The 72,089-nt window shown below is 36.1% G+C and overlaps 1 long non-coding RNA gene across 1 annotated transcript; it reads right to left on the minus strand.

Moving 5' to 3' along the window:
* Window positions 1-2,901: 2,901 nt before the first annotated feature.
* Window positions 2,902-44,385, minus strand: LOC127843243 (uncharacterized). The gene is made up of 3 exons (XR_008032153.1): window positions 43,927-44,385; window positions 42,734-42,979; window positions 2,902-3,429 (listed from the first exon to the last, which is right to left on the minus strand). It is a non-coding gene; the product is annotated as an uncharacterized LOC127843243 (long non-coding RNA).
* Window positions 44,386-72,089: the final 27,704 nt, after the last annotated feature.

Below are 72,089 nucleotides of genomic sequence, written 5' to 3' on the forward strand. Positions count from 1 at the left end.
GTAGAATTGGGGATTAAATACCATCAAGTCATGTAAAAAGGAGCAGGGTATAGCACGCTGCTATTGATTTCTTGAGCTTTCACATGAATTTTACGGGTAATTTTCATACAACAAATGATATTATGTAGTGTAATGATAAAGCATTATGAGCACAAATTATATCTCTTACTAGTGGTGCAAAAATCATTTAAGTGTCACATTTCAAAAGAAAATTTATATAAAAAGGTATTATTAATTGTTAAAACGTTATAAAAGGTTATTTCAATACACTAAAGCATTTAATTACAAGAACAAGTGCATTTTATGTCCATTACAATACATGTAACAGTATTGGCATTGTATTTATCTGCATTTGATGTGCATTTAATACACTTAAAAATGCAGACAAGACACACTTCTAACAGAAACAAATGTATTTTTTTTTCTGCATTTTTCCAGCATTAATACTCTTCAAGTGTATTTTTTATCATCCCAAATACACTTTACCAGGAAAAAGGTATGTTAAAATGCATTTTTAGTTTGTTTTAAGTATATTTTCAAATGCATTAAGACACTCTTTTCTTTTGCAAAAAATGTTGAACAAAAACTTGAAAATATTTAATATACTAAAGTGTAGTAATAATTAAAGTTTTGTATGAGCATCAAAAACAGTGTCAAATTCATACCAGTGCCTATTTAGTAGCAGTAGGCCTTATATGGTCTACTTGTGGTAGAAATAATGCATTTTGTAAAATACAACATACATAAATTAAAAAATATAGCTGCCCATACAGTTCAATACAATGTTCAATTAACTACACTATGCAAAGTTGAAATATGACATCAAGCTTGGAATAATCTTTTCAATAATGAATAATATGCTGTTTTAATTTATAAGTGAAAAAGACACTTGCATATAAAAACTGATTTTAAATCAAAACTAAATGTTTAATTTGATTTTTAGCTCCACTGGCCAAAGGTCCTGTGTCCATCTTGCATCCATGCATAAACTTTTCCTTTAAACATCTTCTCCTAAACTTCTGGTCCAATTCTGATGAAATTTCTTAGGAATGTTCCTGGGGTGTACCTCTTATAAATTTGTTCAAATTATGCCCCTGGGGTCAAATTTGACTCTGCCTTGGGGGTCACAAAATTGAAAATTTGCTTAAATAAGGCCTATTTTGTGAAAACTTTCAAAATCTCCCGTCCATAACCATTGGGCCTAGGGCTATCAAATTTGGTATGTAGAGACATCTAATAGTCCTCTACCAAATTTGTTCAAATTATACCCCTGGGGTCAAATTTGACCCTGCCCCGGGGGTCACAAAATTGAACATATGCTTATATAGGGTATATTTTGTGAAAACTTTACAAATCTTCTCGTCCATAACCATTGGGCCTAGGGCTACCAAATTTGGTATGTAGTGGCATCTTATAGTCCTCTACCAAATTTGTTCAAATTATGCCCCTGGGGTCAAGTTTGACCCTGCCCCGAGGGTCACAAAATTGAACATATGCTTATATAAGGCCTATTTTGTGAAAACTTCAAAAAAATTCTTGTCAATAACAATCCGGCCTAGGGCTATCAAATTTGGTATATAGTGACATCTAATAGTCCTCTACCAAATTTGTTAAAATTTAATCCCTAGGGTCAAATTTGACCCTGCCCCGGGGGTCACAAAATGGAACATATGCTTATATAATGCCTATTTTGTGATAACTTAAAAAAAAATCTTGTCCATAACCATTAGGCCTAGGGCTACACAATTTGGTATGTAGTGACATTGTATAGTCCTCTACTTAGTTTGTTCAAATTATGCCCCAGGGGTCAAATTTGACCCTGCCCTGGGGGCCACAAAATCAATTATATGCTTATATAGTGCCTATTTTGTGAAAATTTTAAAACTCTTCTTGTCCTTAACCATAAGGCATAGGGCTACCAAATTTGGTATGTAGTGACATGTTATAGTTCTCTACCAAGTTTGTTCAAATTATGCCTCTTGGGTCAAATTTGACCCTGCCCGGGGTCACAAAACTGAACATACGCTTATATGGGGCCTATTTTGTGAAAACTTTAAAAATCTTGTTGTCCATAACCATTGGGCCTAGGGCTACCAAATTTGGTATGTAGTGACATCTAATAAACCTCTACCAAATTTGTTCAAATAATGCCTCTGGGGTCAACTTTGACCCTGCCCCGGGGGGTCACAAAATTGAATAAACGCTTTTAAAGCGCCTATTTTGTGAAATCTTTACAAATCTTCTTGTCGAAAACCATTTGGACTATGGCTACCAAATTTGGTATGCAGTAACATCTTATAGTCCTCTACCAAGTTTGTTCAAATTATGCCCTTTGGGTCAAATTTGATCCTGACCCGCATGTCACAAAATTGAACATTATATACGCTTATATCTTTCTTATTTTGTGAAAACTTTAAAAATATTCTTGTCCTTAACTCTAGGACCTAGGGCTACCACATTTTGTATGTAGTGAGATATAGTAGTCCTCTACAAAGTTTTCTCAAATTATGCCCCTGGGGTTAAATTTGACCCAGCCCAGAAGGTCACAAAAGTGTACATGTGCTTAAATAGGGCCTATATTTAAGTATTTGCACATGCAGAGAAATTTGTTTCAGCCTTTTTTTCAGCAGTGGAGTGATACAGGGCCATCATGGCCCTCTTGTTTAAATACTCAAAAAATGAAACCGTGTTCATGCTTGCATGAACACAGTTTATAAATGCTGTCAGAATTATAAAATATGCAATTACTATAAATACAAATGCCAGGGAAAAGTGCTTTTTGTACTAAAAAATTCGAATAAATATTACAATACTACATTTTGAATACTTTAGTATGTAATTAACAGTTTTTGTCTGAGAAAATCACTAAATTTTATATATTTATTCAAATTCACATAAATCATATTTCAAAAACACATCATTACTTCAAATCCTTTCACACAATACTGAAAAAAAGCACAGTTTCTGATTGTTATTGATTCTTTATTAATTAATACATGTACCATTTTTTAATCTTGATGCATCCTCAATTGTATAATGCACATCTTAATCTGTTTTAACAATTATAATATAAAGATTAAGGCTGACTCAGTAAAATAATAATCCATGATTTCTGCAGTACTTGCAGACAAAATAGAAATACTGCTGTGATATTATCTATCTATCTAATGGGATATTAATTTGGCTTCAATAGAAAAAAATCAAAGCATACACATGTATAAAATGTGTATGTATATATTAGTTAAACTTAAATTGATTGACCATCGATAAAAAATATTATTATATATGTATGTATATATATATCCTTGTAAAACTAAAAATTAAATATGTATGTTTCTATTACATCATAAAGGACTTTTATTTTCAGACAAAGTACAGTGAAGCTTAAAACAGTATCCAATTGTAACAGTCAATTTTGGGAAAATCAACCTTATAATCTGTGTTGGCCAATGTCATAATTGGTATAAAATGTATATTGAACTGGAAGTTCTCTTTATTTTAAATGATAACATTTGCTTGGTCAGCCATAATTGTCACAATCAAGTGGTCTTTTTACACTGTAGTTTTCTCACTGACTATGGGTTTGTTCTGAGAATGAGCCACACAAAGTATCGCTGGGGAGATGAGTTGTCAATTTTATGTTTATCAGTCTTTCATAATCCAGTATACCTGTAAAAAGGGAATTTGTAACTAATAATCACACAATATACACAATTAAAATTGTATGCATTTAGATTTATTTAGTACTGCACATTAATCATTTTCCAAAAATATGTAGCAACATTACATTATATAATGCTGCAATACTAAAGTAATTTACTAATTAAAGGTCGCTGATGTGTAATGGATGTGGTGTCCACCTAATGATCTGGAGGTCACTGGTTTGATCCCCAGTGTGGGAGCATTCTTAAGAAATCTCCAAGAGACACCCAAGTACTGGTTCTAGGCCCAGGAAACGAACTCAAGAGCATTTCACACACATGTACGTAGTTAGTACTTTAAATTTAATCGAACTAAAAAAGGGTTAAAACTAACAACTGAAACCCTTATTAATACATTTTATTTTGAATCAAGCAAATGTGGAAATTCATTAAAAATAATGAGTTAAATTTAAAAATTCTACTTTAAAGTAATCATGATAATTCAGATCATTTTCAAAATATTTAATGATGATAATGATACAATTATATATTCCCTAAATGATAAAAATAAAACATGTAATGTTAATTTATGAAAAAAAAAACATTTTAATTTTATCAATATCATGGTAATTACAACTAGATACAGGCAATTAGATCAGAAACGTGCATTAATTATATTAACCCATTCATGCCTAGCGTCCTGAAAAAAAGGACATTGCAAACAGCGTAGACCCAGATGAGACGCCACATAATGCGGTGTCTCATCTGGGTCTGCGCTGTTTGCTTAAAGAAGTTTCTGTAAGAAATATTCTAAATATAGAAATAAATATACCAGACACCCCTACTTTTGGAAATAAATTGATCCAATTTAGAAGGATGGGTGAGTCCACTGGGCATAAATGGGTTAATGAACAACCCAGACATTTGTAGTGATTTATGGTCACTATTTCATTTGATTAACGTTCTATACATGACCTGTCATAAAAGGTATTTTTTAGCCGGTACTACAATCGGCAATGATAGTCTGTATTGCATACATATTCCAACGTCTATTATCGATTCGCTTCCTCAAACTGAACAAATATTTAATGTTTACATCGCGAAACGTAATGTATCCAGTTTCACTTTCGGTTTGGTTGGTTTTGTAAACACCGTAATTTCATCTTAAAAATTGGATGATAGGGTGATTAAATAATAATGGAAAAGTAAATCACTTGGATAATAGGTCAAAATGCAACACAAATGAACGTTAATAGTGCTCTTAATATCAAAGTTTCGGTAAAAAGTTTGGCGCTAGTTCAACGCGCATGTATACAGCCTCATAACAATAGACTGACAACCTTTTGGGTAGTAAAGTAGTAATACAAGGCAATATGGCGACCGTTAGCCACGAGGCCTATCTTACGGAGGAATCCGAGATAGCCGATGTATCACGATTGATTTCACGGGAGATATAAATGGAATTATTTGTGGCCACAAAAAAATAAAAACGAGCATTTTGTATCTCGTGAAATCAATTCTACCAGACAACATCTAACGTTGAAATTTTGCATTTTGCTAAAAAGAACATTGATTTTTTTTATGGGTTAGCTTTATTTAACGAAATATTCGATATTTTTGAGCGTGATTGTTACTTTAATATATTTCCTATAGGTATTGAAATGTGTATTTATAAATACCTACTATACATGAGTTAAAGCTAAAAAAACACAAAAAAAAACACATTGAACCAGATCATAGCTGGCAAAATATCAAATATGGTACATGGCGGGCGGAAGTGACTGATTAACAGCACAATCACTTATAACGGGTCCAAACAATACATGTTTATATGACATTTTGCATGTTTAAAATATTTTAACGCATGTTTTTTCAATCTGGCAACAAATATCAATGTCACAAATTTGAAATTACTGATTTACTTATAAATGTCGTTAGCAAATTGTGATTTATATTTTAAACCTTGCACTAGCCAAATTATATGCAATGTACATGTATGTTTATATCTCAAGCTTATGGTTCACCTTGCTGGAATATGTTTTTTAATCAATGACACTTGACACTTATTACTTATTGCAGCACTTCTACTCATCCCCCCTCTCCATCACCCATCAATGCCTTTCACCATTGATTTCATGTGCCATGTGTACATTTACACAACTTCACAAATACATGTACAGTAAAGTACTTTTTGTCATGCAATCTCACTACTGCAGGTCAAATCGACTCAATTTAGTACATGATTATATAAAGCTACTTGCTGAAACAATAACATAAAGTCCTTTACTTACGAATCACATGGTCACTGACACAGGAACAAACATGGGCATGGTAAATCTGGCCTGACACAACATCGGTCAATGTCACGTGAATGGGTCACTTCACATTTGATCATTACTTCATTTAAACACACCAATTAATCCCAAGTAGAATTACATTAACAGACAATTTCGGTCTACAAAATTTAAATCTATACGTCACTTTTGAAAGTTTAGTTAATATGCTATCTATAAATGAAACACTCCACGATTATTCTACAGAGGAAACAGTGAAACACAAACAAAACGCACATTTCTGACCTAATTCCAGGGTTTACACACAGATCAGCGAAGCGCTGCAGACAAAAATAAATTAACCAATCAAATTCACCGGGTTTTAAATAGAACCGAATGGAAAAACCATAACTATAGTCTTTATCAGGAATCAATGTAAACAAACAGGTTATTCAGGCCAAAGGAAAAAAAAAAATGTTTATTTCTCGGGTCAACATCATCATTCCCCCACTCAATTCAAATGTATGTCTCATATCTTTTTTCATCTCCACTTCTCTTTCTCTTTTCTATTTTCTATGTAAAGTTTAACACCCTGTCACAATTGTTAATATCTCTTTGTAAAAGATGCATTGTCACTGTATACTCATGTGTCACTATATATGTGATTTGAGCTTAATAAAGGCTATGTTGTTGTTGTTGACACATTTAAGCACACATCACACAGAGTGCCTTAACCAAACAGTCACACATATCAGTAATAAAAACGGATATAATATACCATCTTCATAATCAATATTGTCATAGCCTTATATCTACGAAATGACTTACGTAATAGTCATACGAATAACATCTTGTGTATTTTAAATATCGCCATCACTGCTATATTATGAAGATTGAAATCATCCAATTGGTGATGGTCCCAAATGACATGAGAGCTTTGAATGCAAGAGCATTTGATCAAATGTTACAGCTCTGTTTCAGAGGTCCGTGTCACATTTGTTCACATTGTTTTAGCTCTGTTACAGAGGTCCCGGTCACGTTTGATCACATTGTTACAGCTATGTTTTAGAGGTCCGTGTCAAATTTGATCACATTAATACAGCTCTGTTACAGGGGTCCGAGGCACAATTAATGACATTGTTACAGCTCTGTTAAATATGGTCAGTGTCACATTTGATCACATTGTTACAGCTCTGTTACAGAGGTCCGTGTCACATTTGATCACACTCTTACAGCTCTGTTACAGAGGTCTGTGTCACATTTGATCACATTGTTACAGCTATGTTACAGAGCTGCATGTCACATTTGTTCACATTCTGACAGCTCTGTTACAAAGGTCCGTGTCACATTTGATCACATTGTCACAGATCTGTTATAGAAGTCCGTGTCACATTTGATCACATTGTTACAGTTCTGTTACAGGGGTCCGAGTCACACTTTATGACATTGTTACAGCTCTGTTAAATATGGTCAGTGTCACATTTGATCACATTGTTACAGCTCTGTTACAGAGGTCCGTGTCACATCGATCACACTCTTACAGCTCTGTTACAGAGGTCTGTGTCAGAGTTGATCACATTGTTACAGCTATGTTACAGAGCTGCATGTCACATTTGTTCACATAAGTACAGCTCTGTTTCAGAGGTCCGTGTCACATTTGTTTACATTCTGACAGCTCTGTTACAGAGGTCCGTGTCACATTTGATCACATTGTTAAAACTATGTTAAAGAGGTCCGTGCCACATTTGTTTACGTTGTTACAGCTTTGTTACAGAGGTCCGTGTCACATTTGTTCACATTGCTATATCTCTGTTACAGAGGTATGTGTCACATTTGTTCACATTGTTTAAGCTCTTTTACAGACGTCCGTATTACATTTGATCACAGCTCTGTTACAAAGGTCTATATCACATTTGATCACATTGCTACAGATCTGTTACAGAGGTCCGTATCACATTTGATCACATTGGTACAGCTCTGTAACAGAGGTCCGTGTCACATTTGTTCGCATTGCTACAGATTTGTTACAAAGGTCCGTGTCACATTTGTTAACATTGTTACAGCTTTGTTACAAAGGCCCGTGTCACATATGATCACATTGTTACAGCTCTGTTAAAGAGGTCCGTCTCACAGTTGTTCAAATTGTTACAGCCCTGTTACAGAGGTTCTATCACATTTGATCACATTGTACCATCTCTGTTAAAAAGGTCCGTGTCACAGGAGCAAGCGTCGTTCAGATTCGATGCCTCGTTGTGAAATCTAACATCCGCGTGCATAACATGAATAAATAACATCGTTATTGTTTAACCTAACAAGATAATCATACGGTTATTTTCGAAGATTTAGAAATATACCAAATACCAAAGAAAATTCAATTTTTTTTTTCAATAACTGTGACTTTTACCATATTTCAGAAAATGGCATTCATGGAAACGGTTAAAAGGGTGTATGCTTTTATTTTCATTTACGAAGTTTTATACTCGAATGTATGTGGGTTAAGATCAGTGTTCATTTAAAGGGAAACAATAAAGTAAATAAAAACGATAACATATATAACATACTTTACATGGAAATGGGTCTTGAAAATACGCTTTTGTGAAGAGCATGCATGTCTGGACAATGTCTGGGAGGTGAGGTCCGGAGATTACCGATGTCTGAGAGGTGAGGTAGGCGAGAGGACGATGTCTGAGAGGTTAGGAAGGTGACAGGACGATGTCTGAGAGGTGAGGTAGGCGACAGGACGATGTCTGAGAGGTGAGGTAGGCGACAGGACAATGTCTGAGAGGTGAGGTAGGCGACAGGACGATGTCTGAGAGGTGAGGTAGGCGACAGGACGATGTCTGAGAGGTGAGGTAGGCGACAGGACGATGTCTGGGAGGTTGGGTACGGGGCTTGCCGTTGTCTGAGAGGTGTGGTGGTGGTGGGGGGGGGGTGCCGTTGTCTAAGAGGTGGGGTATGCGGGCTTGTTGATGTCTGAAGGGTGAGGTACGGGGGCTTGTCGATATCTGAGAGGTAGGGTATGGGGGCTTGTCGATATCTGAGAGGTGGGGTACGGGGGCTTGCTGATTACTGGGAGGTGGGGTTCGGTGGCTTTTCGATGTCTGGGAGGTGGTGTCCGGTGCTTGTCGATGTCTGTGAGGGGGGGGGGGGTACGAGGCCTGCCGATGTCTGGGAGGTGGGATACGGGGGGCTTGTCGATGTCTAGGAGGTGGGGTACGGGGAGCTTGCCGATGTCTTGGAAGTGGGGTACGGGGAGCTTGCCGATGTCAGGGAAGTGGGGTATGGGGGTTTAGCGATGTCTGTGAGGTGGGATACGGGGTATTGCCGATGTTTGTGAGGTGGGGTACGGAGGCTTGTCGATGTCTGGGAGGTGAGGAACGGGCGTTTGCTGATGTCTGGGAGTTGGGTACGGGGGCCTTCCGATGTCTTTGAGGTGGGGTACGGGGGCTTGCAAATGTCTGGGAGGTGGGGTTCGGGGGCTTGCGGATGTCTGAGAGGTTGGTTACGGGGGCTTGCCGATGTCTTAGAGGTGAGGTGCAGGGGTTTGCCGATGTCTTGGGTGTGAGGTACGGTGGCTTTCCGATTTCTGGGAGGTGGCGTACAGGGGCTTGCTGATGTCTGGAAGGGGGGTACGGGAGCTTGTCGATATCTGGGAGGTGGGGTACAGGGACTTGCCGATGTCTTGCACGTGGAGTTCGGGGAGCTTGCCGATGTCAGGCAGGTGGGATACGGGGGATTGCCGATGCCTGAGAGGTGGGGTACGGTGGCTTTCCGATTTCTGGGAGGTGGCGCACAGGGGATTGCTGATGTCTGGAAGGGGGGTACGGGGGCTTGTCGATATCTGGGAGGTGGGGTACAGGGGCTTGCCAATGTCTATGAGGTGGTGTTCGGGGATTTGCCGATGTCTTGGATGTTTGGCACGGGGGATTGCCGATGTCTTTGAGATGATGTACGGGGGATTGCCGATGTCTGGAAGGTAGGATACGTGGTATTGTCGATGTCTTGGAGATGAGGTACGGGGAACTTCAAATTTCTGGGAGGTGAGGTACGGGGGCTTGTCGATGTCTGGAAAGTGGGGTACTGGGCTTGTCGCGATCTCTTGCACGACGGTTACATTACATTCACCTCTGTGTTGGGCTCAGAACAGACTACTGATATGAAAGCGTCTCGTTCATGTCATGATCATTCCAAGCGTTCATCATTGAGGTTACAGTATACTAAACAATCTCTTGCACGACGGTTACATTGCATTCACTGCTAAAAAGAAAACCATCTCATACCATGATATCTTATATCAGTCTTAATTAATTATTATAAAATTGATATGTTTTTTTTATGTTAAGAAACCAACATACATAAATACGTCGAAGCAATGCATAACGTCCCTCAATAAAAAATATGTACAATTGTTTACATTTGTGAAGTGCGTAAATGATTCCATCTGTGTAAATAGTTCCAAAGAGTTGCATTTAAACTCACAAGTTTTTGCACGATTTATCGTAAAGTTAAAAGTCATATTTCTTAATTTAATGCATGCGATCTTAAATATCCACTCAAATATACATTGAATGCGTTTGTTCGGTTTTACCTATTTGGTAGACAAAATGGCATGCTGAGCCTTACGCAGAGTTGTATGTGAGAGCAAGGAACGACAACTCTGCGCGGAGATTGGGCATGTCGATGTCTGAGAGCTGGGGTACGGAGGCTTGCCGATGTTAGGGAGGTGGTGTACGGGGACTTGTCAATGTCTTGTGGTGGGGTCCTGGGACTTTTCGAGATCTGGGAGTTGGGGTACGGGGACTTGTCAATGTCTGTGAGGGGGTACGGGGGTTTGCCGATGTCTAGGAGGGGAGTACGGGGGCTTGCGAATGTCTGGGAGGTGGGGTACGGGGGTATGCCGATGTCTGGGAGGGGAGTACGGGGCTTGCGAATGTCTGGGAGTTGGAGTACGGGGGCTTGCCGATGTCTGAGAGGTGGGGTACGGCGGCTTACCGATGTCTGTGAGGTGGGATACGGCGGCTTACCGATGTCTGTGAGGTGGTGTAAGGGGGCTTGCCGATGTCTGGTAGGTGGGGTACAGGGGCTTGCGAAAGTCTGGGAGTTGGAGTACGGCGGCCTACCGATGTCTGTGAGGTGGGATACGGCGGCTTACCGATGTCTGTGTGGTGGGGTACGGCGGCTTGCCGATGTCTGTGAGGTGGGGTACGGGGGCTTACCAATGTCTGTGAGGTGGGGTACGGGGGCTTACCGATGTCTGTGAGATGGGGTACGTAGGCTTGCCTATGTCTGTGAGGTGGGGTACGGGTGCTTGCCGATGTCTGTGAGGTGGGGTTCGGAGGCTTATCGATGTCTGTGAGGTAGGGTACGGGGGCTTACCTATGTCTGTGAGGTTGAGTACGGCGGCCTACCGATGTCTGTGAGGTTGGATACGGCGGCTTACCGATGTCTGTAAGGTGGGGTACGGGGGCTTGCCGATGTTTTGGGGTGGGGTTCTGGGACTTGTCGAGATCTGGGAGTTAGGGTACAGGGACTTGTCAATGTCTGGGAGGGGGTACGGGGGTTTGCCGATGTCTGGGAAGGGAGTACGGGGGCTTGCCGATGTCTGGGGTGGGTGGGTACGGGGGCTTGCCGATATCTGGGGGTGGGCATCGATGCCTTGCCGATGTCTGTGTGGTTGGGCACGGGGGCTTGCCGATGTCTTGGAGATGAGGTACGGGGCTTTCAAATTTCTAGGAGGTGAGGTACGGGGGCTTGCCGATGTCTGGGAGGTTGGGTACTGGGGCTTGTTGATGTCTGAGAGCTGGGGTACGGAGGCTTGCCGATGTCTGGGAGTTGGAGAACGGGGACTTACTGATGTCTGAGAGGTGGGGTACGGCGGCTTACAGATGTCTGTGAGATGGGATACGGGGGCTTACCGATGTCTGTAAGGTCGGGTACGGGGGCTTGCCGATGTCTTGGGGTGGTGTTCTGGGACTTTCCGAGATCTGGGAGTTGGGGTACGGGGACTTGTCAATGTTTGGGACGGGATACGGGGGTTTGCCGATGTCTGGGAGGGGAGTACGGGGGCTTGCGAATGTCTGGGAGGTGGGGTACGGAGGTTTGCAAATTTCTGGGAGGGATAGTACGGGGGCTTGCCGATGTCTGAGAGGTGGGGTACGGGGGCTGACCGACGTCTGTGACGTGGAGTACAGGGGGTTACCGATGTCTGTTAGGTGGGTGGGGTACGGGGGCTTGCCGATGTCTGGGAGGAGAGTATGCGGGCTTGCGAATGTCTGGGAGGTGGGGTACGGGGGCTTGCCGATGTCTGGGGGTGGGCTTCCGGGGGCTTTCCAATGTCTGAGAGGTTGGGAATAGAGGTTTGCCGATGGTAATGTGGTGGAGTACGGTGTTAAAAGTGTTTGCGGGGCTTTCCAATGTCTTTTAGCATGGTGAAGATGGTAGCGGTGGTTTGTAGCGCTGGCCAATGTCTGTGAGGTGGGTTACGTTGGTGTTGATGTTTTGCGCATGCAGGCATGGGTCGATTTTATTTTCATCGTAAAAGGAATGGTAGTTAGCCTGTGTACACGTGTAATAGGTCTGACCCTACGCAGATTATTTAGCGAAATGATTTACAAGATTAATGTCGCTTACCACCATCTCCACAAATCCGGTTTTTACCAGCTGTTTTAGCCTATTAAGAGGCATATATTATCTTCTAAATATATGAGCCTTGTTCTGAGGAAACTGAACATAATGCATGTGCGTAAAGTTTCATCCCAGATTAGCCTGTGCAGTCCGCACAGGCTAATCAGGGACGACACTTTCCGCCGAAACGTGATTTTCGGTAAAGAGGAACTTCCTTGAAACTAAAAATGCCATAAAATCGGAAAGTGTCGTCCCTGATTAGCCTGTGCGGACTGCACGGGCTAATGTGGGACGACACTTTACGCACATGCATAAAGCCCAGTTTTCTCAGAACGCATCTCATAAACACATAAAAATGCTCAAGTATATATTACCAATCAACAATGATCCATTGATGTGATTGCTATGAAACATGTTTTGTTTTAGACATACGCCTTCTGTGAGATTCAAACTCACGCCTACAAATAAAGTCGCGTTCTGAGAAAACTAGGCTTAATGCCTGTGCGTAAAGTGTCGTCCCAGATTAGCCTGTGCAGTCCGCACAGGCTAATCAGGGACGACACTTTCCGCATTTATGGTATTTTTAGTTTCAAGGAAGTCCCTTTTTACCGAAAATCTAGTTTAAGCGGAAAGTGTCGTCCCTGATTAGCCTGTGCGGACTGCACAGGCTTATCTGGGACGACACTTTCGCACATGCATTATGCCCCGTTTTCTCAGGACGCGACTCAATATAGCTCTCATTAGAATATTTTAACATAACACCACTGGCCGTAATTAAAAGTGTACATGCATTAAGCGATACTCATGTACATTTCATTCATTACCATTTTTTACAACACCTTTTCAAGCGAGCGCGGAGTGTCCCCGGGACTTATTTTCATAAATAAAAAAGGGTCCTGTGCGATTATTAAACCGGAACTATATATTAAGCAACATTTTAATTATATCTCATTAACAAAATTTAGAAAAATATCGGATCGTTAATAATGCGCGTGAAATATTGTATTGATAAATAGCAAAATACGTGTATTACTACGATAACGTTTAAATACGCAGTAAATTGGAAAATCTGAAAGGTTCTGTGGTAGCAGCTTGGTTTCTTGCTTCCAAAGGATTCGTGCTCAAAGCTCGGTAATAGTTATAGTTCAAACAAGTTCTGTCTTTTATAATGGAGCCTTGCTCTAGGAAAACGGGGCTTTACGCATGTGCGTAAAGTCTCATCCCAGATTAGCATGTGTTTTGTTCCTAAAATTCGTTTACTACCCAGTCCCTATTTACTACATAAATACGCTTTAAAACGTAGGTTTTTTCAAATTAAATAATAACAAACTCTTTGAACAATATATTTGACAGTTTGACAATTTTTAAAATAACCAGTTCATGAGAAGAAGAAAAAATTCAGTATTTACAATTCGATCTAAGTTTTATCAATGGCTAACATCTGCATTTGTAATAAGAATTAATAGTATACGAAAACAAGATCTGAAGACTTTCAGTTAACTGTTGTTTACCATACAAAGTTTTACAATTTAAAAAAAAGTTTTATGATTAAAAGACGGGAATCTTCCGAAATCGTCCAAGACCGGTTGTTAACAATGCACGTGCGTAAAATGTCGCCCTATATTAGCATGTGCAGCCCGCAATCTGGGACGACACTTTACTCATGCATTAATCCTAGTTTCCCAGGATGAGACTCATATGTTAAAGCTAAATTTGCTAATTAGATCAAATGTAGCAAAACTGATCGAACAATCAATCTGATTATAAAGGTTAGGGTGGTCATCCAACATTTGGATCGGTCGGGTGAGGCCTACTAGATCTATATGAGACGTGTTCTGAAAAAATGGGGCATAATGCATGTGCGTAAAATGTGGTCCCAGATTAGCCTGTGCAGTCTGCACAGGCTAATAAGGGACGACACTTTCCGCTTTTATGGTATTTTTCGTTTAAAGGAAGTCTCTTCTACACGAAAATCCAGCTAAGGTGGAAAGTGTCGTCCCTGATTAACCTGTGCGGACTGCACAGGCTAATCTGGGACGACACTTTACGCACATGCATTAAGCCCAGTTTTCTCAGACTTATATGTTACGTGTATGTTAGAGCATGGGGCGACAAGTATGTTGGGAGATTGAGTGTATGCGCATCGTTCTGGGAAAACTGGTTTAATACATGCGCTAAGGCATTCGCACGTTCTCGGCCCTTTCCGTCAATCATCGGATAAGTACATTAATGATAATCTGCGAGGGATACCGATTGGTGCTAAGGCTAACCAGGGACGGCTCTTTCCTCAAGATAAGTTTTGTTATGATTTTTAAATACCATAATATGTTATCTGTAGTAACTGTATTGTACTGTTTGATTATTATTCTTTACTTCATGAAAATGTCAATGTCTTAATTCAAGTTTAAACGTCAAAACATTGCCTAGCTGGAATAAATTTTTAATACAGCGTATTATTCTTGTAAAACCAGGCATTTTATTTGTACTGCACTTTCCTAACTAACTACATTTAATACTACTGTGCTAACAGTCAGTTTAATTTAGCCTTCTATTCAATGCACTTTTCTTCATACATTCTTTCTATTAGGTTAAAGGTAACCTGATCTCGTACTTATTCTCAAATGCGTGACGGTGTACATAGTGACAATGTTTACTTTAATTACAAAACCGTGCCGCAATGAGCTTTTAGGATCATAGTTTGAGTGAATATGTGATTTTCTGAGTCAAGTTTTACGTTTTAAATGTTGTGCTAATGTACAAAATATATAAATATGAGTGTATTTGTAATATGTTTCTTTATTGATGTATATTTCATCTGAATTTTAAGTGTCAAAAAGGGACTTTGTTGACATTATTCAAAACGAACAAAATGGCAGCAAGTGCTCAGTCTTCAGTTGATCAGGGTTCTAATGAAGTGAAGGACTATATTTGTGATGCCTGTGAAGACCAGAATAATGTTGAGACAAGTGCTGGTTTCTATTGTAAACAGTGTGATCGGTTTTATTGTGGAAACTGTATTGATCAACATGGTAAAGCGTTGGCTAAACATATAGTATTTGAAAGAAAAGATATAGATAAATGGCCAGTTTGAAAACAGGTGGTGGATGTTTTACTTACTTGTGATAAACACAAAGACAATATAAGTTGACAAGTTCTGCAACACCCATAGACAGATGTGCTGCCCTCAGTGTGTATCCGATTATCACAGGTGCGTTAGCTTTCAGTGGTTTAGGTAGTACAAGAAAAAGATTGAAAAATATATGGGCCGTGCTCTGTATGCTGTTAACATTTACGCACATATTACTTTGTGCAAAGGTCCACTTTTGATGTAACAACGTAAAACAACAGATGGAAAGAAAGTTATTAAGTTATTGTTTTTTTGAATTGTGAACTTTTTATTTTTCCTTATATCCTTCAGGGGACAAAAATACCACTCGTCCGCTCGTATTGACGAGTAAAATCTCGAAAGGACGAGTGAATTTCCCTAAAGCTCTCGTCCTACAGGACGAGTGAAAAAAGCTGATGTTAAAATATGTATTTTCTGACGAGTAAGACTTGTTTTCATTAAATAAATCATTTTCTTAAATCATATCTATTCCGAAAGTAGATCGCAAATGAACTGGAAATTGTAATTGTAAATTTCATACAGCAGGTGCACGTTGTTATGCGAGACTGTGTCCCCAGTAAATATTGGCTTTTTGGTGTAAACTTTGCGCGTCCAAGGTGACAGGGAACCAATGCATTCACTGTAAGTATTGATTTTTAAAGAATAATTTTAACGCGCAGTAGAATCTACGGTTTCAAACCAGTCTGAATTTCGTCAGAAAAATGTCTGACATACGAGCGTTCTTTAAAGTTGGCGTTAGCAATGTTCAAACGTCCGAAACGGAAAGCAGCACGCGAGTATTAGAAAAACGGCAAACACAAAATTGTCTTCAATTATTTATTGTGTGTTCCTCATAAATAAAGTAATTTATTTCACTGCTTAACATTTATTTTGTGATCAGCTGGCATGAACAACTGAGTATGCTATAGTCTGGTTAAGTCGTGGGTAATTTTCATAAAGTTGTTACATCACAAATATTTTATAAATATATGACCATGAATCATAATGAAAATAATTATTAACCTTTCTTCTTTAAGATTTGTTGCTTTTTTCCAAATGTTTATCGTCTTTAAACATCAAAATAATCGACTGTGTTGATAGTGTCAAACTACCATCATGAAAATAAGCTTCCGGTTGATTCGTGGGTTCTGATTGGCTTCCAGAATTTCAAGATTTTCATACTATAAATAGCCTTTAAACTGACCTTGCAGGACAGGTTAATTTCTTGTGAAAAAATGTCAACAGACGATGTAGCATGGTAAATACTCATAAATTAACAATTTTGTGTTACTTTGAAACACTATATGAACAGCACATAAATGAGGAAATACTTCATAAGGACCTATCAAGTTATGATGAATTACACTATTTACTTGTTTTTGGCGCATTTTTGATCGGAAAAAATGGTGACCGTGTCAAAACATTTTCCATAAACTGCATCATGTGCGAATGTTCTATCGCGAGATTTCACGCGATTTCTATACCCACGAATCAAACAGAACCCACGACTCAACCAGTAACAACCATAAGCAGCAATTTAGCAGTGATACAAGAAACTTTATTAGTCATATCAGCCCTTTGCAATCTTCATTTCACCCATATTTTAAGGACATGTGTTTGCAGGACGAGTGAAAATTTTAATGCACTTGTCCTGCAGGACGAGTGCAGTTTAGAAATATTTTTGTCCCCTGTCCTTATATCACTTTCAAGACAACAGATATGGATGAAGCGGGTCGTTCGCACGTGTTCCTCATGCAAACATAGACCCTAAACCATGTTACTTCTGCCATGCAGCCACCTGGCGGCCTGTGATCAATGGGTCGCCGACCTGAAGTGTTATCCGATGTGCTATAGAACTGTTAGCTGCGTAATACGGACGTGTATAATTTAACTCGTTCAAATATCAATATATCTCGAGACTCGTAATATGTGTAGTTGAAATGAATACATGAGTCTTCTATTTGTAGACAGCTGTGTGGATTTCCATGATCCGTTTTAAAATATACGTATTACACATTTATATCATTGACACTGACAGTGAAACTAGGCTAAGAATACTTGTAAGAAACATTGGGATCCCATGTAAATGTATGTGGCTATTATCACCATGCCTAGTGTTATTTGAACACAATGAAATCACAATTTGTTTATAGTTTTCTACAAAGTTCATATTTCATTATTTTATGACAATGTAATTGTAATACATATACACACGTTGAAATACATTGCAATACATTATAATACATTAACAAACGTCAATATGTAATTCGTCAGCTCACTTTATAGCTAAATAAATAAGAAACTTTGTTCAAGATATTACTCAAATGTATAAACGGATTGGCTTAGTTTTAATACTAAAACATGTAGATGAGCTTTGAAGTACTACGAAATCAGCAAATAACACACTTACCGACGAATGAGTTGGTACTGTTGTAACGTTTCCATATGAGATATAATAGTTTGAAACCTAACCCTCATTCGTGCAGAGAAACAAACGTCGCATAAAGTGAAGAAATGTTGTCAATTTGTTTCTTTTTGTTTCTGCACAAAATGATAGAAGATCTTATTTTAAACGGATTTAATGTACTATTGTTTACATAAAAATCATTAAACACGCATGAGTTATGTCGCAGACGAATACATTATGAAACTATTTACATACAAATCGTTATAGGGACCTGGTTAATTTGACCTAATTATGCACTTGCACTTTTCCTTTAGGAGGAGAGAAGATGTGCCATGTTGCGATGATAAATAGTTTTGCAAACGCATGCGTCATTTTGAAAAAAACCTACGCAAAGCGGTAAAATCACCGCTCCCGAAGGATGTTCTTTAAAATTACAACCAGTCGGTTGTCTATCGAATTAAATCTAACATACGTTATAGTTTTGTAAGACAACGAGCGTTGGTATCGATACTTAATTAATTTACCGTGCATTTCGTACAATAAATGCCCCTTACAATCAATAATCTAGTGTAATGTTTCCTTTTTCTTATAGAAAAAAACAACAGCATATATAGAATTTTTATACGCTCTATTTTAATTTCAAATCATCAGCCTTATATTACTGATATTAACATATGTAATACTTCTACATTATTCGCCCCGGTGCCGACCAACGGAAAGACAAGTGTTCACTGGTTCACCATGACACGTGAGTCAACTCTCAGTCCACAGGATTGGCAGGTGATTGAGTCTTGTCCGCACACTTCACAGGTTAGGAAATGTCCGCATGGAAGGAACACCACACGCCTGTCCCTTGTGTTACAGATTGTACACGCAATCGGTTGCCTCATGACTGCGTTCTCATGAAGTAGATTAGCTTCTGAAAAGGCGCAACGCTGTTTGATACAACAAGTATAGCAACATATATTGCCGTAATTAAGCTAACATAAAAAAAATCTAGCGGACAATAGTAATACATACATGTCAACTACTTATGGGTAATATTAGTTTTAATTGGTAATCAAGGACCAAAAATATTAGCTGTGCTGAATTCGTTAAAGTATGCACATAATCATTTGAATGTATAAATGTATAGTTATTTTTCGCGAGTAGAAGCTTTGCGATAGTATTTATAACTTTATTTTTGTGAAGTGTGTATTCCTTCATAACCTTACGTCCTGCTTACGTCTTACGAATAAAATCGTATATCACGAATGCCATCGTTAGAAAAAGTACATGCACCCATGTAGTTTTTTTTAAAATTTCATATTCGTGTATTACATTGAAAACCATTTTTGTTTTCGATTCCGTGTTCCGCATTCCGATTCGCAATAACTCAACAGTACTTATATCTTTTTGCTCTTTTCGCTAAAAATAGTTACTTATTTTTCGTCACCGCAATTCTTCGCTGCATTTGATCCGTCGATACGAATGTTCGCGACTCGTGTGGTCTTTGGTTCACGATTTTGCGTTCACGAAAAAAAAAATCGTTCAACCGATTGGTTAAACTTACACTACCCGAGATTTTTGATGCAGAATATGCAGATAAATATCAAAACATAATGGAAAAATATGTAACCTGTCTGTCTGCCTACTCCTCCATTTATGTCATATAATAGTCTCACGAAGTTGGTTCTTCTTTGACACATACTCCTGTGCAATTGTAGAACCGGTCTCGCAAAATTGAGCCGAGGGTTTTGACTCCTAAATACGATGTTTTCTGTATGAAAACCTTGGTGGTTACCATAGCAATTGCACCACACTAACTCGTCATCGCCGGTGTATAAAACGTCCGCAAAACTTAAGGCATGTGTCGTTACATGTCCCACCTGAGTTAAAATCGAAATTAGCCGAGCAATAAAGAAACACATACACAAGTACAGCATCAACACTTCATCTCTCGGTGCCACAGGTAGTGCCATTTATGCTTCCGAAAGAATGTACAAGATACACTAACACAAACAACACAATTTCGTTAATGTTTGAAAACAAACGGATGCATACGTTGTATTTATGTTTAAGTAATATTTAAAACACAATAGCAACACTGTATCCGTTAGACCAAATTAATAAAAATATGTTCTGTACTTCATCATTCCAAATTATCAAGTATGCGGCAAGCATGATAACCCTAACCCTGTCGGTCATAACCCAGGATTTAAGAGATATCAAATTACAGCGCGTTCAACGCTTTATAAATGCGCACGCGCTGCACTGATCCGTTGTCTACACTTGAATAATTTCGCCAAATAATGTAACCCTGATAACCCAGGATTTAAGGAATATCAAAGTACAGCGCGTTCAATGGGTTATTGACATAACCACAGCTCATGCGTTGTTTAAACTTATGTATGAAAACATTGATGAAACTGATATAGATTATAACCATGAAACGGCAGTTTAGGGCTGTCAAAATTGACAATTTCCTTAATGAAGTTGATGATGTGTTTTTCACAAAATTTGGGGATTGACAGGCGTTACAATTACGCATCTCGTAGAAGTTACGGGTCAGTGCTATGTCAGTAGATTGTAAATGAGAATACATAAGGGACTATCGATAAACGCATCATGCTGATTTTATCGCTATTGAAGTATTGTTCAACATTCATTGAGATTGTATCTATTCCAAACAAAGACATGAATGGAAAAAAAATAGCGGTAAACGCCACTTATTGTTATTGTCAGAACAAAACACAGAAATAGGATAAGATCGAAATGAGAGTCGGTAATATCCATTTGCACAAGTTTTGTAACGATAATTTCCATTTTTTCATAGCGACAGAACGGTATAAAAAATATATTATCATATATAAACATGAAAACATCTCAAGATGTACCATAATTAAACGTATAAACAGTACATGCAATCAAGTTTTAAGTTTATTTAATAGTTGATATACGAGGGATGAAAGATAAAAACGTGATGCACGTTGCGCACTATTTAGTTTGTTGATTAAACTAAATGCAATGTTATGAAATATTGAACTCTCATGTTTGCAATTTACGACGAATATATTTTGAATTATATTGATTATTTGACATGAAGATATTTGACTTTCTTGCTTACCGACTGAATTTACAATATGATTCACTATAAAATAGGCAAAACATAGAAAAGTACAAAAAGGTATTCATGTTTTATGTACAATAGGACATCTTACCGCTTTTGTTGTGGTTTCTTTCTTTATGAATTCGAACATATAAGCGTATTTCATCACTGATTTGTCTGTCAAATCGTATGTCGCCATGACACTTAAATGGTATCTTTGAGCTGACATTCTGAATCATGAACGGCTGTTCCAGTCTGTGCATAGAACGTCCCATTCGCAACATATTTTCATCGGCATGCCGAGTGCCACATATAGTCTTTGTCGTATCACCAGCAGCGGTGTCAACGTATTCAGTGTGAAGACGTCTAAAACCGTTTACAAGGCGCTGCAGAAAAGCTAAACAAGCTAGAATTTTGTACAACAATCATTAGGCGGTACCGGTTGTGCCATCGTTAGGTTCCTTTTTCTCTGTATGAACCAAACTGAAACCAACGCGCAATAGAACATTACGCCCGAACATTTTTAGTCGTTCCTCCACTTTACAAACGCTTGAAGTCCCTTGGACGTCCTGTAATTCTAATTTGCGCTGTTTTCTAATGCGTCGTACGTAATCATCGAATCGTCTTATTTCGTTATTCATTTATTAACTCCGCCCACGAACTGCTCGCTAATTGTCAATTGTAATTTGAAACCCGATTCGAACAAAAAGCGGTGGTTAATGTTATCACAGGTGTATCAGACCTATATTAGAAACAATTATCTGAAGCTAAATCTCGTTAAAGTGACCTTATTTATTATTAGAAAAAAAATCTGTAACGCCGGTCGTCCGGATTATTCGATATACATATGGTATTTCGACAAAAGAGACAAAACAAAGCCACGCGCGAGAGGTGAGTTCGCCAGTTTTTGGTTTGCATTGATGGTTTGTGTATTGTGTTTTCCGACACGGAGCATTTTTGCCGATAAATGGTATAGCATTGCGAAGAAAGAAAAACGGTGGATTTCATGAAAAAAAAAGAGAACACTCCATCAAAAATATATTTATAGTGTACCACTCGCGCTTACTGGAACTGCCATCGTGACGCCTGTAACTCCGGTAGTAAACAGACTAAATCGTCGTAAACCACATGAATGTGATTGCACGCCACTAGTGTACTATATAAAATCATGTAAAAGCACTCTATGTTCACATCGTGCGCATGCGCATTTACTGGCAAATTACTCGCGATTTTTTAAAGAGTCGACAAATGAAGGACTCTTTAAAATATCAACCGATTTCTTCACGACATTTACACGGATTGTTCACACTTTGTCTGGAACATGTTCCAGGTACACTTGAAAACTAATAAGCCCATTTATAAAGAGATGACAAACGTTGAATTTGGCCAAAATTCAGCCGATTACTTCGCGAAATTCACGCAGATTGTTAACACTTTGACAGGAACACATTCCTGCTACAGATATCCGACATGTATTTACAGTCTCTGTTTTCATTCTTAACAACGAGACAAAAATTACGTTATCTACGTCTCTGTTAACAGTATTATTTAATTAACACACTTTACAATCATCGGTATGTGTCGCCCTCTGTCGTCTGAGATACTTCAATAACTCAAGGTCGACTCCAAAATGCAAAATTTAACACCGCGCATAAAAACGAGTTGAATTGTATCGCATGACAAGTTCAAGCCATTTGAATATGATACGCAACCTAAAGGACTTTATTTAGGGTTAGCGACGGACTTGTGGGACAACTACCTCGAGGATGGTTTCTCTGAATGAATTATATATTTCGTTCTGAAAAATCTATATTGGTACACATATTGTTCCAATTTAAACATAAACATGTACATTAATTTGATAGAACGCAACACAATTGTGAAGACAAATGCAGAACAACAAATATGTTGCGCGCTAGAATACAAATTTAAAAACAAACAAAACAACTTTTTATCTAAATCTATTCCACCACGGCAATCAATAAACAAATATAAATACATGTTCAAAGAAATCAGTGTAACATTTATTTTATTTTACAACTTATGAATTGCAAATGTCCTTGTCATAAAATATTTAACAAAATGCTACTGAAACACAAATATGTTCATATGTTTAAACTGTTAAGGATTATAGTGCATACAATAATACAATAATATAAACAGTAAAACGACCTTACTGTGTTTGTGTGAAGACTGCCATTCAAGCAATGAACACGGAGTAACATAACGAACACAGTTTAATTCTCCTATATGTTTTTGTATTCTAAAATTTAACATTAAATATACAGTTATAAAAAATAACAAATAACAATTACAACAACATAGGTACACAAATATTGATCCGTGTTTGCTCTTTATGAACAGTACACACGCTTCACTATATATACGTATTCTAACAATGAGTATACATACAAAGAAGAAATCAACCATTTATCATTCTGCAATTCATGTGCGGAGCTAACTCATTACATGCAATCGATGCGAATTAACGTTTTAGCAGAATTATAATTATTATTATTATTGTTATAATAATAATAATAATAATAATAATTATTATTATTATCATTATTATTATTATTATTATTAGTAGTAGTAGTAGAAGTAGTAGTAGTAGTAGTAGTAGTAGTAGTAGTAGTTGTAGTAGTAGTATCAGGAATGATGCTTTCCGCTTTTATGGAAATTTTTGTTTAAATTAAATCTCTTCTAACTAAAATCCAGTTCAGGCAGAAAGTGTCGTCACTTACGAGCGTATGCGGACTGCCCAGGATAATCTGGGACGACAATTTACGCGCATGGATTTAGCCCGGTTTTCCCAAAGCGCGGATCATATGATCAAGTAGCATCACTGTAACTGTTTAAATTTACTGACCGCGATCGGCGATACCCTTTGGTTCTAGGGGGAGGAGGGCTTACTGTTACTTTCAATTGATAAAAATGCGGAGTTTATGAATATGTATTAAATACGTGCAAATTCTTCTGTCGGATGTTAAAACAAAGACAGGACAGCAACACAGAACACTTCGAATCATTGCATTTTGTATATCGCATGTCAACGGATTGTAACATAATATCTGGATTGTTAAACTTATGTTTTGTATACATTATGTGCATTTGATAAGGGATTATGAGACTATAATTAAAATACAAAATATTCAATATTAAATGATACATTGCCACTTACAATATATGTACAAGTATATTTCAGTACAACTAAAACACCGATCAAAATTTTAGGTAACCGCTTAACCGATTTCAACATTAACATGTGGTGTTCAAAAATATGTTTCAAAAGAAATCTCAATGACAATTTATATTTTTGAAAAAGAAATCAATCGTGCATGACCAATTGTTAAGCAGCTCATTTGAAACATATTTAACTACTCGCACTACTTATGGACTGTGTATTTTATAAATACGAGTATTATACAATGCGAATCAATGTCCGTTTCCACCGGAAATACTTTAAAAACAGGTCACAGCATTTTCTAAATTAATAAGGAACTAAACCACCATGAAAGTTTGTAATATGTTTAATATTAGAAACAATGCACTTGCCCGATCAAGGTAAAAAATTATCAAGCACATGATAGCAGACAACAACTGTGGGAATAGGGTCATATGGACGCCTTTATGGGTCTACGTATTGCATTTATTAACATTAACCTCACGCGCCATAACCAATGCATTGATAGTGCACACGAAAGCAAACCGACTAGTATAGTGAATTGTGAGTGTTTTTCATTTGCAGGAAAGTTTATTTATTTGAAAGGGTCCCGTGGTGACACTAGCATGACGTCAAAGTACATCACTTTTCTCATCGAAATACCCTTTAATTATGTTTAATAAATAGTATCAGCTGGTATCAATCCAATTGATCATACGCATCATATTATAAATATAACTACCTTTTGACACTATCTATTGAAACTGTTTCTGCACACGACACTTGTAAATTGATCATGAGTGGTTCGATGGATCCGCCATGCGTACTGTATCACTACGTTTAACTTACTTTTAACTGACGCGATATGGTGTTATACTGAATCAACAGTCAATCAAATAGTATAGTGTATTTATTAAACTTTAAACTTTAAAATGGAAATAAAAAAAAAACATGCTATTGAAACCTTACAATATAGTAAATAATTCGGCAATAAAATGCGTGAAATACTCAACTTCGATTGTTTTTGTTCTATTGGTGGTGGTATTGTTTTTGTTTTGTTGTATGTTTTGTATAGTTAATGATTTAAAAAAAACACGGTAGTATGATACATGAGTTTGTGCTACATTTTGTTTTTAAATAAATTAAAACAAACAAAATGTTACATATTTAAATTTTGAAAACCTTAACAACAAATCGCATTTAAAATTATCAGATACGCATGTAAACTTTCCGTTCACATCCAGTTTAAGTTCTCTTACATTAAGGCACCTCACACAATGAAAACATAAAATGGTTAGAAAGAGATAGATTTATTTCAACATAAAATGCATAGATTTACATGGCAGCATGTTATATACACACAATAAGTAATAAAAACAACCTGCATGCATAAACAAAGCCATGTCAATCAACATTATACGTTAAGGATTGCACAATAAAGGGTTTGCAAGTTAACCCTTATTTCTACTGTGGTCCTTTAGTTATAATATTGTATGACATAGGAGACAACGTTTAATATCACAGTATATAGTAACATCACAGTAAATAATAATGAAAGACATATGACATATTTAAGTTACACTAACCTAAATGCATAGAATATATTCTGATACGTTCTAGACTAGACATTATTAAGAAGTTATTACAATTTAAGTGTTTAAAAATTAACATAAAATTATTCGCCATGCTGTAGAATAATCATACAGCAACTAGATAAGATACAATAAATCTTTCTATATTTACATTCAATTTAACTCAACAGTAAGAAATATAAACAAAGGTATGTTTTATATTTGGATCACCAATAACGTGACTGTTCTAAAAATTTAAATGAAAAATGCTCTCTGCATCGTGTTTTCCATTAAAAGGAACGAATGCCACATTAACTCATTATACGTAAAGTGTGAGACATTTTAGAGTGTTTTCCAATATTTCATCATATAAAAGTCAATCATTTCAGTAATTCGCTTGATAAAAATGGCGAGTCTAACCAATTTTTGTCACGATTTCAACTGAGAAATCATATACATTTCTATTCCCAGTCATGCTGTTTTGTCTTGCACTTTTTAAAATGTTTTGTCCAGTCGTATTTTAACATAATTTAAACTTCAAATGAAAGTATTTGAGATATATACTTATATTCGGAACACATAATACTCGGAAACACATACAGAATCATTAAACTATTAAAGTTGTAAATTTGTATCAAGTCAGGGTACGGAGTCCTTACAGAGATTTGAAGCATTTATGAAATGTCTGACTTTCTGATGTTTGTCAGCGTAACATTTGGCTGTTTCATCTGTAAATGATTGTATACTTAACCAAAATATGAAACTTTCAATGCGAATGTATATAAACATATTGACAGTTTTAATATATTTGACCGAACATGTCATGATTGATTCGTGTTGCGGGTATATTCATCGTGTATTCACCTGAATAGTATGAAACAGCGAATTTGAAATTGATGACAAATATGGGGAGTTTTACAATCTGTTGTTAACTTTTGTTTACTCAATACATTCATATTAAGTGCAATTTAATAAAAAGTAAATATATAGGTTAGTGTGTAGCAGAACACATGTAAAAGCTAATTAAACATCATTATTATGAAATAAACAAAAACAGGTTACACGTTGCAATACACAAAAAATCTCGTAAAATGTTTGAGACGCAAATACGCTTCCAAAAATACGCATGTACAAAGTAGTTCTCAAACATAAAAGCCACTAGGAATGTCCACTGAGTGGCCACATTGTAGGAAGCAAACACGCCGGTCGACCTCAAGATCGCTGGTTAAAATCGATCCTTGAGTGTACTTCCAAAGCACAGGTCGGACAGATGCTTGTCTCTTCCCCACATTGGACACAGGTCACTAGATGTCTGCACGGCACTAAGAGCAGCCCTCTCTCTCTCTCTAAAGTGGCATGTCCTGCACAACGTCATCTGCCTCAAGGCTGCGTTCTCCCGAATGATATTCGCATCTGGAAAACGGTAAGTTAGGCATAGTATAAACTAATATTTCTACGGGATGAACATCCTAATCATAAACTGTATAATTGTATGTTGTCAACGTAGACCCTTCTCGATACCGCACCAGTTTATCAAGTACAAACGATATCAATGAAAACGCTCCATCGCCATATATCTCGTCTTCTGTATTTTGTTATGTTTGTTAGTTTTCAATGTAGTTTTTAAAGTGAATGAACACTTTTCAAGTATATAAATGCTAACAAGTATGCACGTCTCGGAATAGTGAGCTTCATTAAAAAGCTTGGTCATTTCACCATTTATTATAAATATCATGGCGGAATCAGACACACTTGTCCAACGTTTCAAAATCAATGACTTCATGCGCTATGCATGTGTAACAGTTTTGTTAGAGAAAAGCGTTGACAAGACGATCGCACACGCACACAGGAGGTGCACTGGAAACTGTTAAACAGCATCAGATAGTAATTTAAATAAATTTTCCTTCCAAGAGTAAATTTTCCGCAAGTTGATATGTGACCAATATTAATAATTTGAAGACCACAACAACCATGCAGTCATGCAGATGAGCCACTGGAACTGCCATTTCAAAAAAGTTGAAAACCTACGTTTCTGTCAATTATTGTCATGTACTTTAGGTAGATAAATGTTTCGCGGAATTTGTCTCTGGTTTTCTGGTTTCTGTTTTCTGTTTTAAGAACACGTTGTAGTAAACATGGACGTAGTCGAATGCGCTTGCGCAGAAAATGCGACGTGAAGCCATGTCAGAGATAGACAAATATATTATTTTGCCACATATCAACCAATATCTTTAGGAAATGTACGCATATCGTTCACAAACAGCCAGTAAGAAATTCCTAGTATAGCTTTCTAACACATAATAGAAGTCTTCATTTGAATAAGACACATTATTTCATTATAATAAATGAAAACAAATTTAACACACCTCTTGTCTCTATCGTCGAGAGCTATATGAATATGTCAAGGTCGATATGCAGTTAACGCGCACAATATGAAACGACGAGTAGTGCGATATACGGTAAACCAATCGCAGGAAGTTTAGTCACTTGCAAATAGTTTAAGTGATTCGTATTTTAGAGGAATATGTAAATTGTCCTGAATATGGGACATCTATTTAGTGGTCGGTAAATGGTTGAATTTTACACTTTAATTTATCTCTTATCGTAAAATATGTGCTTTGTTTTGACAATGTTTGGAATAAAAGACTCAAACAAGATAAACTAACACAACTACATTTACTTGTAATAATACGCATTAAAGTATACTCCGTTAGTAAAAGTTATTAAAATATCCATACATAATGACGGTATACTGAAATTATTGAATAAATATAATGGCTCACATTGTATGTATGTATATCTATACAATATACGTTGTTTCCTGTCTTTGGACATTTGCTTTACATAACAGTATATGATTAATATTTATTTTAAATATGAATGTTATACCAGTAGCAAAGCATCACTATAACTATATCAATATTTAAGAAATACTGGTAACTGTTGTAAAAATATAAAATTGTCCACCGATAGACTCAACACAATATAAACTTGATCAAGGTTTCTTTTAAACTTGTTATTATACGGTTGTATCATCCGTTTGATGAAATACCAGAACTTGTTGGAGGAAACTATATACAAATTAAAGGATACAATTGTAATGACGTTAGTGTCAACGTGTATACGTGTAGAGTGTGACATTTTGATAATAATATGTATTTACTGATAAGTGCTTGATCGATTTTGTGTGTTCTGAACACAGGTCGACATGTTCATAACTACGTGTACAATTCTGACACACACTAGCTAAGAAAATCACTATGAATCATTTAAAATACAAACAATTGTAAAAAGCGTTTTAAGCCATTCCGGTTTGCATTTATTTTGATTTTAATTATGATGGGATCCCATGAAATTGTTAATTAGTTGAGTTCTGAATACGGTCTATGTATGAAATAAGATTTAATGAAATAAGATTTAAAGAAAATATTAAGAACAAAAACTGACATTTTGGTCTTTTGTTTTCCTGAATCTCTATATCTTTATACTACAGACGATTATTTTAAACAAAAACAATCAGACACATCCATACTAAAGAAAGCAGGTGATTATAAAACATACAATAAACATCCGAGTAATTATAAAAGAAAACAAAATGGCGCATGAAACGGAATAGTAATTAAAATCGAATACGGTTAACCATAGCATGTGACACTAATCTCAGTCCAGACGCTGACTTACGCTTGTTTCTTGTCCGAACACTTTGGACACTTACAAGTAAAAAAAATCGTGTCCGAAGATGGAGCTATAACAAAGGTGCAAAAAACACAAGTGTCCGAAGACAAAAACAGGTTAGCGAAAATTTAGAAAAACTCAACGAATAATAGCATGTGATTGTAAAATACCACATCGTATAGTATAAATTACTTTAATATATGTATCACTTTAACTTGATGGGTAAAACCATTTTCAACTACCGACATACATGTATACTTGTATCGTTAACATACATATTTGTTTACCCAATACCTAAAATGCAATGGTCAAGTCAATAGCCTTATGGCATTCGTATGCCAGATTTTATGATATTTATCCGGCTGTAAATATGCATGATCAAAGATTCACAAGATAAGCTCAACAGAGCAGAATTCTGGTAAAATAGCGATGTAAATAAAATACAATAGCCGACAATTTAGAGTCATTAATTATTGACGAAAAACCAAATGTCCGAAAATAACGATTAACAAGAAATAATTATTTTTATTCATCTCTAAACACGAGGTAAACCTGAAAAACATATTACCGACTAATTTTGGCTTGGCTGGATATCTTTTACTTTGGAATCCCAAGATAGATTTTCTTCGATGTTCAAGTTTAAAAGCGTCCAAACCGTTTAAGTGCATAGCACATACTGGAGAAAATGAAACGGAATATAAGCAATCACCGCTTCACGATAATACGTGACGCCACTATCAGTCAACAGGCTGAACATACGCTGGTCCCTTGTCCGCACACTTCACAGGTCCACAAATGTCCGCACTGAAGGAAGACCACACGTCTCTCTCTACTCATACATATCATGCACAGTACAAGAGCCTCAGTGATGCGTTCTCTCGCACAATGTTCCGAACTGGAATTTTGTTAATTTTATATAGCCTATGTAATTTTCTTATACCAAAATTATTTTCATTTAAATGCACATGCGTGAGTTCTTCGGACATCAATATAAAGAAGTGAAACTCCAGCTGCTGGAGCAGTATTGAATTTTCATCAACAACAATTAGTTGGTCCTTTATTTAAGGCAAGTGACCGATTGCCCAAACAGTACAAAACAGCACAATACAGCACAATACAAACCAACACAAACACAAAATATGAATAAAGCTGGGGTCACCGCCTTGGAACGGTCAATGCAAAGCATTGGGGGTTTAAACCTGGTTATAGAGCGCTCAACCTCACACTTGGCCCAGCAATATTCATAATACATTTAAATGTAAATACAATTTAACGTCATAGCATTGTAACTAATTAAACAATAATAAAAGGGAATTAAAACGCATTCAATTTAATTACTATTTAATTACTCAATTGCATTGAAGATACAAGAGTAACAGAGTTACAACTTTTTGACGAACGATCAAATAAAACTATTAACAATTAAACAACTTTCAATGTTTTAAATCACGGCAGAATAAGTCACTATGTACTATATTTTATGTGAAAACTTTTTTTTCACGTAACTATTTGCTTAAGAAGAAATCGAAAAACAGGCGGATTTTGAAAATCGCGATACGTTTCATTTGTGTACAAATCAAAAAAAAAAAAATACGTAGTTTGCCAAACATACAGGTTCAACAAATTATTTAGGTACAATATAATCATGGAGAGAATAATACCAAATGATTTTTTTTAAAGTGAACATATTGTACTTTCTTTTAAATCGTCTGCATTTACAGTCAGTAATATGGCTATATATTAAATATATTTAAATATATATTACGAAGTAGATAACAGCAAGTTATAAATTCATGACGTAGAACATCTTACCGTCATCGTTATAATTTCTTTCCTTACGAATTCGAATATTTAAGACTATTTGATCACTGATTTGTCTTTCACAACTTCTTAAACATGGCATTGAAATGATAAATTTGAGCTGTCATTTTGTTGCATGAGCGGACGTTCCAGATTGGGCATTGAACGCCCCATTCTCAACATATTGTCATCTGCACGCCGAAGGCGGTATACATGATGTGCAGTGTAATCTGCACCAGTGTTTACTAAATGAGCACAACAAAGTATAAAACCGTTCAAGAGATTTTCAGAAAACTTAAACAAGCTAGAAATCTGATGATCTCCATGTACATCCAATTATCCCTCGGCGGTACCGGTTGTGCCATCGTTTATTTCCTTTTCCTGTACACCAACCAAGCTAATTTGAACGTAGATTAAGACTAAGTTTACATATCACGATTTGTAACATATTCCTTCAAAATAAGTTACGTGGTAAAGCAATATTCTATTAACACAATATTCGTTCCATGACCTTTGTTAAACCGTCATTATATTTATACTTTTAATCATTCAATCTTTGGCATTTATTGAAACAAACTGTGAGATATAACTCCTCAATAGCCACATGCTCAACGGGTTAGCTTTTAGGTCATTTAATACTTTTGTAAATAATTTGCCTAATGTACTCAGTAAAGTAATACCCCTGTAGTTATTTGTACTATTACCTTTCTTATGCAAAAGGACCACATAACCCTCTGACCATGTTTCTGGGAAGTAACCCAAAACAAAAAATGCACTAAATAGCGTGCAAAGAGCTGTCGCGAATATTTTTGTATTTCATGTCTGGTATTTATAGTATTCAATTCTACGAAGATAATGTTGAATTCTCCCCCTATTTCTCTCCAATTTAAATATTAAATGTCTTCATCTGGTTAAAACAACACCGAATCGGGATCGTTTACCGATTTAAAATAATTTAAAATAGATATCGTCTGTCTCTCTATTGAAGTATGCCTTAGTTCGAATCGCAAGAGTGTTGAGTAGATTTTATGTACAACGAACATGCCTTAAAACGCATTTGAAAGTACATGAGAGCTCAACGTAAAGATTTTACTTCATGACAATTTGCGTGATTGGATTATGTGATTGTTAGGGCCATAACGGCATGGCTTACTCAAGGCTGGTAACTAAGTCCTCCCTGCGCTGACAATCATCAATCCTGGGTGTGTTGCAACCCGGCCTGGGGGTTTTGAGCGATGTAGCTTGCGGGGAAGGAATCTCACCCTTCTTATACTAGGGCGAGGTCTGAATCGCATAATGTACGGTAGTAGCGGCGTGTTCCTAGTACGTTGCTTCGCAGGGAGCATCTGGTGATGGCAAAGTCGAGTTGGTTCCACTTTCGGGACCTGGGGTGCATCCAGGACACATTGTGCTGCAATGTAGACTGTAAGAAGGTGTTAGTGAGTTATGATACGAGCAGAGCAATCAAGTTGTCGTTCATATTCCCAATCCCATGACTTAGCTTATGTCCCAACTCTGGCATGGAAGTCACCGAATAGCAGGATGGCTTAACTTTGGGAATCCCGCCAAGCAGATTGCCCAGCTGATCGTATAATTAAAAGTATCAGTGTCTTCATCAGAAGCGCAAGTAGTCGGTGCATAGACGCTGAAGGTAATGATGAGACTTAAGGCTGAGTTTTGGCGAAGTGTTACAATGCGCTACGTTCCACCAGTGCAGGGTTCAATTGAGGAGAGCAAGATGTTGTTTACAACAAAGCCTACTCCATGTTGACTCGGCTGGTCTGACTCCCCTTCCTTCCAGACGAAAGTGTAGTTATCTTCCCTAAGGGAAGCGCTAGATGAAATTCTAGTTTCTTGGAGGGCGGTGATGCGAATGTCCATTCTGGTAAGTTTTATGTCGATGATGGCAGCCTTCCTTGAGTCATCAATAGAAAACAAGTCATCAGCGATCCCAGGGTACATTGTTCTAACATTCCAGCTGGAGACTTCTTAGCAGGTTTTCTTCTGATGCGTGGTTTTCATCCGCTTGTCGTGCAAGCCCACTTAGCTCTTAGCACCCATTGAAGCAGGCGGATGGTGACGTGTTAGCACCTTTGTATTGTCTGGTGATTGCAGAGCTTAAGACGGGCGGTAGCTGACCAGTCATACATGGCGGTCTCTCCTACCGTCGGAGACAGTCATAGGCGTTCTTTCTCTTCGGCAAATGCGTTTGGATTTATAACCCGTGACTACTGCCTCCCGTGTTGGTTTTATCGTTGTCATATGAAGCTGGAGTGACCTCTCAAGGGCGCAAGCCTCGGCAAGAAAGTATGGGAATCCTAGGTTGCTCATGCATCAGAACTCCCCTATCCATGCAGCTGATGGATTCAATGAAAGGTAGACCGATTCAGCTTGTCACCAGCGTTGTCGCAGGAGTTACCAGAATGACCTTGAAAACAAGGTTAGACTGCCTAAGAGACTCCTTAGTATATAAGTATGAAAATGGCATGATTTTGATCAAAAAGCCGTTTCACTACAAGTGTACCTTCAATATTTCGTTCCGTCACAATAAGGTAAAGAATCATTGATGCGACTGGAGATTACTGTAAGCATGTTTGATTGATTAGAATAGATAATTATAGTATCCACAATAACTGTTTCAATATAATACAGACTGCTCTGTCAAATGATTTATATTTTTGCAAAAGAATAAAATTTGTAAAATTTCAAAATAAACGCTCGAAACTGTGTGTATGATTGTACAATACAACGCTTCGTTAATTTTGATTTAAATTTAATTAACTTACCTACATTACGTCATTTGTTACATTGCAGTAATCACTGTTCATAGCTTAATGCACTTTTAAACTGTTTTCAAACCAAGGAGATTATTTACTTTCTTACTACGTACTACCAAACCCCGATCAATGTAAATCGCAAAGCCATTTATGTCCCACACTCTATACACACGTTTAAACGGAATGCGGTATTTCCCATTGATAAACCTACAATTCATTGCATCGGTAGTAGCGATACAATATCGCCTACCTTGGTAGTATTTGTCCAGAAACAAAAACAAGTTAATTATAGAAGCCTGATATAATAGATGTCGCTTAGATGGGTGAGTGAAGGCCTTGTGAGTAATGAACAGTGTAGCTGTTTGCGGTCGCTGATTATTAAAGCAGCTTAATGTTCATTAAGCTTATTAAAATCAGTGTTTACGCCGGCGTATTTCAGTTAGTATCCCATATCTAAGAGCTGCTTTTTAAACATGCACCATGTTAGTACACTTGTATACACATGCTTTTATTAACTAACAACAGGCATCGTTCAGAAAAGAAATATTGTTTTTCAAAATGACATTACAAAGTGAATGTAGTTAAATGTTTATCTATCTTCACAACAACACGTTCATTTCCGCAGAAATTCGACATGCATCAACATGTCATACATGCTACGAATGTTAATTATGATATGCATATTTTATTATAACGAGAAATAAATTTAAATGGCCTGTTCTCAACAAAACATGAATATGAGCATTTTAACAGTTTTCAATGTCACTCTTATAAAATCACAAACAAGCCTATAAATAGATAATCCGCATTTATAAACTTCATCTCTGGTGTCCAAAAACTAGAACAGACGTTTGCATATCGGCTATGTGACTTTGTGCGCTAACAATGTAATGTTTCGTCATCAAGCAATGTTTGGTGTCCCACTAAATTAATAGAATCATATAGTGTATTTACTTTATCGTATTACATTTCAACATATTTATTTCAAGCCAATAAACATTGTTATACATAGAATTTATACAACATTTTAAATATGTGCATGTTTGTTGGGATTGGAATTAAAGACAATGTCTTATATATTATCTATTGTATTTAGTCATAAACGTCTATTCGTCTAATCGTTATCGTATAAAATGTATCCTGAAAATAAATGCATTTGTTATGTTTTAAACTATTTTTTAATCTGTTACATCTATTATACATCACTGATATCAAATATCATGACATGAATACGACCGTTTGGCTTATTGACCTGGTGGGGACTCAAACATAAATTAATGCATTTCTTTCTGTGACACGATTTGTAAATTGTGTCAACCTCAGGAAGATCAACTGTTGCAGTCTAAGTTATAAAAACTTCAATTGTAGAGAATTAAATATGCAATTTTTGAAGGCGATTTTCTCGTAAACAGTGTATGTTTACGATAATGATAACCATAACCTAGACACGCATGCTGGTGTCACCTTGACTTTGGTATTGAACAATGTGCAGTGCGTTTGATGATTAGTGTTTGTGATCACAAAATTAAAGTGAATTTCAGTGGTGCATTTTATGTTTAGTTCTCCGCATTATTTGCCTGTGTAACCTCATCCTACGTATTACCATCATGATAAGCCGCTTATCATCGTCATAATCATCATCAATAACAACAAATGCAACCCAAACACCACACTACCTTCACCGCTTGTATCTCTATTGTCGTCGTCATCAAGATTGTATCGCCACAATCAAACTAACCGTCATCGTATTATATTATAATAGGTATTAACGGATGGTTACAATATTTTTTGATGATGGGAATGTCGAAATGAGGATTATCTGGACAGTACCAAGTTGCTTTCCGTATCTCTATATGTCTCTCACGCTTCAACGCACTGTTTCTTGAAAGCACTTTTATGTTAAACACCGAAGATAATTTGACACATTCGCATTGAATGAAACTTGTACAAAAATCGCTGATGAATTCAGGCCATGCAGTGTCGCGGTTACCAGTGTTATCGTTAACACTTTTTGTTGTCAAGTTCGCGCATCAAAATATATCTTAAACTGAACCGGAAATTTGAGATTCGAGAATCGCCCATTAACAAATTGATGATCGTAAGATAGAAGATGTGCGCATATTTTAAAATAAAATCGCAAAATGACATTGCTAATTACCATGGTATTATTTACCTCATTTTTTGTAGAGCGTTTTGTCCATTGTGTTCCGCAAACTTTAGTAACACATTGCAAATTACTTTATACATACGATAAGCTAGTAGTTACTACATCAATCATGTGGGTATATTGAAATGGCACACGGCTGACGCGATTGTTGTATGTAAGGTATCTTATTTATTCGCTAGGAGAATGTCAAAAAGAACGCTTCTTTTTTATCCTAAAAGACTTTTCATTTAATTTCAGTCATCGAAATTTGATGCCTAGTTTAAAAAAGCAATCCGCTCTCGACACGCGCTGTGTAGCGTTTTTTGCTGAATATTAATATCACGTCTCTTTAGTAAGTGAATTATCTAAACTATCAAAAAGTCATCTATTGTGAACAGCGCTCCGTATTGTCAGCTTTGAAGTTGCCCGTACTTCAAAGTAGTGTGTGAGGATTCAGGTAACGTAATATTATTCGACTTCAGCAAGTCCGTCCGAATCTTACATCTTTGTCAACCCATTTATGCCTAGTAGACTCTCCCATCCTTCTAAATCGGATCAATTTATTTCCAAAATTAGAGATGTCTAGTATATTTATTTCTCTATTTTGAATATTTCTTACACAAATTCATTTAAGCAAACAGCGCAGACCATGATGAGACGCCGCATCATGCGGCGTCACATCTGGGTCAACGCTGTTTGCCAAGGTCTTTTTTCTAGACGTCACTCTGGATCAGCAGACGATTTATTTCATAAATCAATCTCTGGGTTAATGGTCGCCATCTTTCGAACTACTTTCAAAAGTACAACAACAACAATAACAGTAGAAGACAATTTTAATTGCGAAAAGTTGAAAAATTGAGTACATGTGTCACGGTTGTTGAGTGAAATAGTGTTATTTTCAACTGTGTATGAAGCATGTGAACTGGTAGTGGAATAACCGAATTGTTGGTGGAAATGGAATTTAGAAATATATCTAATAATTGAATTCATCATCGTGTAGAATAATCATCAGCATCATTTCTGTGGAACATTGCACTATTCAAAAACAAGTGTTTCATGGATATGGTGCTTTTGACATAGTTCACTTACCATCAAGACTGAAATGATTCATGCACACAGGTAAAGTAAATAATTGAATTTGTGCAGAATGTTTATTTTTTACAAATTATTATTTAATTTGACTAGTTCTGGCTACCATAACTTTAAATGTCGCTTTTTATGATTTTTGACTGGCGCGACTTTACAGGTCTGTCAATACTATATAAACTGTACGCTGAAGTTTCTTTAGCTATAATTTGACCAATTTATTTTAGATTGATAAATGCACTGAAACTCAAAGTCTAAAGCTTAGTAAGACACTTAAGCCAGTTTTCTGAGAAGAAACAATACTTGTTCAGAGTATAGCAGGCTCATGCGGCCTCTGCCCTGGTTTATTTATTTGGCCTCAGTCTTTAACCTGGGTCGCTTTGATTTCAGGTGTTTAGCCCCCATATCAACAAGGCTCTCGAACCTATATGTAGTTATTCATATTGTTTAAAGATTTTGAGAACCCTCACTCGGTGCCAGTGGGGATAAAACAGGGACCTTCTTATAGCTAGATGAATGCATAAAATTTGCCAGCAACACTTTATAATCAATAACTTTATAATTGATGATTCTGTTCTTTTAACTACATTACTCATTTACCAAAACAATGTGAAACACATTTTTATGCACCCAAAGGAGGGCATATAGTGATCGCATTGTCCGTCTGTCTATCCGTCACACTTTGCATTTAGGTTTCGAAAAAATGCTCATAACTTCTATGTCGCTTCAGATGTAACATTCATATTTGGTATGCATGTGTATATGGACAAGGCCTTCCCATACACACACAAATTTCGACCCCTTTGACCTTGAACTTAGGGTCGGCTTTTAGGTTTTGAAAAATGCTCATAACTTCTATTAAAGCGTTTATCGGGGGCGTATGTCATCCTACGGAGACAGCTCTTGATTTTGCTACTGTCCTCTGCACAAACCATGATATATCTGCATATATGCATCCAACCAAATCAGTACAACTATTTGTCACTTAATTACAGTAAACTTATTGCATGTTAACTTTTCAACAATATATATATATACATGTATATATAATTATATATAACAGATCTTGAAAAACACTCACATCAAACTTCAAATTGTTTTAGTAAATTATAGGCTTTAATTGGTATTGTGACATTGACACCACTCATGCATGCGACTATACAATTATACAACTATGGAGCACATTATTTATGAGAAATTCCAATACATCAACATATCGTCTCAGATTTAAGGCAGATAATCTAGTGCTTTTTTGCTGCCATTTTTACTATTACACATTTTTTCATTTTATGTTATGATGCATTGATCTTGTTTCTAAATTAACCAACCAATCATGTTAAACTTTTGAAGAAAGATGTTTTCTGATAAATATAGGAAATATAATCACTTCAAAGTGAACAAAATTCATTTGAATACTGTGACCAACAAAGATTTGCCAAAGAGCAATTCAGATCATGATTTAAATTAAATACAAGTAATATGAAAGTCTGCCTATTGGATCCCAGTAAAGACTTATTTGTCAAATCTGCACATTAATTTTCCCTTAGCCATGTAGAATTGGGGACTAAATACCATCAAGTCATGTAAAAAGGAGCAGGGTATAGCACGCTGCTATTGATCTCTTGAGCTTTCACATGAATTTTACGGGTAATTTTCATACAACAAATGCTATTATGTAGTGTAATGATAAAGCATTATGAGCACAAATTATATCTCTTACTAGTGGTGCAAAAATCATTTAAGTGTCACATTTCAAAAGAAAATTTATATAAAAAGGTATTATTAATTGTTAAAACGTTATAAAAGGTTATTTCAATTCACTAAAGCATTTAATTACAAGAACAAGTGCATTTTATGTCCATTACAATACATGTAACAGTATTGGCATTGTATTTATCTACATTTGATGTGCATTTAATACACTTAAAAATGAAACAAGACACACTTCTAACAGAAACAAATGTATTTTTTTCTGCATTTTTCCAGCATTAATACTCTTCAAGTGTATTTTTTATCATCCCAAATACACTTTACCAAGAAAAAGGTATGTTAAAATGCATTTTTAGTTTGTTTTAAGTATATTTTCAAATGCATTAAGACACTCTTTTCTTTTGCAAAAAATGTTGAACAAAAACTTGAAAATATTTAATATACTAAAGTGTAGTAATAATTAAAGTTTTGTATGAGCATCAAAAACAGTGTCAAATTCATACCAGTGCCTATTTAGTAGCAGTAGGCTTTATATGGTCTACTTGTGGTAGAAATAATGCATTTTGTATAATACAACATACATAAATTAAAAAATATAGCTGCCCATACAGTTCAATACAATGTTCAATTAACTACACTATGCGAAGTTGAAATATGACATCAAGCTTGGAATAATCTTTTCAATAATGAATAATATGCTGTTTTAATTTATAAGTGAAATAGACACTTGCATATAAAAACTGATTTTAAATCAAAACTAAATGTTTAATTTGATTTTTAGCTCCACTGGCCAAAGGTCCTGTGTCCATCGGGCATCCATGCATAAACTTTTCCTTTAAACATCTTCTCCTAAACTACTGGTCCAATTCTGATGAAATTTCTTAGGAATGTTCCTGGGGTGTACCTCTTTCAAATTTGTTCAAATTATGCCCCTGGGGTCAAATTTGACTCTGCCCTGGGGGTCACAAAATTGAAAATTTGCTTAAATACAATGTAAGGCCTATTTTGTGAAAACGTTCAAAATCTCCCGTCCATAACCATTGGGCCTAGGGCTATCAAATTTGGTATGTAGAGACATCTAATAGTCCTCTACCAAATTTGTTCAAATTATACCCCTGGGGTCAAATTTGACCCTGCCCCGGGGGTCACAAAATTGAACATATGCTTATATAGGGTATATTTTGTGAAAACTTTACAAATCTTCTCGTCCATAACCATTGGGCTACCAAATTTGGTATGTAGTGGCATCTTATAGTCCTCTACCAAGTTTGTTCAAATTATGCCCCTGGGGTCAAGTTTGACCCTGCCCCGAGGGTCACAAAATTGAACATATGCTTATATAAGGCCTATTTTGTGAAAACTTCAAAAAAAATTCTTGTCAATAACAATCCGGCCTAGGGCTATCAAATTTGGTATATAGTGACATCTAATAGTCCTCTATCAAATTTGTTCAAATTTAATCCCTATGGTCAAATTTGACCCTGCCCCGGGGGTCACAAAATTGAACATATGCTTATATAATGCCTATTTTGTGATAACTTAAAAAAAAATCTTGTCCATAACCATTAGGCCTAGGGCTACACAATTTGGTATGTAGTGACATTGTATAGTCCTCTACTTAGTTTGTTCAAATTATGCCCCAGGGGTCAAATTTGACCCTGCCCCGGGGGCCACAAAATCAATTATATGCTTATATAGTGCCTATTTTGTGAAAATTTTAAAACTCTTCTTGTCCTTAACCATAAGGCATAGGGCTACCAAATTTGGTATGTAGTGAAATGTTATAGTTCTTTACCAAGTTTGTTCAAATTATGCCCCTTGGGTCAAATTTGACCCTGCCCGGGGTCACAAAACTGAACATACGCTTATATGGGGCCTATTTTGTGAAAACTTTAAAAATCTTGTTGTCCATAACCATTGGGCCTAGGGCTACCAAATTTGGTATGTAGTGACATCTAATAAACCTCTACCAAATTTGTTCAAATAATGCCTCTGGGGTCAACTTTGACCCTGCCCCGGGGGGTTACAAAATTGAATAAACGCTTTTAAAGCGCCTATTTTGTGAAATCTTTAAAAATCTTTTTGTTGAAACCATTTGGACTATGGCTACCAAATTTGGTATGCAGTAACATCTTATAGTCCTCTACAAAGTTTGTTCAAATTATGCCATTTGGGTCAAATTTGATCCTGACCCGCATGTCACAAAATTGAACATTATATACGCTTATATCTTTCTTATTTTGTGAAAACTTTAAAAATATTCTTGTCCTTAACTCTAGGACCTAGGGCTACCACATTTTGTATGAAGTGAGATATAGTAGTCCTCTACAAAGTTTTCTCAAATTATGCCCCTGGGGTTAAATTTGACCCAGCCCAGAAGGTCACAAAAGTGTACATGTGCTTAAATAGGGCCTATATTTAAGTATTTGCACATGCAGAGAAATTTGTTTCAGCCTTTTTTTCAGCAGTGGAGTGATACAGGGCCATCATGGCCCTCTTGTTTAAATACTCAAAAAATGAAACCGTGTTCATGCTTGCATGAACACAGTTTATAAATGCTGTCAGAATTATAAAATATGCAATTACTATAAATACAAATGCCAGGGAAAAGTGCTTTTTGTACTAAAAAATTCGAATGAATATTACAATAATACATTCTGAATACTTTAGTATGTAATTAACAGTTTTTGTCTGAGAAAATCACTAAATTTTATATATTTATTCAAATTCACATAAATCATATTTCAAAAACACATCATTACTTCAAATCCTTTCACACAATACTGAAAAAAAATGCACAGTTTCTGATTGTTATTGATTCTTTATTAATTTATACATGTACCATTTTTTAATCTTGATGCATCCTCAATTGTATAATGCACATCTTAATCTGTTTTAACAATTATAATATAAAGATTAAGGCTGACTCAGTAAAATAATAATCCATGATTTCTGCAGTACTTGCAGACAAAATAGGAATACTGCTGTGATATTATCTATCTATCTAATGGGATATTAATTTGGCTTCAATAGAAAAAAATCAAAGCATACACATGCAGTGCTCCAGCTAGGATTTGAAAAGGGCAGGGGGGCTTTTTTGTTAAAAGGGCACTTTCGACGCGCAGTTTTTTGTGAAGAGGGCACGTACGAGCGCGCGGGTGTTTCTGGAATGCTTTCTATTGCATGTTAATTTATATGTTATAAATAATTGTATTATTCCCATTTTTATTAAACCATTCAAATATAATGTCTACAATGAGGATTAAAGTAATTACAATGTAATAAGAGATTTATGAATAATCATATGTAAAAAAAAATTTAAAAAAAAAAAAATTTGGGGGGTGGGGAGGGAAGGGGCAGGGCGGAGGTTCGGGGGGGGGGCAGGGCGGAGGTTCGGGAAGGCAGGGCGCGGCGCCCTTCGATTTAGGCCTAGCTGGAGCACTGCTGACATGTATAAAATGTGTATGAATATATTACTTAAACTTAAATTGATTGACCATCGATTAAAAGATATTATAATATATGTATGTATATAAATATCCTTGTAAAACTAAAAAATAAATATGTATGTTTCTATTACATCATTTAGGACTTTTATTTTCAGACAAAGTAGAGTGAAGCTTTAAACAGTATCCAATTGTAACAGTCAATTTTGGGAAAATCAACCTTATAATTATTTTCTGTGTTGGCCAATGTCATAATTGGTATAAAATGTATATTGAACTGGAAGTTTTCTTTATTTTAAATGATAACATTTGCTTGGTCAGCCATAATTGTCACAATCAAGTGGTCTTTTTACACTGTAGTTTTCTCACTGACTATGGGTTTGTTCTGAGAATGAGCCACACAAAGTTTCGTTGGGGAGATGAGTTGTCAATTTTATGTTTATCAGTCTTTCATAATCCAGTATACCTGTAAAAAGGGAATTTGTAACTAATAATCACACAATATACACAATTAAAATTGTATGCATTTAGATTTATTTAGTACTGCACATTAATCATTTTCCAAAAATATGTAGCAACATTACATTATATAATGCTGCAATACTAAAGTAATTTACTAATTAAAGGTCGCTGATGTGTAATGGATGTGGTGTCCACCTAATGATCTGGAGGTCACTGGTTTGATCCCCAGTGTGGGAGCATTCTTAAGAAATCTCCAAGAGACACCCAAGTACTGGTTCTAGGCCCAGGAAACGAACTCAAGAGCATTTCACACACATGTACGTAGTTAGTACTTTAAATTTAATCGAACTAAAAAAGGGTTAAAACTAACAACTGAAACCCTTATTAATACATTTTATTTTGAATCAAGCAAATGTGGAAATTCATTAAAAATAATGAGTTAAATTTAAAAATTCTACTTTAAAGTAATCATGATAATTCAGATCATTTTCAAAATATTTAATGATGATAATGATACAATTATATATTCCCTAAATGATAAAAATAAAACATGTAATGTTAATTTATGAAAAAAAAAACATTTTAATTTTATCAATATCATGGTAATTACAACTAGATACAGGCAATTAGATCAGAAACGTGCATTAATTATATTAACCCATTCATGCCTAGCGTCCTGAAAAAAAGGACATAGCAAACAGCGTAGACCCAGATGAGACGCCGCATAATGCGGCGTCTCATCTGGGTCTGCGCTGTTTGCTTAAAGAAATTTCTGTAAGAAATATTCTAAATATAGAAATAAATATACCAGACACCCCTACTTTTGGAAATAAATTGATCCAATTTAGAAGGATGGGTGAGTCCACTGGGCATAAATGGGTTTATGAACAACCCAGACATTTGTAGTGATTTATGGTCACTATTTCATTTGATTAACGTTCTATACATGACCTGTCATAAAAGGTATTTTTTAGCCAGTACTACAATCGGCAATGATAGTCTGTATTGCATACATATTCCAACGTCTATTATCGATTCGCTTCCTCAAACTGAACAAATATTTAATGTTTACATCGCGAAACGTAATGCATCCAGTTTCACTTTCGGTTTGGTTGGTTTGGTAAACACCGTAATTTCATCTTAAAAATTGGATGATAGGGTGATTAAATAATAATGGAAAAGTAAATCACTTGGATAATAGGTCAAAATGCAACACAAATGAACGTTAATAGTGCTCTTAATATCAAAGTTTCGGTAAAAAGTTTGGCGCTAGTTCAACGCGCATGTATACAGCCTCATAACAATAGACTGACAACCTTTTGGGTAGTAAAGTAGTAATACAAGGCAATATGGCGACCGTTAGCCACGAGGCCTATCTTACGGAGGAATCCGAGATAGCCGATGTATCACGATTGTCTAGACGTTAGGCATAAATGGGTTAACGTTTCTCATTTGGAGAACGCATTTGCATACACCACTGTTGATCTAATTCACGACATCGGCAGCTTACTCATAAAATACAGAGATCAGTGCTTTTTAACTATTATAACATTGCCATGAAATTGATGTCAATAGGATAATCAATTAATTTTCTTGAATTGCACACCATCTGCGTAGTGCATTTGGCTTACATGTCAGTAAATACGCCCGAGAAATCCGCTAATAAAATATTTTGTTCTACAGGTTTAAAAGTTAATTACACCGAAATACTTGATACTTAATATGTTATGTTATTTACATATTTATACATTAAAGTGGCTGGTGAATGTTTTAAGACCATGAGAAAAATATGAAGATAAAGAGCTTCACCACCCAGGCCAGACTCAAATTATCTGAAATTAAAAAAACGTGGCGAATTATTGCCTGCTATTTTACTACGAAACATCCAAACATCTCTTCGTTTTAATGTATTCGTCAATCCGTCCGTCCATCAGAATCACATATTTCTTCGTACTTAAATCTCTTCATCCATCCATCCATCCATTCATCCATCCATTCAAACTGTGTTACATGTAGTTAGTTTCTTTGCTAGTAACTTACAAAGTAACTAATTTAACGTGGATTTTAATTAAGTTAGAACTAAATACGAAGTTATGAGTACATTTGTTAATTTGAAGGCGTGTGTTATTTTTCTTTAGCACAAAAATCAACGATTATCTTTTATGCCTTACCATGCCGTGTCCGAGTGAAAAGACAGGCGGGCGACGGACGCAGACGATGCCTGATCACGCAATTGTCAGTGAGCTTAATTCAGAATTTAAATAGATAGAATTCAGTAATGTGGATGAAAATGATCGATATATGTGTCCAGTTCACGGTGAAAGCATATGCGCAGGTGCGAAACTGACCGGAACAACAGTAGCTGACATGCGCATCGACGCGTGTGCAAATTTTCACGCCGAATTCATATTTATTGTCAAACATGACTTATTATTAGATTCCATTCAATAACGACCGTCTTTGGTATTATACGCCATATTTTGTCAAGTGGCAATTCCGCTAGATATCACAAATGTGTTTCCACCAGTTAATTGAATGAACGATTGATATGTTGATGGTTGTTATATGTTTGTTTAGACTTCTTGAAGCACGCGTCGGCCACGTGATGTCCAGAGAATAACCATGGCATGGTAGCGAAGAAAGCATGTGCATCACGCCGCACTGATGCTGATTTATGTCCTGCACACTATACAAAAACATTCTTAAAAAATTGTGCACGGTACTTGAGTTCCGAATATTAAATTATTTGAATTGTAAGCACTTGTCGTATAATTCAAATCTCATAGTGAATATGCACTAACGACCGCGTGCAAATGGTCATTTCTTATAACCAACCTAACAATATCGTTTATACAACATTGAAAGAAACGAAATAGAATGCGCTCGCACGTGTGTCTGATTAACGCTCAAATTGGCTTCATGTCATCGCAAGAATTTCAATCGTGCCAACTAGGTCAACATACATCCATGGTTTTAAATATAAGTAAATTGTTTTGCAAACAGTAAAAACATTAGTAGTATACCGTAACATGTTTCATTCATATGCCGAAAATTATGGCCAGTGTGGTATAGATTTTACCTGTTTTATTTTTTGACAGCAAAACCATTACATGCCATTGTATAAAACTATGATCTCGTCGATGTAAAAGTTATGTTTTTATCTGAACGTGTGTTCTAGTTTGCAATTCATAAATCTTCATAAGATTCGCTTTATTATAATGGCTATATAAATTACATGTTTTATGGTTTTCAATAAATAAAATCTTACGTTAATTTCTTATTTATTATTTGTACGCAGTCGGTATTAAAACGGTATTCACGAAGCAGTACAAAACACACACTGGAAAAACGGTTGTCAATAACAAAGTATACATGCACACGCTTTATTAAACTGAGTCGTATTCTGAGAAAACTGGGCATAATGCATGTGCGTAAAGTGTCGTCCCAGATTAGCCTGTGCAGTCCGCACATTGCTTATCATGGACGACACTTTCCGCCAAAATTGGATTTTTGCTAAGAAGAGACTTCATTTTAACGCAAAATGTCATAAAAGCGGAAAGTGTCGTCCCTGATTAGCCTGTGCCCAAAGCACAGGCTAATCTGGGACGACACTTCACGCACACGCATTATGCTCAGTTTTCTCAGGACACGACTCAAATGAGTGTATTCCGAATGATTAATTGTGTCGCGTAAGTGATATTGTTCCTAAGCATTTTTTTAGATCTCTCGCCCGCTGTAAATTGACTGACCTTGTATCACAACGCACGAGATCACCAATCGACTGACCTTGTATCGCAACGCACGAGATCACCAATCGACTAACCTTGTATCGCAATGCACGGGATCATCCATTGACTGACCTTGTATCACAACGCACGGGATCATCCATTGACTGACCTTGTATCACAACGCACGGGATCATCCATTGACTGACCTTGTATCACAACGCATGGGATCATCAATTGACTGAATTTGTATCACAACGATCGGGACTATCAATTGACTGACCTTGTATCACAAAGCACATGGTCATCAATTGACTGACCTGTATCACAACGCACGGGATCATCATTGACTGACCTTGTATCACAACGACCGGGATCATCAATTGACTGACCTTGTATCACAACGCACGGGATCATCAATTGACTGACCTTGTATCACAACGCACGGAATCGTCAATTAACTGACCTTGTATCACAAAGCACGAGATCACCAATTGACTGACCTTGTATCACAACGCCCGGGATCATCAATTGACTGACCTTGTATCACAACGCCCGGGATCATCAATTGACTGACCTTGTATCACAAAGCACGAGATCATCAATTGACTGACCTTGTATCACAACGCCCGGGATCATCAATTGACTGACCTTGTATCACAACGCCCGGGATAATCAATTGATTGACCTTGTATTACAACGACCGGGATTATCAATTGACTTACCTTGAATCACAACGCACGGGATCATCAATTGACTGACCTTGTATTACAACGCACGGGATCATCAATTTACTGACCTTGTATCACAACGCACGGGATCATCAATTGACTGACCTTGTATCACAACGCATGAGATCATCAATTGACTGACCTTGTATCACAACGACCGGGATCATCAATTGACTGACCTTGTATCACAAAGCACATAATCATCAATTGACTGACCCTGTATCACAACGCACGGGATCATCAATTGACTGACCTTGCATCACAACGACCGGGATCATCAATTGACTGACCTTGTATTACAACGCACGGGATCATCAATTGACTGACCTTGTATCACAACGCAAGGGATCGTCAATTGACTGACCTTGTATCACAACGCACGGGATCATCAATTTACTTACCTTGTATCACATCGCAAGGGATCATCAATTGATTGACCTTGTATGACAACGACCGGGATCATCAATTTACTGACCTTGTATCATAAAGCACATGCTCATCAATTGACTGACCTTGTATCACAACGCACGGGATCATCAATTGACTGACCTTGTATCACAACGCCCGGGATCATCAATTGACTGACATTGTATCACAACGCAAGGGATCGTCAATTGACTGACCTTGTATCACAACGCAAGAAATCATCAATTGACTGACCCTGTATCACAACGCAAGGGATCATCAATTGACTGACCCTGTATCACAACGACCGGGATCATAAATTGACTGACCTTGTATCACAACGCACGGGATCATCAAGTGACTGACCTTGTATCAGAACGCACGGGATCATCAACTGACTGACCTTGTATCGCAACGACCGGGATCATCATTTGACTGACCTTGCATCACAACGCACGGGATCATCAATTGACTGACCTTGTATCACAACGCACTGGATCATCAATTGACTGACCTCGTATCACATGCACGGGATCGGTAGTTTGCCGTGTATTAAGTTTGACATGTTTTCAAATCAAAATTATTGAACTTTATGGTAAAATTTTATGCGAAGATGGGTCTTTTGCCAAATACGGTCAGCGGAGCTCCAGACCAAGTTGCACATTCACGCATTCAGGTTAGGAGCTACTCTTTCCGCTAATAAGATCACGAAACATTGCGTGACTTTACAGCGGACAGGGTATATCCTAACTAAAATGCGCATGCTTTTATGGCTTGTTCCACACTTGTCGCATTTGGTATACTACCAAACTCATATAAAGAACGCGAGAAGCATCTTGGATTACAATGGTTGTCCGTTTAACATGCTGTGTATACGCACTTTCACCCAGTTCATCTGAGTTCGATTCCGGTGCAAGTGAGCTTGGTAAATGGTCGCCATACCAGTTGGATTTTCCCCGAGTATAACGGATACCCCAACTGCAGAAGACCACATATAAGTTGAATAACTTTCAGTAAAAAACAAATGGCTGGAAATTGCCGTTATAATTCAAACCGAGTCTGGTAAAGTTAATTAGGTGATAATGCTGGGGCACACATTTGGGTCGCCACACAATCCAACCTCAGGCGCGGAAGGACATCGTTAACTTCGAAACACACACGCTTTGATAACACACAAAAACACAATGTATTGTTTGAGTTAAGAAACCTTGTAGTTTGTGAACCTTTTAAAAACTGTAATACGTTTGGGGGCCATAATTTTCTAAGTGAAAGTACTGCAAAGAACTAAAACACTGTCAATTCATTATTGACAATAATTCCGATTCGATTATTATCAATTTCCGACACAAAATTGTATCATGTTTTTTACACTCAATGTCGGGTTAAAGAAAAAAGAAAAAGCTTAATTGACGCGATGGAACGTTATTTTCATGTTAAAGATTGTCATCCGAGCGTACGCCGTTCGGGGTTATCGTATATGTGTCTGTCGCATAATTGGTGTATTTCATGTATATTCCTTGTTCGGTGTAACTGAATACATAATATCTGTCTTCATGAAGAAATGCATAAATGGGCATCATATGTCATCGTCATATTAGACGAGAAAAATGCACCAAGTTATTGCCCATGGCTGGGTTCACTAATTAGTTATGTCTATGGTAAGCACATGCAGCACTGTTAATTTGTGTATATTTTCATGTTAAATGACAGGTGAACTTTCATATATGCAGTTAAACAAACGTGGTCTCGCTTAATTATTGGCATATATATGCACAAGATATGTAAGTCACACATAAAGCCATCCCGTATCAGGTAATTCAACTCATGTTAAAGTCAATCATCCAGACAGCCGTCACCCAATTTATTTGTCCATTATTGTATAAATTGGCATCTGCGTTGTATGAAGAGGGGTCCTAAGTTTGACAATCGAGTAGGGTAGTCACGTTTTCTTGACGTGGTGGCCAATAGGCCGCCACGCTGTAAAATTGTACTTCATGAACATTAGAAGCGTTGTGTTAGAAATTATTTAACAGAAATAAATCTCGATGAAAACAGAAATGAACTTTGGTTTTTACTGTGTGTTTTCCACGAACAATACGTAATTACGTGACACAGTACATTTAATGGTGCGCAGTGCCAGGATGAACCAGAAGTGCCACTCATTTAAACGGCCAACAGGAAAAAAACCAACGCGACATGGAAAACGGTCAGTGTTTTCATAAATTATGGCAAACAGGGGTTTATTTCAAATTTTATTAAGTAAGAAATAAAAAGTAAAACAAAAGCGTCATGACAACAAAATTTTTAAGAATTTTACGTAGTTAGGGGTTAGAGAAATAATTAATCATGTGCGGAGAAATCATGCAAGTGTGAAAATCAATACAATTTTTCATCGATTAGTATTTTTTCTAAAATATCGGTAAATTGAGTATAAAAAAATGAATAAAAAAGTATTTGAAATTTACATAATTTTATGAGTTATAGAAATACTGAAATTAGATGCGCACAAATAATTGAGGGTATTTAAAGAAATTTCTATATTTTTTGTATTATTAGAATATATAATTATATACGGACACATTTTTTGCATAATATAAATACATTTGTAATTGATGATATTTTTTAAATTGTTGATATTTTTGCAAGTTTTCATGAAATTACAACGTATGAGGAAAGGAGAATATTTAAAGAATGTTTAATTAATTTGACATTATAGGAATACGGATATATGAGGCGTATACATTTTTATAATTAAGGATTTTTGAAGGCAGTTTCATATTTTGATATTATATTAAAGGAACTTCTAATGTAGGAATAAAAATTAGAGAGTATCCGATTGTGACGTCATTTTATATAAGATATGAAATAGAAACCTGCACATAAATGGGAATTTAGAGACGTACACAAAAAATCAGTATACTTGACTAATTGTATGTGGTTTTATGCATTAATAAAATAAAGTAATTAGGGGGGTAAACACATTTATAAGAGAAATAATGTTGAGTGCGAATATGAATAGGGCAGACACTTAAAAAATATTATGTAAATATGTATATACGTCATTGTGTTGGTTGCAAATATATGTAGGATATCGGTAATATTGAAGGTCTTGAGTAATTTGAGGTAAGAATTTAATGCGATCTGACGCGTATAGCGCAGTTAAAATATAACGATATGTACGCATTAAATTTCTAATATAATTGTTTAAGGGTTACAATTATATTTTATGAGCACGGCTGACTGATCAGCGTTCGGACATACCAAGCCCGAGGTTCTGATAACCTTAGCGTCCTCATGAGTAAGAGAATTTATCCCGGTGCCATCGAAGCAAATTACGCTATGGACAGAAGATGCGATGTCGCATAAGAATTATTTGAGTAGTTCGATTAGGAGCAAAGACCTGAATTTTGAAGTATACCGATACGTGTTCTTATATTATGAATGCATATATATAAAAGTCTGCCTTGTCATATTTGCGCAATTTTACAAGTGCACAGGTCACACATGTCAATAAATCTATGCCCAACGGCAAAACTTTAGTAGTAAAGATGAGGTTTATGAAATCATGATATGAACAGTTACGTCTATCATTACCCATTACTCTAGGGCAATAAAGTGGCGCGCGCCTGTCAAAAAAATTTACTTGCTGCACGTGCGTAAAATGACAAAATACCAAATAGTCGAAATAGTAATCATATGATGCCTAAGGCGGTACACAGGTCATATTAAGTAAATGGCTTGTCAGATGTCAAACTGTCGTGTACTTATCCGAAGTATGTTTTGAGGAATTGACTAATATTTTTTCGTTGTAAAGAATTTAATTTTTTTTGAATAAGATATCACAGTAAGCTGTCATGACGATATTTAACAATAACTAAGGGGATATTTATAAATATTTGCCATGATTTTGAACAACTGATACTTGTTTCACCACGACGCAGATAAAAATATCGAGATTTGAAGACAACGCCGAAGAAGAGCGACTTCGCGAGACAACGCCTTCCACAACGAATAGAAGAAACAAACAACATAATTAGAATGGAACATCACGGCGTTTACTCTCAAAGTGAATACCTGGTTCTATCGCTAAAAGAAGACCAACGCCAGAAGATTTCGAAGGACAACAAGTGACGCAACACTGGACACAATACTTGTGACGTTAAACACTATAGAGTAGATGCAGCCGTTCAACTGTTTGACGTGCGTAGATAACGCATTTGGAATGATACTTCCGAGGCCTAAGACATCAAGGAGAACACTGCTATAGTTAATACCTCGTGAGCATTATGGCCAATAGAAGATCTTAATGTCCCAAGAGAAATGAAGACGCTGGAACCAAGAACAAAAGTACAATCAACAACAACATAAACAACAATGCGATCACAAAGGTTTTAACCGATGACACAATTGATAAGCAACGCGGTACGCATCAACACCATATCCAGAGACAACATCACGATGGATTCAACAACAGAAACAACGACGTGATGACGGCTGGTTCAGCGACAAAAACAACAGAAACCACGATGACATATCCAGCCTCGATGTGAACCTTGATACGCAGATGAGTGTAACCGACCACGTGCGATTTGCCTACACAGCTTGGCGATAGATAGAGCTTCTTCACGACAGCAATGGTAGATAACATCACCCATGAATCAACATAGACAGAAAACAAAAAACCAAGACATCTACTTGACAGCAACAGGTACATATTCAACCCGGGCAATACCTACTTCGAATGGACAGCACAGGAGGTCACTAGTCAAACAATGCCTGTAGTGTTACGTGGACAATCGATCAACGTCATTTAACATTGATACATGATATTGTAAGACACTTGTCATTCAGGATTTGATCTTTCTAAAGATTTTAAATCATTTAAATCATAAAATATAAAATCTTTCTTTAATAAAAATGAGGTGTGTCGCATAATTGGTGTATTTCATGTATATTCCTTGTTCGGTGTAACTGAATACATAATATCTGTCTTCATGAAGAAATGCATAAATGGGCATCATATGTCATCGTCAAATTAGACGAGAAAAATGCACCAAGTTATTGCCCATGGCTGGGTTCACTAATTAGTTATGTCTATGGTAAGCACATGCAGCACTGTTAATTTGTGTATATTTTCATGTTAAATGACAGGTGAACTTTCATATATGCAGTTAAACAAACGTGGTCTCGCTTAATTATTGGCATATATATGCACAAGATATGTAAGTCACACATAAAGCCATCCCGTATCAGGTAATTCAACTCATGTTAAAGTCAATCATCCAGACAGCCGTCACCCAATTTATTTGTCCATTATTGTATAAATTGGCATCTGCGTTGAATGAAGAGGGGTCCTAAGTTTGACAATCGAGTAGGGTAGTCACGTTTTCTTGACGTGGTGGCCAATAGGCCGCCACGCTGTAAAATTGTACTTCATGAACATTAGAAGCGTTGTGTTAGAAATTATTTAACAGAAATAAATCTCGATGAAAACAGAAATGAACTTTGGTTTTTACTGTGTGTTTTCCACGAACAATACGCAATTACGCTACATGTCATTTCAAAATGCAGTTCGGGGTTATCGTATATGTGTCATTTCAAAATGCAGTTCGGGGTTACCGTATATGTCATTTCAAAAAACCATCTGCCCGTATGCACGGAGAAAGTAACTTACAAGCGTTACGTAACTAATACACGTTATAACACGTCTCGTGATGACCCTGACACTTGGCATTTTGTCACAATGATGGTTTTGGAAAGTTGCCACTGAAATACGACGGGTTTCACAGACAGGTGGGCGGCGCGTATTAGCCGGCAGTTTTATTTTGTGAGTTTACCATTGTACATTTTATGATGAAATTATCATTACAACATTTCAGAAACTTTTCTTATTCAAAATATCATATCGTAGACTTGTGACCCACTGATGAACGTAAATAATTGGAATAAAGTTGCTCATAAAGACGAAAATAGTATGCCTTAAATTGTACTTATGTTAAATAGAACAAATATTTTAAAAATGTTCATCGATATGTAATCAGACTTTAAAAAAACACGCTAAAATATATTAACGTGAAGTATTCCACAGCCGGAGCTGAATCATGCCATTATTTCCCGCAACAAATACACCGTATGGCAACGCTTAATAAGCAATGCATTCTTTTTTCACTCTGACATAAGACATGAACGTACCCATACATATCATGTTAAGTTTATTTAACGAATATGTATCATCAATTTTATTAAACTATATCTGTGAGCTTTGGGGATTAATCAAAGCGCAAAACATTGAGCGAGTTCATCGTATATTTTGTAAAAGATGTCAACAAACTTATTATAGCTAGATGCCGAAGTTGGACGATTCCCCTTGTATTTAGACAGATATGTCAGGATCGTTAAATAATTTTTGAAATTATATACTTCAAAACAGGGTAATTGTATTCTAAAGGACATTTTACTATCACAGATTGGAAATTGGACGCAAAAATAACACACAAAAAATGATCATCGAAAGAATGGGACATTCTTAACCAAACCGGCTTTAACGATGTATTGCTACTCCCCGAATCTGTTATCTCTAATCAATTTATCCCGTTACTTAAAAACAGACTACGAGACCAGTATATCACTAACTGGAATAACAGTATCACATCGTCTAGTTCAATGATTTTATATAAGGAATTAAAACCACTATTCTAAAGATCGGAGTATCTAGATATTGTTGAAAATAAAAAAAAACATAGGAACATTATTGCTAAATTGCGTTTGTCGGCACACAAATAATTTATTGATACGGATGTTTAAACACCAGAATATTGCTAGAGATCAACGCAAATGTGTTTTATGCAACAGTTATGATATCGAGGATGAATAACACTTTGTTCTTAAATGTCCTTACTATGCCGATGTTAGGAATAAATTAATTTCAAAGTATTATAGATCTCGCCCAAATATGTTCAAGTTTATTAAACTACTTAATACCGGAAGGTGGAACAAAATAGTGTTAAAAACTAGCCATATGTTGTTTGAAATGCGAGAAAATCCGAGAAAATGTCTTATATATGATGTATAAATTATATATCTTTTACAAAGACAATGAGCTAAGAATAATGTAATACTAGTTGCCATTATTAAACTACGTTTTAACAGTATGTGGTCACTATGTTTTAACCTCATCCATGTAAAATTCTCACTAAAACATGTGGTGTTTCATTCCCTTTTAAATTCATCTTTCTTCGAAATGATGGTTTATGTATTTAATTGAAACGCATGCTGTTATTGCATAATTATGTATGTTTATGACGATGGGCTTTTTATATGCTTAAGTCGAAATAAAGTTTTCTGTTCTGATCTGTTCAAAATCCTTATCATTCACCGATTGTCTATCCGACAGCATTATTTACCCGATGAAGCGTCTTGTCTTGAAGCGTAATGGGGGTCTTTGTAATTTTTCTTAATATCATCTGTTAATTACTCGTGAACTCAACTGTATTTATAGTGTATTTGTATGTATTTACTCTATTGTGTTATTTAAATCGGTCAAATAAAATTTGGAAAAATTGTCTTTCATTATTGATTTAGATCCTTTTTATGTTGCATTCGTTTTTAACAGTAAGTCGTGGGCGTATCTTGATATCATACAACTCGGTCTATAAATACTTTATTTAATGTTTTCAAAAAGGATAGTGTATGGCTTTGACGGTTTTTTACTTTTTTTTGAGCCTGAGCACATACACACTGTTGCGGTTTTAATAAGTGTCCGTTTTATTCATATATCAATGTCGCTGGCACAAGAGGCCATTAATTTTCCCGACAACAATTGCGCCGTTTTTGGAGAAGTTCATAAATCGGCAAAATGGATATTATGAAATTTGATATAAATAATTAACACATCTTTGTTTCTAAAAAATCCCAGCATTTTAAACCGCGTTAATTGAGCCAACAGAACCTCCGGTATTACGGGGCGCATGCACGGCACGCGATTAGGCACTTTAGACGTGACGTCAATGCTCGTGACACGCGCATGACAAATAAACGCGAAGTAAACCTAATTGCCAATCATATTGCAACTGTTGCTCTAAGTGATTTATTGTCACACTGTTTCACTTTCGTTTCGGGCAAACGGTAAATAACAAATGTTGGCAAACAACGTTAATTCTTTTTATCTCTTGGTATTACATTTTAAAAAATAGCGATAAACAACAACATAGTATAATGTAACTCATTTATCATTTATTTTATTGTTGACATCATAATGGACTGTGGCAGCTTTAACAGACTGTCACCATTTGATGATACATTAAAATTGAAAAAAACCCAGTGTTTCATGTTAAGCAACATTTTAATTGACGTTATGTACAATACAAAGATTGTAAAGATTTATAATATTAAAAGCATTTGTGTTATTGAAACCTATTTATTTAATCCATCGATGAACAGTTTGATCAAAATATGATTTTTTCACTTTATGGGTGTTTGCCACGGGAGTTAGAATATAAATCCCCGATTTCACGCGAGAGCGATTGATATGTGTTTACATTTTTTTCTTAACCGCAATTAACGGTTCATTTAAATATTGTTATAAGTTGTTGTGTTAAACTGCTAAAAGTTTAAAATACACTTTCCAAATTTCAGCAAAGAAACTTGTTGCGCCATAGCCAGAATGCAATAAACGAAATGATATATGGTATATTGTTATTGACAGTTTATGTAATTCATAGTATTCTAGTACTGGTATATTAACTTAGCAACGAAACACACATCATGCAGGTGTAGCGCTAAACCCATTTATGCCTGGTGGACTCTTCCATCCTTCTTAATTGGATCAATGTATTTCCAAAATTAGGTAAATTTATGATTTTTTCTTGTTGACCCAACATTGCATTTTTAATCGATGCTTTGTGAACGATTGCACTACTACGTTTGGCAAGTAAAACATTAAGTGAACATACTTCGGTTATAATTGAACAAAAAACAAATACGAGTAAATTTTTAAATAAAAAATATCAAAAAGAGCAATCATTGAATAGAATTAATGCAACCACATATGTTAGGAGCATACTCATATAAGGATCGGAATAAGGCGATGCGAATTTAAAATACAAAGATAATAGTAAACAGTAAATGATTCACAGATCTATATATGTATGGTGACCTAGACGCTTGCCTCAAAGAATAGGGCACGTGCACAAGTCTAGACATCTGGAGTTACACTTGTAAATAATACTTAAAGCATCTTACGACATTCCAAACAATACTCAAAATTAATAAAATACGCATATTAAAACATAATGTTGAACTTAAATGGACTGATATTGTCGTGTATGGAACGCGTCATTGTAAATAATAATGTAAAATAATACTATAATAAATGTTTTATATTTAACCTTAAAATAATTCATTAACCTTTGAAGTAACGGTGGTAACGCGCGACACACGGTCCCATTTAATTTTAAATTTGTCAAAAGTTATGTCCATAATCTTGAAAGTATTCGACATATCAGAGCTCCAGAAGGCCGTTATGGAGAATAAAGTGCTATTGTATCAATTGACCGCGGGGATAGAAATATTGCTCTTCAATAAAGTGCTATTGTATCAAATGACCGCGGGGATAGAAATATTGCTCTTCAATAAAGTGCTATTGTATCAATTGACCGCGGGGATAGAAATATTGCTCTTCAATAATGTGCTATTGTATCAATTGACCGCGGGGATAGAAATATTGCTCTTCAATAAAGTGCTATTGTATCGATTGTCCGCGTGAGTTTTAATTCTTAACAAATCCATTTTGTAATATAAATTTATTGTATATAACAAGTAAATCATCAAATTTCTGAAGTCTTAAGCTTTAAATTTTGGTATGAACAGCATTTTCAGAAATGTTTGAAAATCAAAACCCTTTATAAAAATGTATAATAAAGCATGACTGACATATAACTTAAATACTATTGTCTCTTTTCAATTCAAGCCTCCTCTAAAGTTTCAAAGCAAATTCCTAGTTTAATGTTTATCATCTACTACACAGTTTTACTTTCACCACCATCAACACAGGTAAGCCATCAAAATTGTCAACAACTGTGACATCAGATTGGACCTTGAAACTTTTTGTATAATAACCGTTTTCCATAGGTTTTTTACGGACCTATATCAGATATTGAGCTGATTTGTGGTATGCGAGTCTACCTTCATGACCGAAAGGTAGTGTGAAATTCGTTTCGGCCTATTGATATTTGGCGAACTTATGGGCCTTGGACTTAAGATTTCACTATAATAAGTTTAATAATAACCGTTTTCCTGAGTTGTTTTCGCAACTCTTTCAGATATTAAGCTGGTTATTATACCCAAGGTAGGGTGGAATATGAAAGTTGGACTCTCCGTCCGTCTGTCCGGCATTTCTTTATCCAGGCCTTTTTTTCAAAACGCTTTAAGATAGTGATCTGATAATTAATGTGTGAGTCTACCTACAAGACTTTCGGATTAAGTATGACTTTCGTCCCGGTCCATTGATTTTTGGCAAAGTTATGGGCCTTGGCCTTTGACAAAGAAACTTGCCGGTACAAAGTAATGAATATTTTTCCATATCACCTCTCTAATTGAACACATATTATAGAACTAAACGATAAAATTTAGAATAAAATAAGTCCACTTTAACACAGTAGACCCTTTTCACAAAACATTGTTAAGAGGGCGAAGTCACGTGACTCGCAAATTTCCAGAACGAGGCTGAACGTGTATCATTTTCTAATAGTGCCACGCAACGCCGCATCTGAATTCAACCATTCATTCTTGTGAACATTCAGCGGCGCAATTATATTTTCAACACTAGATGACATTGTCAGAATAAGCAGTAATATATACTTAACATTTAAAATGTAAATGCATTTAATAAATGTTCTGGATTAAAGTAATTGTTTTATTCAATTGTTTGCACACGTTTTGACACTCTTTGTATGAGCATTTTTATCGCGGCGTTTAATCAAAGATCGATCAATAATCTTGTTTATTGATAGATCTGTGGTTTCATGGCCCCTGTGTTCAGCACAGTCCTATTATCTCGTTGTGACCAGATACTGTGCCGACAAATACTAAATCACATCAAGTTGTCATACACAACAGATAGCAGATGTCTAGTCATTTATAACAATTTATGATACCTACATGTCTTCTCATGGTAGTAGAATTTCGTTGTCATTTATCTGGCTTCCCGTATCAGAATAGTGAGCAGATCGAGAGGCTTTCCGTGCCACAACGAAAGCGAAAGTTGGCATTGTTTAAGTAAAATTGATAAAAAATACTATATAGCGTACATTCAACGTAAAGATTTGATCATTAAGATGATATCAATGGCACGCGATTTTGACATATTACGGAAAAGCTATGTTAAAAAGTCATCAAAGTGGCATGTATGCACGATTGTTCAACCACCGTCGTCATCATTCCATCTTCGATAGAGTTTGTGATAAGTGTTTGGACCTGCGGAATACTGTGAACCTGTAGCTGGATATATGCTTCAACTCATGGACCATCTCTTTTTATGCACAAATGTGTTAACGGTTTTATTTTTAGATTTTCTTACCTGTTTTGTGAATTCCGAGCATCCATTTTTCTTGTTTATGACAGAGAGGCAGCGAAGAATAAACAGATCGGCAGCATTTTAACAGAAAGGCGACCCATATGCTTCTACACCTTGTGTCTGTAAACACTGCGACTCGTGTAACGTGGTGCGTTCTCTCATGTCGCCTCGATGGCATACCCTTCAAAACGGTCAAGCTCTCGATATGCAATACAAAGGCATTGTCAATGCTTCGTAGTACTTCATTATACTAAATAATCAAGTCTGCAGTGAGAATTTACACTGTCCAATGGTGCAATTGTTTTGTTAACGCTTCGGATTACTTCATCATACTAAATAATCAAGTTTGCAGTGAGAATGTACACGGTCGTATGGTCCAATTGTTATGCTTCAATCGCTTTTATGTTTTCTGGTATTAAGTTACATGTGTGCAAGCGCAATATGTGCAGTGTTTTATATCCGAAAGAGAACTACTCTCAGTATCCGAAAACAAGGTCAGATATCGTCATAAGCACGTGCAACAAAGAACCATTTGTTCTCGCCAGTTTAAATCACCAACTGATAAGCGTACGGTTGTGATGAGAAAACAATTAACATACAGACTGCTCTTCTTTTCTTCCCTTAACACATATTACCCCACCGACTGGAATTAGTTTGCATTTTTTTATGTATTTTTATATACTGTATTTAGATTCATGTTCATGAAATCAAAATGAAAATAAAAGGTATTGCGACATATGCTCCGAAGGTAAATTTACATCTTTTCTGTTCAATCAGTGTTTAAGTGAAATTTTAACAAATAAAGACTCTAAAAACAATATAAAATGATACAGATAACCATATTCATTCATACGGACGATTGCAACACTGTACAGCGAAGCGCTCGAGTGTAGGCATTGTAATTTATATTTCAAGACTCAATTCGTAAAGTCGTCCCATAAGTAACACATGACATAATTTTATTATATGGCTTAAAGTAGAAACGGCATTTTTTTCAAAATTGAAGTCGGATATGGGGAACATCTGCGGGCGGCTCTGCTTATGCAGTGAATAGTGCCATCTCGGGAGCCCGTTGAGTATGCTCAACGAGCTTGGGAAACCGTCCTAGGGTTTGGGTCGACATCCGGTGACGGCACGCGAGGCTGAAAAGGCGGCGAAGCGCGCAAGGGGCGAGAAGAAGCATTCTTGAAATAAATGCAGTCAGCATCTTCCCGATTTCCTTCCGGGACCAAGGAAACCATGCATGCACTGTCTTTGCAATCGTCTACCAGTGCACACTAAATTCTCTTTGGTCACCTTGCACTCGTCTTCTTGGATAAGAACTATAACTTTGGGAAATATGTCCTATTTTGGCTGAAAATCGAAATTTTCAATTAAAACGTAACAAGTAAATCAATCAATTTATTAAATCAACGAATAAAACTGTTTCAATAAGTACACGAAATTCGATTGTGTTTTTTTAATGGAAACCTGACCACAAAATGTGATGTTGAATGTGATGTTTCTTGTGATGTAAATAATCTCGAGCATACTTAAATTGATACACACTGTGACCCTAACCAAATTATGGCAGAATTTTCAATTATTTAAATTCAAAAAAGGAAATATTTTAAAGCTCATGATACAACCTGCTAAAAATACTTTTACCTGATTAAAACAAACAAAGATGGTGCAACAAACAGTGTAAAAAACAGAATATGAATTTTATAGAGCTTCAGAGTCATACTAGCATTATCTAAGTAAAAATGGACATACACGACAACAAATGATTGCAATGAAAAACGATTACAAGTATACGTCCATAAAACGAAATTTAAATAAAGCAATGATCAAAGTGAGATAAAGAAAACTGAATGACGAAATCAACCGACAAATATCGTTAAACGAATTTCATAATGATTTCAGTAGATTACCGGATGAAGGTTTCGTAAAAGATAAATTCGTTTGATGTCAAAACATTATTACATGAATTTGATAATAGGCCAAACGCAGAGAATCTCTATACCCCGAACTAATTCATTTTATATCGACAAAATAACTAACTAATTCAACAAAACAGTTGAAAAAAATAAAAGTGCATGCGCATGGCAATATTATTTATGACTACTTTAAAGAAACAATACATATCATCACCAAACCGTTTAAAGTATTTTTTAAAATTAAAAACTTGATAAAAAAGGGGTCGCCGTTGCAGCTGTGTATCTCATTTAATCATACCAGTACGTTAACGTGGGGAACATATGACCCGCATCATGCGAAAATGGATCTTATGTCATATGCGGCCAGCGCAGCTCCAGAAAGTATGCGCTGACAGTCTGGTCCGGATCTACTTGTACATTGTCCGCTAATGTGACCGCGGAACGTTGTCTGAGTTAACAGAGGACATGTTAGCTCCTGACCAGTCTGCGCGGGCTAGGCTGGAGCTTCGCTGGCCTCATACGTCATTAGACCCATTTTCGCATGACGCAGTTCATATCAGACCCAAGTAAAAAAACCAAAATCTGTAGCGCAGTCTATGAAATATAAATGCCCTAATAAAAAAAAGGTAGTTGCAGAATAGAGATAAACTGTGATGTTGCTATATTGAGGCATATCGCGTTAAACTTCAGAGACAAATGATTTACGCGCTCATTTGCGAAAGGAGTAGAAAGGAGTTATATGACAGGTTAAACACACCGGATATTCATCGGACATAATACAGTTGGAAAACATTGATTCAAAAGTAGAATAGATACGGTCAAAATATATACGCGTTTAACTAATTAAAAGTTTAAACAAAATAGTGTTAATTTGTTAAAGATGCTTTAGAATATGAAAAAATGTCATATATTTGAAGTTTCAAATAGAAAAAGTTCACAAAGAAACAAAGACATGATATTTTAATCCTTGTTTAAATTATTATTCTACGTTTGACATTATGTTACAATATATACGAACATCCTCTTAGTTGCATTTTCTTGAAAACATGTCTATTTCCTGTCAATCTAAATATATTTATCTTCGAAATGCTTGTAATTTACTTTGAACGCATACAGCTGTTTAACTTTCAAATTTATGGCAAAATGCTTAATTATGATATGCTTACGAAACAAAAACTATTGTGTTATGATTTATTCTTTAAGTCACCAAAAATACGCACATGATAAACGATGAAATACAAAACCTAAATAACTGAGAGAGGGCCAATGTGCTTGGCTGTATCTGAATTAAATTAACTAGTAATTCGCTTAAAACCATGGTAGTTTCATGATTAGACATATACATATAGTAAAATTATGAGTTTCTAAGGTAATTGTATAAACAACAGTCAAAGTGAAAATGTATTTCGTCTTAAAATGACTAGGAATCACAGGACCTGAACAGTCGTTCGTTCATTCACTCACCAACAAATCGACCTGCTTTAACTCGCGGATGTGGAATTCTCCCTCTAATTGTATGTTTTCTTATTTATTCACTGGATCAGATATTTACATTACAGTGTTTGTACTTTTGACTTACCACTGAAGGGACATTTTCACGTTTTGGTAAATTGACAAAAAAAATAAATAAAAAAAAGTTGTTTCAGAATCTCAAATTTTCGTTTTAGTTATGATATTAGTCAGGAAACAGTAATACTGAACATTTACCATGCTCTAAAATACAGTAACAAGTATATGCATCTTTTGACGCACAATTTTTATTTGAATCATTTGTTTTAACAAACTTACAATAAATTCGAATTGCCATATATTGAGACAATAACACACAGCAGAGCTGGGCTGGGAGTCTATAACCGTCGACATAAAAGTAATTTCAGATACGAAACATACCAGTGTTAGCTAGGCTATCTGTATTTTAAGGACGACAATCTTGACGTTGTGGTTTATTTAACAATAACATATTTTTTTAAAAGCAGCGAACGAATACAAAACGGATCTCGGATTGTGTGTTTGTAATGGATAATTGAACACTTCAATACGAATTTTAAAAAATCGTTCCGATCGGTCATTAGATTTCGCAAAACGTTGGACAGAATGGTTAAGAAAAAGCATTTGATACAAAGTTTCCAACAAATAGTGTGGTTTATATCGTATCGCACTTATGTGGTTTATAGATTGTCAAATATAGTAGTAGTAACATTATTTCAACACAAGGTAAAGCGCAATGGCGTATGATCGCTCTATTCATTGAAACCATCAATATAAAAATTGTTCAACTGTTACATATCGTGATCAAATGTCAGTAAATAGTCAATTACCGAACAACCGTTATGTGATAAAAACGCATGGTTTTGGCTCGACAGTACCCTGTTACTACTGTACCTTCAGCACGTAATCGTGATACTTAAGCTCACATCGGAATGTAATATTGCAATTTTCAACATTTGTATAAACTCTTAAAGTACGTATGATGAACATATTAATAATGGAAACCCAGCATGGAAACAGTTGTCATACTTCTATTGCTATTAACATCATACATGTACTTGAAGGCACTGACATAAATCCACTGATATATTCGAAGTATTTATACAGCGGATTCCTCTGAAAGCCTTTACGTTTCACGGTTTACCGGACTTAATGAATTCCGGATACCGAACATCCGTGATTGTTTACATGGTACGCGATAGTAAGCGTGGTGGTAGTAAACTGTACCGTGTACCGTCTGTTCTATTAAACGCACATATTACATTTGCTGAGACGCAATATTAACTAAAGTTACTATTTTACGACAACCAGATATCGATCCTGTCTTTATCTACATCTATAGCTTTCTCTGACAAGTAGCCGATTACCCGTCATGCATCGGTTTTAATATCACAGTTCTGTTAAATGGAGTTTATGAATATACTGATTAGCATACGTAAACGTATTTAAATAAGAACAAGTCACTACAGATTCGTAACGTGTGTCCTTAATTTACCGATTTTAAAACATAAAGCTCGTTTCAGATATGGTATGTGGAGATCAAAACATATAAAAATTGTACCCAAACACAGGTATTTATTGATTTGCCACATAGGTATTAGTCATGTTATTAAACAGTTTTTTGGGGAAAATAACACAGTCTTTTCTTACTTGAGTTTTTGGGACCAGTGTATATATACTGTAAGAACGCAGAACACATTACACTTTGACGGACATGATGATAAACGGTAAGTATTAAAGGTAGTGTCGATTGGATTGTATCATTTTTTGTTAGTATGCGCTAATAATAGTTCGCAGTTATAGCGTGCCTTTCTTAATTTTACATACACGTTAATGAACATATAAAATTAGTATTTTGTGCACGTAATACATAAACCTAATTAATTCGCTTAGGGTTGCTTTGTTATCTGTTCATTATAAGACACCATTACCACTGTATGTCCAACAATAAGTTTATTTGATTTTAAATTTGTTAAGAATGCATGCATTAACTGTATATAATTGTATTGTAGTTGATCTGACAACAATACATGTTAGTGTTCTTCTAGAATTGATAGGTTTTATTTATCTCTTCAAGATAAGCTGCAACATAATAGCATGCAGTTAGAGATCGAGCACAGCAGACAGGTTGTTGTATATTCATGCGCAATGTCGATCACATAACAAACAATAAACACAAAGGTATGTTGTTTACTTTAACCACCTATTAGTGTGAGTATTGTTCCTTTATTTTATTGTATAAAGGTATAAAAAAGTTTGATGAAAGTTATTACAGTATTGATATGTATTATGTGAGAAATAAGATTTTTTGTATTAATCCCTTTCTAGAAAACATATATGGATGAAGCGGCTCGTTTACACCGAACGTGCACCTCGTGCAAACAGAGACCCACAACCATGTTACTTCTGCCGTGTAGCCACCATGTGCCGCCGACCTGAGATGTTGTTTGATGTGCTCTAGAACTATAAGCTGCGTTATAAGGACGTTTATACAATAATTCGTTTAAATATAAATTTATCGTTAGACTCTAAATATGTGTGGAATGATACGTTGTTATTGTAGAGAATCTGGTAGCTTAACTATGTTTTTTAGTTGAATACAGGGCTACGTTTGTGTAGAAAACTTTGTTATTTCATTGATCCGTTGATAAAACAAAGTATGACATAAGTATTCATAAAAGGTTGTTTTTTGTCAAAGGAATACGCCTTCAATTTATGTGCAATATATTTGTTGAAAGCAACGTTTTTTGTCAGTGATTAAAATCTTAGAGTCTCTATAAGATATATAAATTGTCATAGGAATAAGTACGGGGGTGGAATTATGACATGCCTTCGAGCCGATTTACCTATTAAAAGGCGACTGGACTTGGAATGCCCCACCATTGAAACAATTTGCTTCCAGCTTGAACTAAACAAACAGATGTGGGGTATACTCTGCTCCTACAGACCTCCATCTACACCGGACAGTCTATTTGATACCGAAATATCCACGGTGCTAGATCAGATGTATATACATGTTGATCATATAATTGTTATCGTAGACTTAAACTATGATATATGTTGAAATGTGACAAAAGAAAACCTATTGATAATCTAATCGATATTTTAACCTGACAAATCTTGTGCAAAACCCAACCTGTTTTACCAGAAATTCTACGCCGTCACTAATCGATGTTATTTAAACAAACTCTAGTAATTTACTTTGTAATACTAGAGTGGTTAACTGCAGCATTAGTGATTGTCATAGTATGATTTTTACAACACTTAAGTAACAAATGAACACAATTGATCGGAAAAATGTCTTATTCAGAAGCTACAAATTTTTTAATGAAGAATCCTTTAAAGATGATCTGACAAAAATTTCTTTTCATATTGCACATATTTTTGATGATGTAGATGATATTAACTGGGCAACTGAAACTTAATTAAGAAATAGTTGATGAACATGATCCTACTAAACAGAATAAAACTAGGACAAATCCACCCCAATATATGAATTCTAAATATAGAAAAGCTATTTACAAAACTAGACAGGCTCATAATACATAACTAAAAAATAGAAGTACGAAGAACTGGGAAGCCTACAAAAAACTAAGAAACCAAAAGACCAAAATAAAAAGAAACTCTATTGATATTTATTTCATGGAAAGATGTAGTGGCGGTCCAAAATCAAAAGACTTCTGGCCTACTAGTAAACCTTTTTTATCAAAACATTTTCAAAACAAAAAACAGATAAAATTATCTTGACAGAAAATGATAACTTAGTGTCAGATCAATCACAAGTTAGTACTATCTTGAACGATATCTATGTAAATATTGCAGATAAAATAGGCATCAACAATAACACCCCAGTAAACAAGGATCACCAGAGCATGAGCAAAATTTCACTTCATCACACTGACAACTCTATATTCGATTTCAAAGTTACAACATGTACAGAGGTTAAATCACACATAAACTCCATGGATCCAAAGAAAGCCACAGGCGTTGATGCACTGCCACCTCAAAATCTAAAAGCAGCATCAAATATCATCTCACAGCCTATAAGTAACATTGCAAACCATATGATAAAAAACAGTCAATTCCCTAACAACCTCAAACTTGCACAGGTTACACCAATCTATGAAAAGAGGACCCCTTTGTCAAAAATAATTATAGGCCTGTAAGCATTTTGTCATCTATGTCAAAAATCTTTGACAAAATAATTAATAAACAACTATCCACATATTTTGAAAAAAATCAGCAATTATTTGGCAGCTTTTAGACCTTATTATGGATGTCAAACTACGCTCTTCCGTCTTTGTGAAGACTGGAAACAAAAATGAATACACAGCCGCATTCCTAATGGACCTATCTAAAGCATTTGACTGCCTTCCACATGACTTAAATATTGAAAAAATGTCTTCCTATGGTTTATATGACAGTGCTTGTACCCTCATACACAGCAACCTATCTGAACGAAAACAAAGTGTCAAACTTGGCTCTATCAATAGTCCTTGGTTAGAAACCAAAAAAGGGGTACCACAAGGCTCTATACTTGGGCCCCTCGTCTTTAACATTTTAATGAACGATTTATTTTATTTTGTACACAAATCAACACTCTACAACTATGCAGATGATAACATCCTCTCATTTAATCACAAAAACATTGAAACACTCAAATCAGTCCTTTAATCAGAAAGCATCCAACGTACAGAATGGTTTAATTTCAACCAAATTCAGGCTAATCCAGATAAATGTCAAGCAATCTCAATTGGTAAAACAAACTCATGAACCTCTAAAAGAATTCACTATTGGGGATAACACATAAAATGTTAAGATGTAGTTAGATTATTGGGCATTGACATAGACTTCTTATTAAACTTTGACCAACAAATCAGCAACATGTGTAAAAAGGCAGCCACACTACTAAATGTTTTATTAAGACTCAGCAAATTTCTTTAAACTGAAAATTAAATCTTGATATACATGTCATTTATCAGATCCAACTTTAATTTTTGTCTGCTAGTCTGGCATTCCTGGTCCAAAAGAAACTCTGATAAATTAGATTAACTTCAGCACAGGGCTTAAAGTGACTGTAAACCACGAATGACAAACAAAAAAGTTTTTAAATACCGTATTTTTTTTACAATTATTAGTTTATTTTGATTAAAATATCACGTCTGGTATAGAAAATTACTTGAAAAAAGTAGTTTTTTTTATTTTTTATTTATTTTTGTATTTATTTATTTTTTCTGGGTATGCATACCAGGTAACTACAAGTTAATTATACATAACGCAAGTAGATTGATCATCATCGTCACGTGGTAAACCCAGGAATGCAATTGTGCATGCGCAGTGAATTGTATATATTTATATATAAAATGATCAATCTTCATGCGTTATTTATAGTGTGTTTATCGTTATGTCACCTATTTTCGCGACGTACACATCACGAAAATTTATTACCGTATATACTCAAAATATGAACTATTTTCAAGTGATGCAATATACCAGTCGGAATATTTTTATCAATATAAACTAATAATTGTAAAAAATACGATATTTTAGAACTTTTATTTTTTCGTCATTCGTTGTTTACAGTCCCTTTAAGAATTACTTTCAATGATTTCTCCTCCAGCTATGAAACCTAGCTTGATAGGGCAAACATACCCACATTACACCTAAGCAGATTAAAAACTATGGCAATAGAAGCATATAAAATCATATTCAAATTATCTCCACCATATTTTCACAACCTCATGAAATTAAACACTCGTCATATACTTTCCGATACAGTGACACAGCTGAAGTTCCCCACCTAGAACAGAGTCATACGGTAGTAAAAGCTTCAGTGAAACTGTAAAACATTGGGATCCCATGAAAAGAGATCTAATAATAAAGTTAAATAGTTATAGATACTGATCTTTAAACATGATACGAAACGCCATATCACAAATTGGACTGAAAAATCTGTAGTTGTCATTACATTCCGTCGAAGCGCATGAAAAGTGTTACAATGGCGCACACATCTATTTTGTACGTTATATAGAATGTACAAAGAAACACATCTGAAATTATTTGATAATTATAAATTAAATATATAACAGTATTATTTCGTGGGAAATAATGTTCTATTAAATTTTAAACTTTAACATCGCAACAATGGCACTGCCGGTTGAACCCAGAAATGAGGACGAACTAAACATGTGATTCGAAATATTTCAATTTTTTTCATTTTTAACATTTCCGATGAACGTAAGAGTGAGCGGATTACGATTTGCCGGTAACGGATTTTATTTTACTGGACATGCGGCGATGGTACGATGTTTTAGCTGCCACACATACCGCAGTGATTGGCAGACGGACGGTGTCCTGTTTCAAGTTGGGAATTTTATGCACGCCGTTGACTGCGCGTTCATGCTCGGAACGGACAGACGTAACGTGCCTATTCATCGGCAACTAGGTGGACGACAACACGTGACAAACACACATCTTCCGCTGGGTCCGATGACACATGGCTCACGATATATGGATCAGGAAGTCACTGGTATGTTTTGTTTTGCGAAATATGCAATAACTAAATTTCTGTTACTAACACAGGCTAATAAAAACACAAGCCGCCTTGAATACTTTTTTATACTGGCACATTTGCTTGTGGTTAACCTAAAAAACACAAAGAACACTATCATTAACAACATTTACTTCTGCTTCTCTTGCTTCTACTACCAATATTTCTACTATTCATACTGCGACTACTACTTCTATCATTTATACTACTACTACTACTTCTACTACTACTTGAATTTCTGCTTCTACCACCACCACCACTAGCATCACCACTGCAACCACCATCACCACCAGAACAACCAACACAACCACCACCACCAAAAAAAACACAAGCACCCAAACCGCAACCGCCAACTCTTCCGCCGCCGTCACTATCACCGCCATCGCAACCGAAATCGCCTACTTACAGCCTCGTACGCACCGCCGCATCGCCGCCAACGCACCGCAAAGTACGCACCGCCTCGTACGCGCCGCCTTGTAGGCACCGCCTCGTACCCGCCGCCTCGTACGAAACGAATCAAACGGGCTGCTTTGTGTGCGCCGCGTCCGCGACTTCTTGTGCGCGCCACCACCGCGCCGCCTTGCTGTGAACGCAACTCTGAGTGTGTGCGCGCCGCTGTGTGCGCACCGCCTTATGCCTTGTGCGCCTAATGCCGTGTGCGCCTAATGCCTTGTGCGCGCCGCCTTGTACACGCCGCCTTATGCGCGCCGCCTTGTGAGCGCCGCCTTGTGAGCGCCGCCTTGTGCGCACCGCTTTGTACGCGCCGCATAGTGCGCGCCGCCTTGTGCGTACCGCTTTTTGCGCGTCTTCTCGGACACGCCTCCGCGCAACCTCCGCGACGCCTCAGCGCAACATCCGCGCAACCTCCGCGCCACAACCTCTTCCTATTTCTCCTTCTACTTCAACTGTCAACTTCTACTTCTACTTGTTATACTTCTGCTACATCTAACTTTACCACTACAATCATTGGTCTAATAAGATTGATAAATCGACGATATGCATCATGAGTTACTTCTATATGAACCACAAATGTCTAAATATTATTTTCACAGTTTCTCAATCATTATGTTGTTATCGTAAACTATGTATTTATAATATTTGATATTACACAAATCTTAGCTACTATGAAGCCGAAAACGATTACAGTTTAGCGAATTGTATTAGACAAATATTCATATATTCCAGGTGAAATCCACTCTTCTGCTTCCGGAGCTGTGTACTATGACGTCACAGTCGATTTGGCGTCGTATCGTCGTAGACATCCCATTGATAGACCATCTCACCCGTTGTACGCGACTCATGGCGTAAGGCTCGCCTCGTTTACAAACGGTTCATCCCATTTGCAGGCTCTTGCGCAGACACTTACTGAGGCTGGATTCTTCTACCAAGGTAGGCAAGAGGTATATACATTAAATGAGGTTTTTATACACTTTTTTAAAAGTATCCAAATAGCAAGTCCTGAATCTACTGTTAGTCGACGTGTGGTGGTGTTCTAAGTACGGTTTTACGCCTCATGTAAACAAAAATTACAGTATATATGTAATAGTATGTTCATCGAGTTCTTTAACACATCAGTTTTTTGTTACTATTCAATATCTGTGTTAAAGGTTATCAAGACCGAGTGCGTTGCTTCCACTGTGGCTGTGAAGTGACAGTCTGTTTAGGGGACTTTAACCAAGGAACTGCGCATGCCCAGCTGTGTCCTCAATGTCCTTTCTTACGCCATTCACACTGACAGGAAAAGTTTATGTACCATACATTTGTACTTCCAAATGTAATAGAATATATTTTCAGTAGTGTTCATGTTTTATGTGCTTAATGTCACAGGTACTTGAAAATATATTTTGGTCCTAAATATATATAAGGACAACAAATATTTTCATGTACCTGTAATTAATGTCATTCAACTGTTTTAAATACATATCTGTGTCTGTGTTGATAGATTAATTGATCGTTCTGTATTTTAGTCGCGTGTTAATTATTTCTTTATTATTGCGAGCAAGTGAATGGGACAATTTAATGCGTAATAATACAAAATATCCCAAACAAATTCTGTTTGAACGATAAAATGTTACGTCTTAATTTAATGACACGTAGTTTATTAAACGCGATTAATAATTATCTTTGCTTTCATTATTTCTTCCCGTATGTGTGATATTTAATTTATTTGTTTCAAAAGATTTGGTAATAAATGTTAATGAGCCTGATTAATAAATTTTAAAATAAAAGGTCTTAAAATGGCTATTTGAATATCGATAAACACATCGAAACATTTTACTTTCTGAAAAAATAGCTTCGTCTTCGTGACCGTTTGAAGAGAGAGAAATCTTGTTTCAATATCCTCATTTGTTTTGTAGTTATCTAAACAACGCACCTCGAAGGCGATTTGATACGTACAACGCAAGTGATGGCCGAGTTTTGTCAAGCCATTTCTTAAACCGAAAGTCGGATTATTGATACTTAATCCTGATATTATAAAGTCCGCTTGTCAGCTATGGTGGCTTAATTTACAATTGGTTAATTTATTTATTCAATCAAATGCTTTGATTCATATAAATTTCACGACTCGGTTTTTCACAATTTTAAGAAGTTCGCGACTAAATTTTTCACAATTTTGAATAGTTCGCGACTCAATTTTTCACAATTTTGAAAAGTTCGCAACTCATTTTTTCACAATTTTGAAAAGTTCGCGACTCATTTTTTCACAAAGTGAGGGAGCCAGGG

Source organism: Dreissena polymorpha, chromosome 8 (genome assembly GCF_020536995.1).
Source record: "Dreissena polymorpha isolate Duluth1 chromosome 8, UMN_Dpol_1.0, whole genome shotgun sequence".
In the NCBI taxonomy this organism is placed as follows: domain Eukaryota; kingdom Metazoa; phylum Mollusca; class Bivalvia; order Myida; family Dreissenidae; genus Dreissena; species Dreissena polymorpha.